Here is a 72089-nt window from a genome sequence, read left to right as displayed (position 1 = left end):
TCTTAATAGGCCTATATATGTATGTAAGAGTCTCTTAGTCTTGTATACATATATAGGCCTATTAAGAAAAATATTTGATTATGTGTCTAGCACCTGTGGCTAGGAGTAGCAACAACCACCACCTTTTTGTTGGTTTTGATTACAAGATGAAAATTGTTTTTAGACTCTTTTATGCGCAGGTGCCCGTCAAGTCTTGGTGCCCATATGGTTGCGCCCCCTCCAAAAAAAAAAAAAAAAATAAATAAATAAAATAAAAAATACTGTTTTAAGCCTAAAACGAAAAAAAAAATTGATTTTTTAGCTCGACTATTCGAAGAATAAGTAGAGCTATCCTACTCACCACGGCGTCGGTGTCGGCGTCGGCGTCACACCTTGGGTTAAGTTTTTCGTACCAGTCCACATTTTGACAAAGTCTTTTGAGGTAAAGCTTTGAAACTTTCAACACTTGTTTACCATCATCATGGCCAGTTATAGGCAAGAGCACATAACTCCATCAAGGATTTTGGCTGAATTATGGCCCTTTTTGACTTAGAAATCTGTGTTAATATTTCGTACCAGTTCATATTTTGACAAAGTCTTTTGTGATAAAGCTTTGAAACTTTCAACACCTGTTTACCATCACCATGTCCAGTTATAGGCAAGAGTACATAACTCCATCAAGGATTTTGGCTGAATTATGGCCCCTTTTGACTTAGAAATCTTGGTTAAGTTTTTCGTACCAGTTCATATTTTTTGTAAAGTGTTTGACATATGGCTTTGAAACTTTTATCACTTGTTTAGTATAATAGTCTCTATCTGTAGGAAAGAGAACATAACTCTGTCATCTATTTTGGCTGAATTATGGCCCTTTTTGGACTTTGAAATTGGTTCTGTTTTCATACAAGTCCATGTTTTTTCAAAACTATTTGACATATGGCTTTTAAACTTTGAACACTTGTTTATCATTATGATTTCCATCTGTAGGCAAGAGTACATAACTATTTTGACTGAATTATGGCCCTTTTTGGACTTTGAAGTTGGCTCATATATTGCCATTTAGTGCAAGACTTATCAAAATCAAAGTAATACAGGAACATTGTTTGTCTAATCTGTTTATTTCTTTTGTCTGAATATCCGTGGAAATATTTTGACCCCATTCTGCAATCAGTTCTTCGAAAGGTCGAGCGCGCTGTCATCAGACAGCTCTTGTTTCCCCAATACTGTATCATGTGTATAGTACTCTTACATGGAAAAGGAGCTTGTGTTGCTGTAACACTTATATGGAGGTTTACTAGGACACACTGTGGAACAACCAAAATGTCCAGTTCAGTACCAGTGCAAGCTACCCTGCTTCCATTTACACATCGGACATTTAGAAAATGGTAAACAATCCTATTCTACCTAGTTTACAACCTTAAATAACTTACATTTAAATTCTAAGACGCCAAGAACGGAATAAGTTTTCTACTTTCTGCTTTGTAACAAAATGGCCGATCGTCACTGTTATTTTGCAAGTTTCTAGACAATTTGGCTTGTTTGAATTTAAATGTAAGTTATTTAGGCTATTTACTAGGCAGAACAAGACAGGTTTACTATTTTATAAATGCATGATGTGTTAATTGCAGCAAGGTAGCCTCTACTGTTACTGAACTGGACATTTTGGTTGTTCCACAGCATGTCCTGGTAAACCTCCATAGCGTTACGGCAACACAGGATTTTTTTTTCATTTTAGGATTAAAACAGTGGTTTTAACTTTTTTTGAGTGGGGGAGGGGTGCGGCACCCATATGGGCACCAAGACTAGACGGGCACCTGTGCTTTTATGTGTATGAAAGAAAAATCAAAAAAGTTTTATTGGGTGTTAAAAGTCATGTCCTAGATTTTGACACATGACACATTTTTAGCTCACCTGAGCACAAAGTGCTCAAAGGTGAGCTTTAGTGATCGCCCTGTGTCCGTCGTCATCAACAATTTGACTGTTAACACTCTAGAGGTCACAATTTTGGCCCCAAACTTGGTCAGAATGTTACCCTCAATAAAATCTTCAGGCCTTTTTTTCATCAATTTGGGAATGCCACCGACACCTGTGGAATTGGGAAAATGCTCTCGGAAATGGTCTTAATTGGGACAATTTGCAAATTACCAACATCTACATAAGTGTGTTTTTGTGTGAAATATTAATGAATTGCATTTCAGTAATTTTCAACAGTATTATAATTTACCTAAATATACATACAAATTAGCAAAACTATCTTAAAACAGCAAAAACCCTAAAAGTTATAATCATAATCATTTGGGAATTTTAAATTCAACTTTGGGAAAAAACATACTTTTTTGCATTGGGATTACCTCCTTTACTAGAGGTAGATTTATAGGGGAAAAAAGCCCTGATCTTGGACGAGTTCGATATTGGGTCAACTGGGGTCAAAAACTAGGTCACCAGGTCAAATCAAAGGAAAAGCTTGTTAACACTGTAGAGGTCACAATTTTGGCCCAATCTTAATAAAACTTGGTCAGAATGTTACCTTCAATAAAATCTTGGACTAGTTCGATATTGGGTCATCTGGGGTCAAAAACTAGGTCACCAGGTCAAATTGAAGGAAAAGCGTGTTAACACTAGAGGTCACATTTTTGGCCCAATCTTAATGAAACTTGGGCAGGGCATAATGTTACCCTCAATAAAATCTTGGACGAGTTCGATATTGGGTCATCTGGGGTCAAAAACCAGGGCACCAGGTCAAATCAAAGGAAAAGCTTGTTGACACTCTAGAGGTCACAATTTTGGCCCAAGCCCGCCTGCTTAGCTCAGTAGGTAAGAGCGTTGGTCTACGGATCACGGGGTCGTGAGTTCGATCCCGGTCTGGGCGTATGTTCTTCGTGACTATTTGATAAATGACATTGTGTCTGAAACTATTAGTCCTCCACCTCTGATTCATGTGGGGAAGTTGGCAGTTACTTGCGGAGAACAGGCTTGTACTGGTACAGAATCCAGGAACACTGGTTAGGTTAACTGCCCGCCATTACATGACTGAAATACTGTTGAAAAACGGTGTTAAACCCAAAACAAACAAACAATTTTGGCCCAATCTTAATAAAACTTGGTCAGAATGTTACCTTCAATAAAATCTTTGACGAGTTCGATATTGGGTCATCTTGGGTCAAAAACTAGGTCACCAGGTCAAATCGAAGGGAAAGCTTGTTAACACTCTAGAGGTCACAATTTTGGCCCAAGCCCGCCCGCTTAGCTCAGTAGGTAAGAGCGTTGGTCTACGGATCACGGGGTCGTAAGTTCGATCCTCGGGCTGGGCGTATGTTCTTCGTGACTATTTGATAAACGACATTGTGTCTGAAACCATTAGTCCTCCACCTCTGATGCATGTGAGGAAGTTGGCAGTTACTTGCGGAGAACAGGTTTGTACTGGTACAGAATCCAGGAACACTGGTTAGGTTAACTGCCCGCCGTTACATGACTGAAATACTGTTGAAAAACGGCGTTAAACCCAAAACAAACAAACAATTTTGGCCCAATCTTAATGAAACTTGGTCAGAATGTTACCTTCAATAAAATCTTTGAAGAGTTCGAAATTGGGTCATCTTGGGTCAAAAACTAGGTCACCAGGTCAAATCGAAGGGAAAGCTTGTTAACACTCTAGAGGTCACATTTTTGGCCCAACCCTTATGAAACTTGGACAGAATGTTACCCTCAATAAAATCTTGGATGAGTTCGATATTAGGTCATCTGGGGTCAAAAACCAGGTCAGGTCAAATCAAAGGAAAAGGTTGTTATCACCCTAGAGGTCACATTTTTGGCCCAATCTTAATGAAACTTTAGCAGAATGTTACCCTCAGTAAAATGTTAAACAAGTTCGATATTGGGTCATCTGGGGTCAGAAACTAGGTCACCAGGTCAAATCAAAGGAAAAGCTTGCTAACACTGTAGAGGCCACATTTATGATGTATCTTCATGAATCTTGGTCAGAATGTTAATCATGATGGTCTCAAGGTCCAGTTTGAATCTGTGTCATGTAGGATCAAAAACTAAGTCACCTGGTCAAGTCAAAGGAAAAGCTAGTTAACACTGTAGAGGCCACATTTATGACCATATCTTAATGAAACTTGGTCAGAATGTTGATCTTGATGATCTATAGGTCAAGTTTAAATCTGGGTCAGGTGGGGTCAAAAACTCGGTCACTAGATCAGATCAAAGGAAAAGCTTGTGAACACTCTAGAGGTCACAGGTTTGGCCCAATCATAATGAAACTTGGTCAGAATCTTCCCCTGAAAAAAATCTCGGACGAGTTCGATATTGGGTCATCTGGGTTTAAAAACTAGGTCACCAGGTCAAATCAAAGGAAAAGCTTGTTAACACTGTAGAGGTCACAATTTTGGCCCAATCTTAATGAAACTTGGTCAGAATGTTCCCCTGAATAAAATCTTGGACGAGTTCGATATTTGGTCATCTTGGGTCAAAAACCAGGTCACTAGGTCAAATCAAAGGAAAAGCTTGCTAACACTGTAGAGGCCACATTTATGACTATATCTTCATGAATCTTGGTCAGAATTTTAATCTTGATGGTCTCAAGTTCCAGTTTGAATCTGTATCATATAGGATCAAAAACTAGGTCACCAGGTCAAATCTAAGGAAAAGCCTGTTAACACTCTAGAGGTCACATTTTTGGCCCAATCTTAATGAAACTTGGTCAGAATGTTCCCCGGCATAAAATCTTGGACGAGTTCGATATTTGGTAATCTGGGGTCAAAAACTAGGTCACTAGGTCAAATCAAAGGAAAAACTTGCTAACACTGTAGTGGCCTTTATGACTGTATCTTCATGAATCTTGGTCAGTATTTTAATCTTGATGGTCTCAAGGTCCAGTTTGAATAAGTATCATGTAGGATCAAAAACTAGGTCACCTGGTCAAATCAAAGGAAAAGCTAGTTATCACTGTAGAGGCCACATTTATGACCATATCTTAATGAAACTTGGTCAGAACGTTGATCTTGATAATCTATAGCTTGAGTTCAAATCTAGGTCAGGTGGGGTCAAAAACTAGGTCACTAGGTTAGATCAAAGGAAAAGCCTGTTAACACTCTAGATAGAGGTCACATTTTTGACAGTATCTTCATGAAACTTAGACAGAATGTCAATCTTGATGATCTTTAGATCAAGGTTGAATCTGGGTAATGTTGGGTCAAAAACTAGGTCACTGGGTCAAATCAAAGGAAAAGCTAGTTTACACTTTAGAGACCACATTTATGAACATATCTTAATGAAACTTGGTCAGAATGTTATTCTTGATTGTCTTTAGGTCAATAGGTCTGGTGAGCGATACAGGGCCTCCATGGCCCTCTTGTTTACTTTTCTCTGTAATTTCTTGATGGATTTGCTTTAAACTTCAAATAGATATCCCGCACGCTTAGCTCAGTAGGTAGAGCGTCGGTCTATGGATCGCGGGGCCTTGAGTTCAATCCTCGGGCTTGGCGTATGTTCTCTGTGACTATTTGATAAACATCATTGTGTCTGAAATGATTAGTCCTCCACCTCTGTTTTAAGTGGGGAAGTTGGCAGTTACCTCCGGAGAACCGGTTTGTACTGGTACAGAATCCAGGAACACTGGTTAGGTTAACTGCCCGCCGTAACATGACAGAAATACTGTTGAAAAAACGGTGTTAAACCCAAAACTAACAAACAAGTCAAATAGTTATTCCTCATCATCACCCACATCATATATGGCACAAAGGCCATAACTCTCACACCAATATTTCATGAATAGCCCCCCTTTTTACTTAGAATTTCAGGGTAAAGATTTGGTGCACTCTAACTATCTCAGATATTACTATATGGATTTGATTGAAATTTAAAATAGTCCATGCATCGCTCAGTAGTACGTAAAATTGTCTAGTTAGTTCAATACATTTTCAAATGGTTGTGGTAACAACCCTTACGGAAATATTATAGTTTGCCGCGAACACCTGCAATCATGCTGCGAATATCAGATGAACATGTTGTGAACACTTTTGATACAATGTTTGCGAGATATTGATTTACTCCAGTCTATCTGTCTGTCACAAAGCTTGTCCGCACTCTAAGTCAAACATTTCTCATCCGATCTTCACCAAACTTGAACAACATATGTTTGACCATAAGTCCTCGACCAAGTTCTATAACTAGCCAAATCGGCTTAGGCACTTCGGTGTTATGACCCTTGAATTAACGAAAATTATCCTTTTTACTCTTGTCCGTGTTCTAAGTCAAACATTTCTCATCTGATCCTTTCCAAGACTGTTTAATTATAATTACCTGATGACCCCAAGTAATATGATGTCACTTGACTGTGACCTTGACCTACTATCCTGTTTTTTAAGATACAGCGTTGAAGTTTTGATGACATAAACAGTTTTGTACACCTATAGTAAAACTGAATTTCATTGACCATGAATGTGATCTACTGACTTTCTTAATATTTTATTATCAGTTTGACATTTGAAACATGTAGCTCATATTACTCAGGTGAGCGATCCAGGGTCATCATGACCCTCTTGTTCAAAGTTCTAATCAGAATTCACATATGGTAATACACACAGGAGAGAAAGTCTTTAAATGCGATATTTGTGATGAACAGTCAGGGGTGCAGTTTATAACCCATCTGAGTTAATGCTTAAACTTTCATAACTTGTTTCAGTTAACATAAAATATTACAAAGCCCTCCTGTGCCAATTCCTCATTATGAATGAGACTAATGCAATTATTTCCTGAATCCTTGACCTTTTTTCTTTCCACCGATGCAGTAAAAAAATTTACGCAAGGCTGATAAAGTTTTACGCAAACGTTTTAAAGCTATAAAACTCTTAATATCCCATTATGCTTATCAGGTCATGCTCAGACTAAAAGAAAATTGGATTAACCACAGTTTGCTACTAAATTCACTTTAAAGGTCACTTTGTGAGAACAGCAAAAAGACTTTTTTTGAATAACTTACCTGAGTTAACTATATTTTATAACTAATACAAGTTATAAAATGCTTGAAAAAGTAACTGAAATAGGTTACATAACTTAAAACAGTTACACCCCTGACTGATGAATGCATCAAATCAAAGTTCTCATTTGGTAAGACAAAGACGCTTGTAATTACACATGTTTAATCATATTTTAATTATTGTGTGTATGTATGTATGTATATATATATATATTTATATTCAATACACACACACATACAACAAGCATACGTAAATACATCGATGTAAATATACAAAAGGGTTGAGCCAGAAAGTAGAACAACATTATCAGGGGCCCTCCCCAGACATAGCAGACTATATGCTATTTCAAAATACTGTCATGTGATATATGTTAACAATCGCTAATCAAATCACGAATACAAAAAAAGAAAATATAGAATCGTACTGAAGAAAAATATAAAAGAAAAATGAGAAAAAATACATGAAAAAAAAACACATTTGACGCAGATCAAATACAGATGCCACCTCCCCTGTCAAATGTACATTGTATTTCTTGTATGTAATTTTTAGCAATGGTCTATCTTGACATCATTGAAATACAGAAAACTAAATAGTAAAATAATACAATAGTTATCAAAATCTCTTAGTTTCCTTTATGAAATAATGTACATGATGAAATAAGAGCCTATTTTGAGCATCGTTCAGGATATGAGGGAAATGTTGGGCTCGAACCCCGCTACAAACCGATTATGGTCTAGTCCTGTTTCTCTGGAACATTCAACACCTGGAGCATCATTGGTCCTCTTCCGTAAGGTCCTGTGCCAAACTTGTTCAAATAGGGGCGACTGTCCACTTTTAGGGGCTACTAGAGCTAAATATAGAAATACCTTTACAACTTCTTTGCTTGTTGAACGGTGGATGCAAATAACTAGTATAAAGAGACCTTCCAAAACACCATTAGTTTTCACCAATTGTCTGTTTCCCAACCAATTTTATACACATGAGCAGCATGTAGTGTTTGGACTGTTTGTCATTTGTCACACTAATTTATGTAATCAACTTCAGCTGCCGCTGGAACATTCAGCACACGGAGCATCTATAGTTGGTCCTCTTCCAAAGTTATGAGTTTCAGCTTAGAAACTTACGTTAGCGGTCTAGGGCCATCATGGTACTCTTGTTTACTTTTTATCTTAAAACATTTGCTCTGTGTATTTTACTTTTTAGCTCAACTGAGCCAAAGGCTCAGGGTGAGCTTTTGTAACCGCTCAATGTCCGTCGTGCGTAATGCGACGTGCATCGTCCGTCCATCAACATTTTCTAAAAAAATCTTCTTGAAAACCACTGGGCAAAATTACACCAAACTTCACAGGAATGATCCTTGGGTGGCCCCCTTTCAAAATTGTTCAAAGAATTGAATTCCATGCAGAACTCTGGTTGCCATGGCAACCGAAAGGAAAACTTTAAAAATCTTCTTGTTCAAAACCACAGGGCCTAGGGCTTTGATATCTGGTGTGTAGCATTATCTAGTGGTCCTCTACCAAAATTGTTCAAATTATCCCCCTAGGGTCAAATATGGCCCCGCCCCGGGGGTCACATGGTTTATATAGACTTATATAGGGATAACTTTGAAAATCTTCTTGTACAAAACCACATGGCCTAGGGCTTTGATATTTGGTGTGTGGCATCATCTAGTGGTCCTCTACCAAGATTGTTCAAGTTATCCCCCTAGGGTCAAATATAGCCCCAACCCGGGGGTCACATGATTTATATAGACTTATATAGGGAAAACTTTGAAAATCTTCTTGTACAAAACCACATGGCCTAGGGCTTTGATATTTGGTATGTAGCATCATCTAGTGGTCCTCTACCAAGATTGTTGAACACAAATTATCCCCCTAGGGTCAAATGTGACCCCACCCCTGTGGTCCTAAGTTTTACATAGACTTGTATAGGAAAAAAAGTTTAAAAATCTTCTTGTTTGAAACCACAACACTTAGACCTTTGATATTTGGTTTGTAGCATTGTCTTATGGTCCTTAACAAAAATTGTTCAAATTGTACCCCTTGGGTGAAAAGAGGCCCTGCCCTGGGGGTCCCAAGTTTTATATAGACTATATAGGAAAAAGCTTTAAAAATCTTCTTGACTGAAACCATACGACCTAGAGGCTTTTGATATTTGGTTTGATGCACTGTCTAGTAATCCTCTACCAAAACTGTTCAAATTATGCCCCTGGGGTTAAAAGAGGCCCCGCCCTGGGGTCACTTAGTTATTATGTAAGTTATTTAGGAAAAAAATCATCTGATCCTATTTCCAAGACTGTTTAATTATAATTACCTGATGACCCCAAGTAATATGATGTCACTTGAATGTGACCTTGACCTACTGACCTACTTTCTTGTTTTTTAGCTCACCTGAGCACGAAGTGCTCAAAGGTGAGCTTTTGTGATCGCCCTGTGTCCGTCGCCCGTCGTCGTCCGTCCGTCGTCAACAATTTGACTGTTAACACTCTAGAGGTCACATTTTTTGCCCAATCTTAATGAAACTTGGTCAGAATGTTACCCTAATAAAATCTTGGATGAGTTTGATATTGGGTCGTCTGGGTTCAAAAACTAGATCACTAGGTCAAATCAAAGGAAAAGCTTGTTAACACTTAGAGGTCACATATTTGGAATCTTAATGAAACTTGGTCAGAATGTGACCCTCAATAAAATCTTGGAGGAGTTTGAAATTGGGTCATCTGTGGTCAAAAACTAAGTCACCAGGTCAAATCAAAGGAAAAGCTTATCTTTCTAGAAGTCACATATTTGGCCAAATCTTAATGGAACTTAGTCAGAATGTTACCCTCAATAAAATCCTGAACGAGTTTGATATTGGGTCATCTGGGGTCAAAAACTAGGTCACCAGGTCAAATCGAAGGAAAAGTTTGTTAACAGTCTAGAGGTCACAATTTTGGCCCAATCTTAATGAAACTTGGTCAGAGTGTTATGCTCAATAAAATCTTGGACGAGTTCGATATTGGGTCTTCTAGGGTCATAAACTAGGTCACTACGTCAAATCAAGGGAAAAGCTTGTTCATACTGTAGAGGCCACATATATGGCTGTATCTTCATGAAACTTGATCAGAATCTTAATCTTGATGATCTCAAGGTCCAGTTTTAATCTGGGTCATGTAGGATAAAAAAAAACAAGGTCACCGGGTGAAATCAAAGGAAAAGCTAGTTTACACTGTAAAGGCCACATTTATGACCATATCTTAATGAAACTTGGTCAAAATGTTAATCTTGATGATCTGTAGTTCCAGTTCAAATCTGGGTCAGGTGGGGTCAAAAACTAGGTCACTAGGTCAAATCAAAGGAAAAGCTTATTTACACTCTAGAGGCTACATTTATGACTGTATCTTCATGAAACTTAGTCAGAATGTTAAACATGATGATCTTTAGGCAAATTTTGAATCTCTGTATTGTTGGGTCAAAAAACAGGTCACCGGGTGAAATCAAAGGAAAAGCTAGTTAACACTTTAGAAGCCACATTTATGACCATATCATAATGAAACTTGGTCAGAATGTTAATCTTGATGATCTATAGTTCAAGTTCAAATTTGGGTCAGATGGGGTCAAAAAACTAGGTCACTAGGGCAAATCAAAGGGAAAGCTTATTAACACTCTAGAGGCTACATTTATGACTGACTATAACTTCATGACACTTAGTCAGAATGTTAAACTTGATGATCTTTAGATCATTTTTGAATCTGGGTCATGGTGGGTCAAAAACAAGGTCACCGTTTCAAATCAAAGGAAAAACTAGTTTACACTGTAGAGGCACATTTATGACCATATCTTAATGAAACTTGGTCAGAATATTAATCTTGATGATCTATAGTTCAAGTTCAAATCTGGGTCAGATGGGGTGAAAAACTAGGTCACTAGGTCAAATCAAAGGAAAAACTTGTTAACACTCTAGAGGCTACATTTATGACTGCATCTTCATGAAACGTAGTCAGAATGTTAAAATTGATGATTTTTAGGTCAAGTTTGAATCTGGGTTATGTTGGGTCAACAACTAGGTCACAAGGTCAGATCAAAGGAAAAGCTAGTTGACACTTTAGAGTCCACATTTATGACCGTATCGTAATGAAACCTGGTCAGAATGTTAATCTTGATGATCTACAGGTCAAATTCAAATCTGGGTCAGATGGGGTCAAAAACTAGGTCACTAGGTCAATCAAAGGAATAGCTTGTTAACACTCTAGAGGCCACATTTACGACTGTATCTTCATGAAACTTGATCAGAATATGAATCTTGATGATCTCAAGGTCCTGTTTGAATCTGGGTCATGTAGGATAAAAAACTAGGTCAACGGGTGAAATCAAAGGAAAAGCTAGTTAACACTGTAGAGGCCACATTTATGACCGTATCTTAATAAAACTTAGTCTAAATGTTAAATTTGATGATGTATAGGTCAAGTTCAAATCTGGGTCAGGTGGGATCAAAAACTAGGTCACTAGGTCAAATCAAAGGAAAAGCTTATTAACACTCTAGAGGCTACATTTATGACTGTATTTTCATGAAATTTAGTCAGAATGTTAAACATGATGATCTTTAGATTAATTTTGAATCTCGGTCATGTTGGGTCATAAACCAGGTCACCGGGTGAAATCAAAGGAAAAGCTAGTTAACACTTTAGAAGCCACATTTATGACCATATCATAATGAAACTTGGTCTGAATGTTAATCTTGATGATCTATAGTTCAAGTTCAAATCTGGGTCAGATGGGATCAAAAACTAGGTCACTAGGTCAAATCAAAGGAAAAGCTTATTAACACTCTAGAGGCTACATTTATGACTGTAACTTCATGACACTTAGTCAGAATGTTAAACTTGATGATTTTTAGGTCATTTTTGAATCTAGGTCATGGTGGGTTAAAAACTAGGTCACCGTTTCAAATCAAAGGAAAAACTAGTTTACACTGTAGAGGCCACATTTATGACCATATCTTAATGAAACTTGGTCAAAATGTTAATCTTGATGATCTATAGGTCAGGTTCAAACCTGGGTCAGGTGGGGTCAAAAACTAGGTCACTAGGTCAAATCAAATGAAAAGCTTGTTAACACTCTAGAGGGCACATCTATGACTGTATGTTCGTGACACTTAGTCAGAATGTTAATCTTGATGATTTTTAGGTCAAGTTCAAATCTTGGTCATGTGAGGTAAAGAACTAGGTCAACGAATCAAATTGAAAGCAAGCTAGTTAACACTTTAGAGACCATATTTATGACCATATCTTAATGAAACTTGGTCAGAATGTTAATCTTGATGATCTTTAGGTCAATAGGTCAGGTGAGGTTACAGGGCTTTCATGGCCCTCTTGTCTAATTCACCACAGGGAGGGATTCGATATGCATACGTACCGCGTACGTAAGAGAAACACTTATGTCCACCTTACATTTCCTTTCATTAAGAAATGGACTGTGTTTTTGTAGTTCTAATAGTCTAATTTTACATATTTCGTGTGTTATACTTCTCGGAAATCATGCAGCGACTGTAAGAATGGCAAACGTATTAATATCATGTCACAATACACTATTCCGTTGGTCACATTTGGTGACATGCACATTTACTAAAGCGCAATTTTTCCGCCTTTGCGTAACGTCATAGCAATGGTACATAGGTTTATTGTTTATAATGCAGAAGCAGTTTTAACATATACATGTACTAATGAGGTAGCCTGACCAAATTCAATGCACTTTGCTGACTTTGAAACCTATTTAAAATGTACATTAATAAATATTTTGTCCACAGTCATACGACAGACTAGCGCAGTATATCGTCTATTTGAGGAAACACAGTTTGATATAAAAAGGTTAGATAAAAGTCGCCACAATATAAGAAAAACATTAAACATTTCAAGCATTTCTGCTATCAAATATAACATTACAACTTCAATTTAGATCTGTAATTGTGCAATTCATGAAAAAAAAACATGTTATGGTAATATCACAATGTTCTGCGATTATGAGGGCATGTTCTTAGGCATTGAGATACTAATACATCTAACAAAGCTCTTTAAATGTGCAACAACTATTTTTTTGCTTAATTAAACGTTAAGTACAGTTGTCAGACGTTTAAACAATAGTATTGGTAATACCATACAGAAATTTCAATAAAACAAATTTAAGCAATCGTACACCTTTTGTCATTATACGACCTAACCTGTAACCCTTGAGTTTTTAAAGTCACAACACATATAACAGTTATACATTTGAAAAAAAATCAATACAAAAAAATCATAAAACGTGCAATAGCACCATTGTATTGACGAAGTTAGACAGAAGTGTAATCTTAAGAAAAGTAAATATCTTCAAATTTAATTTAAATAATGTATCTCTGACAGGTATAAAAAAAACCCCAAAGACTGAAAATCAGAAAGGAAATTGTTTCAAACATACGCAAATATTCAGTTTTATTCACCAGTAAGAAATATGCGGATGAGTTACCTCCCTCCCTTCCCCCCCCCCCCCCCCCCCCCCCCCCCCCCACCACCTCCTCAGTCCCCAACTTTCCGAATATTTTACCTTATAGGGTCAACTTGCACTGGTTCGTGTCAAAACATTATCTCACATGCAACTTTTAAAAATACAGTTCTAAAAATGTTTTAAATGACTCAGATGTACAATATAATGTGAGCTACATACTTAAATAAATGTAAGTTCTTCTTTGACTCGTTATTTTGAGGTCGTTGAGGCAATGATGTGAATAAAAGTGTATGCGATTGAATATTTCAATCAGCTGTACCTTTCACATTTTGTCAACAATATACATATCCATATGAGTAAAAAATGTGCATGTAGTAATTTTAAAGGTATACGAAAAAGTATTACGCATGTTATCACACAGTTTACAGCTGTGTGCAACATGGCGGTACAAATAAAATCTCTCTGAAATATCCCTACAAGTATTCTGTAAGGAAATATTTTTTCTTTACAGTTATATCAAGCTTTCCTTGTTTTTAACAATTAGAAAGGGTCTGCTTTTTCTAAATGTTTTCATATGCCATCCCTTAGGGTTAAATATGGCCCCGCCCCGGGGGTCACATGGTTCATATAGACTTATATAGGGAAAAGCTCTGAAAATCTTCTTGTCAGTAACCTACAACATTCAAATTTGGACCACATGTATAGTTTTGAGTGGCAAGATGAACATTGACATGAGTTGACCTTGATCTTGACCTAGTGACCTACTTTCACATTTCTGTAGCTACAGCCTTCAAATTTGGACCACATGCATTGTTTTGTGTACCGAAAAATACTTTGACCTTGACATTGACCTAGTGACATACTTTCGCATTTCTCAAGCTACAGCCTTCAAATTTGGACAACATGCATAGTTTTTTGTACCGAAAAAAACGTTGACATTGACATTGACCTAGTGAACTACTTTCACATTTTGAAGGTACAGGCTTCAAATTTGGACCACATGCATAGTTTTGTGTTCCGAAATGAGCTAGTCTTGAAATTTGGAACAATCAAAAATGGCTCAATGGTGGGCGCCAAGATCACTCTGTGATCTCTTGTTATTTACAACACAATACTGTCATAGTAAATGTAATGAAAGAAAAGTGCAACAGTGAAATTGAAATTGCATTTTTCAATTTCAAAAACATAAATCAGAAAAGAAATGAATGTGGAAATGGCAAATAAAGGCAAATACTAAGTTCACTCACAATATTTAATAATATCTATAAAAATGTGGAAAATGAACTCTTTTTACGTTATCACCTACAATTTAGGATTTCGTTTGTTTTTAAAGAAAATGATTTTATTATTAATGTTCAATCATAATAGATGTTTTTGCCGTTTTAACGAGTTTTGACGACACAGCTACTATATATATAGATTAAATTCATGTAGATCTAAAGATTTTCTGTAAAAGCTAGTGGTCGCGACTTTGCACCTGGGTTGTGGCTTAACATAGAAGTTTTGATGGTGAGGGTGTAAATCTGGTCGGACTAGATTAGAAAAGAGCAACATTAGTATTATTAAGTTTATTATTCATATTATCATGTTATGAGCGAAGCTACTGTATGTGTAGGAGAAAATGTTTAAAGAAACCAGATGTTGGTCCACTATCATGTATCAAGATAGTTATAGCAAAACATTCGACAAGTTGCCACACCAACGTCTACTGGCCAAACTACATAGTTATGGTATACGTGGAAACTTGCATCAATGGATGATCATCACTGATTTCCTCATAGGACGTTACCAGTCAGTCGTACTTGAAGGTTAACATTCTTCCCGAAGTCCTGTAACATCAGGGGTTCCACAAGGCACAGTCCTTGGCCCTCTATTATTTCTCGTGTATATAAATGATATGCGAGACTGTGTTTTTTCTATAGCACGCCTTTTTGCAGACGATTGTCTACTTTACAGAGTAATAAGGTCAGCGGAAGACGCCACTTTTCTACAGAAAGATCTTAATTATCTTCAAATATGGGAAAACAAATGGCTTATGGAATTTAACCCAGACAAGTGTGAGGTTATTCGAATAACTAAGAAAAGAAAACCATTAATTTCTACATAAATAGTCATGGAAAAACCTTAGCTACAGTAGATACAGCAAAGTATTTGGTAGTTAACATCTCTTCTGATCTTTCCTGGAAGAAACACATAGACATTACTTTCAGAAAATGTAACAACACCTTGGCATTCCTAAGAAGAAACACCCATGGGTATCCTCCTTTAGTGAAAGAACTATGCTGTAAATCAGTAGTTAGACCAATAACGGAATACGCCTACTCTGTATGGGATCCGTATACACAGACTAACATCAACAAGGTCGGACAGGTTCAAAGAAGAGCAGCACGATATGTTGCAGGGGATCATAGACGTACAGCAGCGTTACGACCATGCTTGAATGTTTATCCTGGCCGAGTCTCAAAGAACGTCGCGAGACCAGTAAAACAATTATAAATACTCTATTAAGTAGTGTATCAACTTATTGCTATTCCATCAGTTCCATATTTAATCAGGACAAATATTACGCCAACAAGAAGTCACAGCATGTGCTTCACAGTCCTGCATTCGAGACTTCTAGTTCACAAGGGCTCCTTCTTCCCAAGTGCAATACGGTTGGAACAGTCTTCCAGAGTCAGTAGTAGCAGCCAGTACCATCGAGGACTTTAAGTCTGGGCTGCTGTCATCATCACCAAATTAAATCTTTAGAACTGTTTTTACTTTTAATTTAAAATCACAGTTTTACAGTAAAAGGGACATTTGTTTGCTAAGCAAATTTGATATAGGCGTAAACCAAAATTAATTTTATTCATAAACAAAACAAATATATTATCTCATAGTCAGTATTTGATCTTGTATTCGCGAATATGATTAGTCATAGGCCTACCGGTTTTTACCTAGTTGTTTCCCCTTAGTTAGGTTCGCCATTTGTTTCAAAAATATTATTATACTCGATCGTGTTTTAACAGAATGTACATGTATGGATTAATTAGTGACAAACTTATTTAACAAAATCATTCTACATAATATTGATAAGAGGTATTGTTTTAATGCAGTTTATTTTCCACCGTATCCAAAACCGGATCAGTAACGTATGATCTGATTCTCGATCAAATGGAGCGGTTTTGGTAAGAAAATTGTCTTTTTCAGTTATTTAGAAATTATTGTCAGAGACGGTGTACAGAGCAAGATGTGCTCTGAACATTATGGAATACCCGTTGCTAATCGTTTTCCAAATTGCAGCAAATCTAAACACTTTTCTAGATTACTTCGGGAAACCATGCCAAAATCAGGTCTAATAAAATGATATGGTGGACGGACGTTTTGGCCACGGACGTTTTGGACTGGACGTTTGGACCTAGGATGTATTGGCCTAGGATGTTTTGGCCAGGCAAATTTTCTGGTTAGGATGTTTTGGCCAAAAATAAAATGTGATTCCATAACATGCAAAATATGGTCTTTCCTCCCTTCCCCCCCCCCCCCCCCCATTTCGCCCCTTACCATTTCCTTCCCCTCCATCAATATTTAGCGTAAATTATTATGTACTTGTTGGATGTTTGAAACATCCAGTCTGAAATATTTTTCCATTACAGTTTCTTTTTGTTGTGGGCCCACTATGTAAATGCGTAGCACTGGGACAATGTTTTTGGTGCTATGTACTTCCCAAAAATCTACCCTTACCTATTATCTTTCATAGTTGGTAATTCCAGTGTCCTTAACAAGTTTTCTTTAATTATTATTGCTATCATTTCTTTTATGGTCAAAAACAAATTTCATAATGCCATGAAATTATAACAACTGAATATACAATTTCTTTGTGATCAATACATGCAAGTGTGACAATGAATTAATTAATTGCAGTGATTAAAGCAACTCGAAAATAAATCTTCACAAAATTTTTAAAAAAATATTTTTTCTCAAAATGACTTTAAACAACCCCATTACAGTTACCATGAATATGTCCTACTGACCTATTTTATTTATTTGTTTTTTTTGAGAAACATCCTTGAAATTTGGATGTTATGTACAGTATTGCAGACTTATCTGAAAACTGAATTTCAGTGCCCATAAATGTGACCTACTGACCTACTTTCTTAATATTTTAGCATTAGTGTGACATTTTAAACATCTAGCTCATATTACTCAGGTGAGCGATTCAGGGTCATCATGACCCTCTTATACACACAATCTATAAATTTATAAATAGAACAATCAATCTGTAAATTTACAGATAATCTGTAAATATACCAGTTTCTTAAACATAAAAATAGCAGGTAAACAGTGCCATGACTCAGAAAAAGTGTTATTTCCAGTGCGTTCTCTGATAAACATACAATATTACCAATTCCGTCATATCACTGACATGACTGATACATTCATGTAACATGTTGGTGCTGCAAATGATCAATTAAATTTCTTGGAAGGCTATTATAAGGCGGTTCATAACTGAACTGGTCGGTAACGCAGGAGCCAAAGGATCATCTACTGCAAAATGCGGGAACGCAGGAGCTTCGGATTTTTCTTCCGTGTTCGTTTTTACCAATTCTCCAAGGGAAACGTGCCTTTATTCGCTTAATATATCAGAAACAGCGATAAGTACTGTCTCCTGATAACGTTCTAGTCAACAGCAATGTAATCATTTTATATAGTTATTATGATCATTCTTCTGCTGAAACCCCGTGCATTACTATTGGTTTAAGGGCAGGAATTCAGTCGCACTGTGGTCAAAATGTTTTAGACAGAAAAAGGCACGCACGTACTGAATCCTGTTATCTATATTTTCTATATAAAGTAACAAAATGTACATATAGCTAAGCTCGCCCCATTTTAAATTATAAGCACGGTGGCGAGAAAGCTGTTTTCGAGAGTTTTTCCCTGAGATCAAACTTACATGCTGGGACTTGAAACTACTTTTCGTGCTACAATGGAATTTTATTTCTCACCTTAACACATCTATTAATGCGTTTCTACCAAAATGTCAAAAACATTCGCAATGAACACATTCGTATACCTTTAAGAATTTCTCAATTAATTACTGAATAAAAGTAAGGCAAAAACTTTTGGGTGCTTGACGACATCACTTCGAATTTTATTCAGTAGTAAAAATCGACAATTAACCTGAAGAATTACGGTTTCAGCATTTCTTTAATAGCAGAAAATATTTGATTTGTTTAAAAATACAAATTATCATACCACTTCTTTGTGAGTTATTCTTTCAAAATCACGGCCGGTAAAAACTAGGTCCGACTACTTTTGGAGGTGAGCTGAAAAAAAGAGTTAACGATAGTTTCATGGCAGCGCTATAATTACCGGAACTAAAGGAGTTGTAAATGTAAGAAGAAGAAAAGCGAGTCGTTGCATTATTTTTTCATTATTATGGTTTCATGTGCCACATATGCTATCAAAAATGCTCCGCAAAATCAAACATGGAAAACATATGAAGAAACACAAAGACAAAGTCCTCGAGTGTACAGATGTAAAAGGTTATCCATATGTAATAAATCATTTTACTCTACTTGCAAGCTGATGAAAACCTTCATGAAACTGGGAACCCAATGGTATGTCCACATTTTTGAACCTTAAGAATCAGTACTGATTTCAAGTTCTTAGATAAGTTGGAGCCATATTGTTTGTTAATCTATTCAATGTTCATATACTTCAGTTTAGTAGCAACATAACTTAATGGTGACGTTACTCTTTCCAGAGTGGAGCATTAAACATCCCTTTAATCGTGTTGTGTTTTGGGTGGCCACTACCTATCACTGTTTTGATAGACCAATTAAGTGAATCTTGGAAATTGATGAAAACGAACACAGAAGAAAACTCCGAAGCTCCAATGTTACCACATTTTGCAGTGGCTGATCCTGTGTCTGTTGCATTACAGTAACGGAAGTGAATGAGAGACCTATGCAAGTGCACTCTGTAGCACATAGACTAGCCAGCTGCAGGACAAGTTTGCCGTGATGTACAAATTTTCAGTTAATACCAACATACCCTCAGTGTACAGATACTTCTAAAATTCTGCTGTGAGATACAAAAATAAACTCACAGAAATAATGGAAATTCTGAAAGAGGATGACAGTTTTCGCTGGCTGTCTCTTGAAGGAGCTGTTCGTGCAATTGCCATCTGCTATCCAGCACTTTACACTGCATTGGAGAATGACGCTGCTAAAGGAATCGCGGAAGCAAAGGGTATTTTTTTATGAAAATAGATTGTGACATTTGTTTTGATCACCGGCCTTCTGTTGATACTCATGGTGTCATTGGGAAGTTATCAAGGATGTTTTAGAGAGACTTGATTGACATTGAGGCAATGAAAAATATGGGAGACACAACCATGATAAAACCAGAACAACAGAAAAGTGTTCCTGGAACTGAACTCTCTAAAGTCTATGCAAAGATATCCAACTCCGTATACTGTAGTGTAAAGATAACAGACAGAGGAACATTAAGGGTGCAGTTTCAGAATAGTGCAGATTCCTACCTGCAAAAAACTTGTTGAAAACCTTGATGAAATATTTGATAAGGAGTCTATGAGAAACGTACAACTTGTCAGTACAGTGCTCAATCCTGCTTGTGTCCCTAAGAATGTGATGGACTACATGTGTATGGAGAAAAGGAACTGAAGGAGCTTATTGAAATATATGGAGATGAAGATGGATATATTAGTGGTGACAGAGCAGAGATGGACTATTTACAAGTCAAAGTTATCTTGAGAACATTAAACTGTTCACTGCCTGAGGCTTGTCAAACTATTGTGTCAAAATATGGTGATATGTTTCCAGACTTTCTTTCGCTAGCGATCATTGTGTTGGTCTCGCCACTGACATCAGTAGCATGTGAACGCGGATTCAGCAGACACAATAAATTGAAAACGCCGAAGACGCGCTGAAATAATGCTTTTTAGTCGCGGTTTGTTTACCTGCTAATTTCGCATGGTTTTCCAAAGTAATTGAGAAAAGTGCTTAGATTTGCTGGAAAACGAATAGCAACGAGTATTCCATATTATTCGGAGCACATCTTGCGCTGTATGCCGTCCTTAACAATAATTTCTGAATTAAATGAATTCTTTATTTAATAACAAAAAAATTACATTTTTTACCCAGACACACTAAAACTGCCCCATTTGATCCAAGTCACTGATCCGGTTTTTTAAAGTAACGGTTGGACCCGGTGATGTCTGTGTATTACACTGTTCAAGTTATCCAGACTATAGGCAGAAAAGTGGGTGGGGTTAGAAATGTTTCTTCGTCACACTCTGGTCAAGGAAAGTACCATTTTTATAGATGATCTATATAAATACCACAGGAACCTGTGTACACCTTCATGTATATTTCTGCGCCGGAGAGAATACAAAATAATTTCAAGAACCACGTTAAAAATATCTGTATATGTCATGTTTTATTACTGATATTTCTTTCAATAAATATTACATCTTTGAATTTCTTTAAGCATTAAATAATAAAAGAATTAGGCATATCATGTTGGAAAACCCCATTATGGGAACTAAATCTAGCATTGACAAAAGAGGGGAAGTAACTCAACCATTGACGGAAGTAGCGCATAACAGGAAAAAAAGAATATCATGGCTGCTCAGCTACGCTTGGTGATACGGAATGAGTTTTCTGATATTAAATATCAATTGTGTTGTAAATGACAAATAACATTGTTTACACGATGCTATTCTGTTCTGTTCTAAATTGTGTACGGATCGGACCGGATACTGGCATTTACACAAGCATTATTAACTCCGATGCAGAGATATACATGAAGGTGTAACGTCACGCAATGGTTTGGACGATGAACGAAATGTTGTTGAAATCGTTGATTTCGTGTTAGTTAATACGGTGAAGCGACCAGTAAGCACAGTCCCTCATATATTTTAGTTGCCTTTAGAAAATTATGCCACCCGAGAACACTCGCACTGCTTACTTTGAAATTTTCTTGTTTTCTCTTGGTGGGTGGGGTGTGAATGCGTTTCATTCCTGGTGTTTTTTATTATATAGAAGGGGGGTCTTTTTCATATACAGACTTTTCGTGGCTTTTGGATAGAATTTCAGGCTCCTGTGATAAATACAAATGTACAAACAGTCTGTAGAAATACAGATTATCACTCCGGGAGAACTACGTTCCAACGTAAGTCAAGTCTCATCGATATCATGTGACATACATCAACGATGAAGCTAAGGTATCGCTTCGAATGACTTTGTAAATTCACTTATTATGTGTAATTAAGCATATATTTTACGTTTTCATAACTGAAAAGATAAGTTTGATGTGTAGAAGATATATTAGCTATTTGTAGCATTTTGCAAGATACAACGAACTAGTTACAAATACACTTATGTAAGCTACATAAATGTTGCAAGGCCGCAACGATAACATACATTATGTGACAACGTCTCACATACAGTGTTGCAAAGTCTCAGCATCATAATTACCATTTGAACTTGTAGAAAATTACACTTATTAGATAGTACGTACATGCGTACGCCGGTAATCAATACTGTATAGATAATTAGGATAGTAAAGCATTACTCCAAGAACTTTCCACATAAATTAGCTATTTCGTAACAAATGTTTTCGACACCATGTGCAGGCGTATTGCTCATTTTATCCGCATATAATAATTATTATTACGTCGTGCAAATGTATTAGGAACCTGAGACGTCATAACTCGTAACCATATAATAAAATCTGTAAAAAGATCCTTTGGAAGCAAAGAATGCAACCAAGAAGAATAATAGCAGACTCGGTTTGATTGAGTCTGTTCATGAGAGGTAATGAAATGTGCAACACCTCTCACGACCCCTAGCACCGGCTTAAGCGGAACTCTATTATATATGTGTTGAATGGACTCCATGATCCCAAAGGACCAGAAAATATAACAACATTGAATCTAAGTACGGGGAGACTTTTTACAGCCGCCGCCACACGGCACTTAAAGATTGCTGTTGTGATAGTTAATAAAATCTGTAAAAAGATACTTTGGAAGCAAAGAATGCAACCAAGAAGAATAATAGCAGACTCGGTTTGATTGAGTCTGTTCATGAGAGGTAATGAAATGTGCAACACCGCTTACGCCCCCTAGCACCGGCTTAAGCGGAACTCTAATATATATGTGTTGAATGGACTCCATGATCCCAAAGGACCAGGCGCAAGTGCCCTCAGGACGAATATTTCTGTCGAGTTCGTAAACACATAAGTGGATTTTTTCTTGCATATCGCATAAAAACTACCGTTTCATTCAGACAGATCATTTTTGTTGCATGCCGTATTTTACAAATAACAACAGAAATTTAAAAGCAATTAGAAACACTTCATTTGCAGTACTCATTCTTATGGCAGAGCATGCACCCACAGCGCGGGAAATGAACGTCCGTAAGCCGAAGTGACGTCATTACATTCAAGTGAAGCACAATAACAAAGTTCAACTTTAGTTTTATCGTTTTATGAACGTATTTCAGACCGACAAAAATACTACATGTAAATAGGACGAAGAGAAGGTCTCAAGGTACATGATAATGTCTAAGTTCACATATACAATACCATATAATATCAAAGCAGCACAAGTTGTCATAACCAGCACGAGAACCATCGCATGGGTAATGCCAGATGGGTTTTGCAGGCATTTGTAATGTCGACGGAAAGGCCAGTCCGGTGTATTTTTCCTTATTACGTATCTAAAATTATTTCAATTGAGTTTCAATGGACTACGATCGTGCAATATTTTTCCTTATTATATATGTTACTATAAATAGTAACAAAAAGCCGTTTAAAACGGTCATTACGGCTTCTGTTTATGTATCCATAATGGCGCAGTGCGCCTCTGGCGCCATAACCATAACGGCCCCGGGTAACCAGAACGTCAGCGCGTTTTGATGTTGACGTCATGAAGCAACATTATTTATGGCGATCGAAAGGTCGCTGAATCAGATCGATTGTCAAATATTGATGGCATTGTTGATAAAAAAAGCAAAACAAATAATTCTTTTAGGTGTTTGGAAAATATTATAAAATGAAAATACCAAAATAAATATGAAGTGAACGTATATGATAAAAAAGTCAATAAACGGCTGGTTGTGCCTTCTAGCCGCAATGGCACACCTAGTTTAATAATAGTCCTCGAAATAAAGCCCTTGTGTGATTATAACACTAGACGTGCCATTATGGCAAGAAAGCACAACCCAGTCGTATATTAACTTCATAGCAATTCTTTATGATATGATTTTCTTTTCAACCCTAAATTATGCTTTATGTAAGAAAGTACAACTATCAAGGCATTTGATTTTATACAACATGTAGCCCCTTATCCAAATGGTATAGAAACTGAAAAACCCCAGTAAATGCTTGAACAAATGAAAACTGCACGTTAAACTCTTCTTAAACGATTATATACACGTGTAATAAACAGGTAAATAGATGGGAGAACGTTGTCTTTGAGTGATAATGGCCCTAAAAACAAATAATAGCCCTCGAGCTATTATCACCTTGGCAGGGCCATTATTACTCAAAGGCACCACTCTCTCATATATTAAACTGTACATATGTTATTGCGGACAACGCTTTCATATCGGAGAGTAATGTTTTCTAAACGTTTAAATGGAAAGAATCGCGTGATGTCCATGACGTCCACGCGTACGTTGCGACATCTATTTGACGTTTCAACTTGTGGAAATATGAATACGCGTCAGCTTGATTTGTTTATTAGATTTTCGGAGAAATTCTTCTCTTGTTTTTCCTGTTTTCGTACCAGAAAGAAAATTTAGACATAAAGTAATTACTTGATAGTAGGTATGTAATAAAAACGTTATCAACTTTGTATGTGGGTATATGCACTCGTTCTTTCGCTCCTAAGGTTGCGCAATATTACTGCTGCAGAACAAGTGCATTATATCCACATGCAAAGTCAATAACCTATAAATATCGACGTTTTAGTTTTATTTTGGGTGCGTGTCGTCAATTGTGACGTCAGTTTCATGGATGTCGTCATGTTTTTAAGTTTTTTAACTAGGACATTTTCAGTTCCACTTGGGTTAAAGAACAACTTTTTTATCATTGATATAATGAATAAGGACAACACGAACAAACAATGGAACACAGTGGGGCACCGCCTTGAAACGGTCAGTGGCCAAAACACCACTGGGGAGCTTAAACCGGTTTATGGTGCGCACCCAACCTCACTCTTACCCCTACCGTGTTCCAAAGACACGGGACAGTGTAAATAAAAGTAATCCCCTCCAGGTGAATCTCTTACACACGTTATGGAAACAGAAAGGCATGACATGTAAAACACAAAAATGCTCGTGTATAAAAATATAAAAAGCAAACCTTAAGAACCAAAAACGTATGTACTCAATGCCTTTTCGCGCAATATTTCTCTATTTCCGCTGCAGAACGCGTGCATATACCTAGATACAAATCTAATAACCTACGATTACATGCTTACTTCAGGTTTCTTAGTTGCGTCCTGTGCTTCAAAAGAATCGTTTTACAGACTTAATAATAATTAAGGTGTGCGCATGCAATAGTATAAGCCAACTCCGCGGCTACCCCGTACATATTGCTAGTAAGATATCTTGGGGAAACCGTCAAATGATAATAAAAGAAACGGATAAAAAAAATACTAGTACATATGTACATACTTTGAACAAAATCTGATATTCAGTCACAGACTTGCTGGTACATTTCACTCGGATATAAGTAATGTTTAGCCGCAAGACTTCGATGAGTGTCAGTAACGCTTACCTATGTCGCGTTTAGAGTTAGTAACATCATCGGTTAGAATGAGGAACATGATATTAAATAAATATTGCCTGTTTATGATAAAGCAGTTGCAGTAATATATTTCTAAGATTATAACTGGTATTGCCTTAAATCGATCGTTGACTGTCAGTAAGTATTGCTGTTGAAAAATGTAGTATATTTGTTTTATTCTGGAAAATAGCAAAATGATTCTATTTTCTAAATAACAGACAACTGTTTTTGAAATTCGAATGTTTTGATAAATTTATGCGATTACTTCTAGAATCTGAATACATGTTCAAGTCAAGACATAAGTAAATATCATAAAAGTAATTGCTATATATGAAAATAATATAAGCCGTGTCACATTGAGCGATACCGTAACCAGAAATCGTTGAGATATGTCACATTATATCGTTGAGACATGACTTACGTTGGAACGTAGTTCTCCCGGAGTGATTATGTCCATCTATAAAAACACAGTCACGTATACAAAACGCCATGACTTTCACGTGCAAATAATGAGTTACAAAAAGTCGTGTGGAATTATACAGGTCAGAAACTTCCCCTGGGTTGAGGGACATTCTCTCGATCTAAACATTGTCTCTCGTCCGAAAGACTCAAATGAGCTTAAAGACACTGATTTTGGTATGCGAGGTATGTGGCCTATGGTCTGCGTATAGGAGAGATCGTGTTTGTATACAAATCCGTTGTATATACTATTTTTAGAACTGATAAGACAAAGACCGGGTGGGCAGACGCCGAGCGTCCATGTTTTTTTGTTAACATTGATGTTTTTCTAACGGCTTAAACGTTCTTAAAACACAAATGATATCAATAATTTTTTGATCAATGGAAAGGATATAAAACAAGCAATTTATTGATAACTTTTAATTTTTATTTCGAAATAAAATCGATTTATTAATATGAACGCTTAACTTACAGTCTTTATTCTAAAAGTTTGGAGCATCGCTGCGTACGCCGCTATTAAAATCATATGTCATTTGAAACGGTTTTTTCATTTTCAAAAGTTATTTGAATATAAAAATATGAAAATCGTAAGTATTTCAAAACTTTTTGAATTTTTAAAATCCATAAATGAACAAAAAAGTTATTAGAAATTAAAAATTCCGATCCAATACATAAAGGATGTAAAAATATTTGTTTTGCCTACCACCAGTTAAACAGGTGTTGATGCGTGACGTCAGGGCGATCTCTCCTATGGCGGTAAGAGCCAATATACAATACAGCAATATTCAGTTTTTCTGTTTTTATCTTGTTACTTTGATAATAAGATCATAATTTAATAATAATTGAAAAAAAAATGCTTGTTTTAAATAATTATTTCATTTTTCATTAAATAAAGGTGACAGTTTTCTAAAATGGTGCGAATTGTCTTGATGTAAGAATTATAATTTAATTGGTCAGGACATTACTCAACAAGAATGAGCAGTAACAATTAGTTAAAATAATTTTGTGTATAATCTGAAAAAAGGAAAAAAATTGCATTGCAATCAGTGAAGTGTATAGCATTGGAAATAACCTATTATCTGTAAATATCAATAAAATTTATGATCCTCTGACATGGACTACATGTCAAGTCTATAGGGGCTTTATGGACCCTTATCAGAGTGGACCAGACAGGATCCTGTTTATTGGGGATTAAAATGTCTGGCTTTTAGTGGGGGGGGGTCACATATAGGAGATTTTCTTTGCCTTTAAGCAATGGAAATCAATGAAAGAGTAATTAAAGCTCTCTTTTTGTACACCCCGACAACAAAGTTGTAAGTGGGGTGGGGGTATACTGGTTTCAGGTTGTCTGTCTGTCCGTCCGTCTGTCCGTAGACACAATCTTGTGCACACCATCTCTCTTCATCCTTTTGACACAATTTAATGAAACTTTACACAAGTGATCAGTAACAACAGTAGTTGTGCATGGGCATGTTAGGTTCTTTCAAAAAAAAATTGCAGAGTTACGGGACTTTGTTTTTTGTTACTATACTATATACATAGACACAACCTTGTGCGCACCATCTCTCCTCATCCCCTTGACACAATTTAATGAAACTTCACACAAGTGATCAGTAACAACAGTAGTTGTGCATGGGGCACGTTAGGTTTTTTCAACAACAAAAATAGCAGAGTTATGGGACTTTGTTTCTTAACATACTATGTACATACAGTCTGCATATGAAATCTTGTGCACACCTAATCTTCTGAACCCTTGCACACAATTTAATGAAACTTAACACATGTGATCAGTACCAACCCTAGTTGTGCATGGTGCATGTTACGTTCTTTTAGATAGATACTCTGCATAGTTATGGGACTTTGTTTGTTGTTACTATACTGTATACATACAGTCTATATACATACAGTCCACATAATTATGCAATCTTGTGTGCGTCAAATTGCAATGTACCGTGTCAGTGCATGCGGGGGGTACATTCATCACCTCTAATGATAGCTCTAGTTAGAATGCGCAAATTTATTTCAAATATAGAAAATTATCTTTCTTTTATCAATTTTCAAAATCAAAATTATAATGCTTAATCACACTTCTATGACAACGTGTTTCTTGTAAAGTTTACTTGAAATAACAATTTATTTCAATGAATAAATAATGCAACTTGTTTTAATAATATTTTCATGTTTTTTCAACACTTAAGCTAAATACAGTCTTCCGATCAAAAGACATTTTGTCTTTCAAACGAGAGACAGTGTTTAGATCTAGAGACTGTCTCTCAATCCAGGGGAAGTCTCCGACCTGTTATATACATGTATGTTGTCAATCTGCATAATAATGGCAACATTTTATGAAGTTTGGTATGGTGGCTGATTTCTGCCATTTCTTGTCGTGGCGGCGGGGTGAAATCACAACACGAAAACACGACAAATACCTAATTTGTCCAGCTTTTGTGTTTTCTTGTTGTCGTGTCGGCGGGGTGAAAACACGACAAATTTTACGCGAAAACACAACGTTTAAAGGGCGCCAGCACGACAGATTTATATGTCGAGTCTTCGTGTTGGCGGGTATAAATTTGTCGTGTCGGCGCCCTTTATTTGTCATGTTGTCGTGTTTTCGCCCCGCCGACATGACAACACGAAAACACAACAAATACATTATTTGTCGAGTTTTCGTGTTGTTGTCCCGCCGACACAAAAACTCAACAAGTTAGGTATTTGTCAAGTTTTTCGTGTTGTCGTGTTTTCGCTCCGCCGACACAAAAACTTAGGTATTTGTCAAGTTTTCATGTTGTTGTGTTTTCGCCCGCCGACACGGCAACAGGAAAACACGACAAATTCTTTTTAGACATCTCTTATAAAATGTAGAGTTATTCTGAAGCCAGTGGCAAAGGGTTTAGAAGCATTTTTCTTTCTATTTGAACGAACCGCCAATTCAAAATTTATTCATATTCCTTAAAGCTGCATTAGGAGATTTGAGATTATAAAACAGTACAATAATATGTCAGATGTCAGTTATCGTTTTAAGCGTACGAAGTGTATATATTACTGACCCGGTTCCAGAAATATTTCATTGGGATGCGGGGAGCGGCAACAGTTTAAGAATGAAGGCGGCATCGGCGAGCCGAGTTGTGTAGGTGGGTCAGGGCATGTCTACCTTTAAATGTTTGAAATACATATATGAAATGTTGGCTTCTGCTGCAAATTTTGAGGTATGGTTATCCCCTTCTGACAGTGGAGAGTCTTTCCCTTGTCATTTTTAGCTCACCAGAGCACAAAGTGCTCAAGGTGAGCTATTGTGACCACTCATTGTCTGGCGTCCGTCGTCCGTCGTCCGTCAACATTTACCTTGTGAACACTCTAGAGGCTACATTTGTGACCCAATCTTTATGAAACTTGGTCAGAATGTTAGTCTTAATGATCTCTAGGTCAAGTTCGAAACTGAATCATGTGGGGTTAGAAACTAGGTCAGTAGGTCAGACCAAAGGAAAAGCTTGTGAACACTCTAGAGACAACATTTGTAACCCAATCTTTATGAAACAGGGTCAGAATGTTAGTCTTGATGATCTCTAGGTCAAGTTTGAAACTGAGTCATGTAGGGTCAAAATGTAGGTCAGTAGGTCAGATCAAAGGAAAAGTTTGTAAACACTCTAGAGACTACATTTTTGACCTAATCTTTATGAAACCTGGTCAGAATGTTTGTCTTGATGATCTCTAGGTCAAGTTCGAAACTGGGTCATATGGGGTCAAAAACTAGGTCAGTAGGTTAGATCAAAGGAAAAGCTTGTGAACAATCTAGAGACCACATGTTTGACCCAATCTTTATGAAACTTGGTCAGAATGTTAGTCTTGATAATCTCTAGGTCAAGTTCGAAACTCGGTTATTTGGGGTCAAAAACTAGGTCAGTAAATCAGATCAAAGGAATAGCATGTGAACATTCTAGAGACCAATCTTCACGAAACTTGATCAGAATGTTAGTATTGATGATCTCTAGGTCAAGTTTGAATTTGGGTCATGTAGGGGCACAAACAAGGTCAGTAGGTCAGATCAATGGAAAAGCTTGTGAACACTCTAGAGGACACAGTTGTGACCCTATATTTATGAAACTTAGTCAGAAAGTTTGGCTTGATGTTTCTCGGTCAAGTTTGAATCTGGGTCATGGGTTCAAAAACTAGGTCACCTGGTCAAATCAAAGGAAAAGCTTGTGAACACTTTAGGGGCCACATTTGTGACTCAATCTTTATGAAACTAGGTCAGAATGTTTGTCTTAATCATTTCTATGTCAAGTTTGAATCTGGGCCATGTGGGGTCAAAAACTAGGTCACTAGGCAAGATCAAAGGAAAATCTTTTCAACACTCTAGAGACCACAATTTAAGTTTGAAACTTATGACAGTTAATCAGAATGTTTGTTTTGATAATCTATATGTCAAGTTCGAATCTGGGTCATGTGGGGTCAAAAACTAGGTCACCGGTCAAATCAAAGGAAAAGGTTTTGAACACTCTAGAGGCCACAGTTGTAACCGAATCTTTATGAAATTTAGTCAAAATGTTTGTCTTGATGATCTTTGGGTCAAGTTCAACTCTTTATCATGTGGGGTCAAAAACTAGGTCAGTAGGCCAGACCAACTCTGGTGAACGATGTATAGGGCCATCATGGCCCTTTTGTTTAAATATAGGTATAAAATTGTGGTCCCTCTGCATTTTTTTCCAAAATTTGAGATACGTTAGGGGGTCATGCCCTCCGATTTAGGGAGTCAGAGGGTATCCTCACAGACATTTTTAGCTCATCTGATTTTTTGAAAAAAAAATGATGAGTTATTGTCATCACTTGAGCGGTTGTCGGCGTCGGCGTCGGCGTTGCCTGGTTAAGTTTTATGTTTAGGTCAGCTTTTCTCCTAAACTATCAAAGCTATTGCTTTGAAACTTGGAATACTTGTTCACCATCATAAGCTGACCCTGTATAGCAAGAAACGTAACTCCATCTTGCTTTTTGCAAGATTTATGGCCCCTTTTGTACTTAGAAAATATCAGATTTCTTGGTTAAGTTTTATGTTTAGGTCAACTTTTCTCCTAAACTATCAAAGCAATTGCTTTGAAACTTGGAATACTTGTTCAACATCATAAGCAGACCCTGTACATCAAGAAACATAACTCCATCTTGCTTTTTGCAAGATTTATGGCCCCTTTTGTACTTAGAAAATATCAGATTTCTTGGTTAAGTTTTATGTTTAGGTCAACTTTTCTCCTAAACTATCAAAGCTATTGCTTTGAAACTTGGATTACTTGTTCACCATCATAAGCAGACCCTGTACATCAAGAAACATAACTCCATCTTGCTTTTTGCAAGATTTATTGCCCCTTTTGGACTTAGAAAATCAGTTTTCTTGGTTAAGTTTTATGTTTAGGTGAGCTTTTATCCTAAACTATCAAAGCTATTGCTTTAAAACTTGCAACACTTGTTCACCATCATAAGTTGACCCTGTACAGCAAGAAACATAACTCCATCCTGCTTTTTGCAAGATTTATGGCCCCTTTTGGACTTAGAAAATATCAGATTTCTTGGTTAAGTTTTATGTTTAGGTCAACTTTTTCTCTTAAACTATCAAAGCTATTGCTTTGAAACTTGCAACACTTGTTGACCATCATAAGCTAACCCTGTACAGCAAGCAACATAACTCCATCCGGCTTTTTGCAATAATTATTGCCCCTTTTGGACTTAGAAAATCATTTTCTTGGTTGAGTATTATGTTTAAGTCAACTTTTCTCATAAACTATCAAAGCTATTGCTTTAAAACTTGCAACAGTTTTTCACCATCATAAGTGGACACTGAACATCAAGAAACATAACTCTATCCTGCTTTTTGCAAGAATGATGACCCTTTTTAGACTTAGAAAATCATGGGTAGGACAATATTTCTATTACACAAAAAAATCAGATGAGCGTCAGCACCCGCAAGGCGGTGCTCTTGTTTAAAAGATAGGTATGAAATGATGACCTCTGTTGCATTTTTTTTGTGTCTTAATTGTGAAAAAAATATTATTCCTTTGCCAAAATAGTTTGGTTGGGTGCAATTATGACGAGTACAGGTCACTTTGGGGGTTTGGGTTTGGGTTTGGTTAGGAGATGGCACGGCCATCGGCCCCTGCCCAGGACCCGAGCCTGTACAAGTAGAAAAAGTAATTATGCATATGCGTGGGTCTCAATGAAGATTAACTTATTCACAGTAAATACCCAACCCCTGTACCTCAAAATTTGGGCTCTACATAGATGTAGAGCAAAATCTATCTCGGGTTATTCTGTAATAAACCACTCGCGTGCAATGACGTCATCCGATCCAGGGGCGGAGCACGGTCGTAAAAAGTAGTTACCATTTTTTTCTAACACTGTTGATACTAGTATGTCGTGTTAGAATCGAAATAACAAGTTCCCAAGTGTGATTTATCGTAGAATTACCCTAATTTAGTTTTTTTTTCTTATGCGAAACGATATATCACTCAGTCCTACGGCCTAAACAACTCAAAACACGGGTTATCCTACGATAAACCACACTTGGGAACTTATTATTTCTTAAATAATCTCAGTTGCCTACTATTCTGTTTAAATATCAAATCCAAACTGAAAACTATCCATTAGCTGCCATGTTACTGGATTTTGAATCAAAGAGCTATAAAAATGCATTTTATGATTCTTTGGTTGAACATATATAGACTGGGATACATAAGATTTTGCTTCTGATGCTGGGAAGTAGTTTTTTGTTTTGGGTTTAACGCCGTATTTCAGTTGTTAAATGGCGGGCAGTTAACTTAACCAGTGTTCATAGAGTAATTTTTTATCGTTTTGTAGCGTTTGTCAAAATAAGATATTCTTTAAAAACATATCAAACACATACTGTCAGTGTGTGTGCTGATTGTACATCTACTTGTATGCATTGTATTCAGAAATTTTTTATTTCATTCAAAATGCTTGATTAAAGTTTTTAGTAGAGGAAACACTAAAACACATGTTGTGTTTCGAACACTAAAAGTAGACGTACAATCATCTCTCACAGTATGTGTATTTCAGATGTATTTGTAGAATATTTTATTTTGACTAGCGCTAAAAACGATAAAGAGCTATTCACTCCCAGCATCAGAAGCAAAATCGTTTGTATCCCAGTCTATATATGTTCAACTGCCAGTAACATGGCAGCTAATGAACAGTTCTTGACGAGTCTAAATCTAACCTGATCGCTTTAAATAGAATTCAAATGCAGTTATTTGCTTGACAGTGCCAAAGTAGGCACACATCTTCAGTGCAGCAATGGATTACACCCAATCTTCCTAAGACTGTTGCCATAAGTAGAATGACAAAATACATACATATAGTTCCATGCGACTTTTTATATGCGACTTTTTATAACTTACCATTTACACATGAAAATCATGATGTCTTGTATAGGTGTCTTTCTATTTATAGATTGACATAAATTATATTTCTGTAGACTATGTGTATTTATATAGATTTCCTATAAAAGTTGTATTTCCCTTGACCTGACACTGTGCTTATGAATTTCATTCATTTAATCAAATCATCAGACGTCATTTTCAGTACTTAAAAGTATTTCATATAGATGAAAACCATATAAAACCAGTTATTGTAACATATTTTCTAGTATATTGAGGTGTTATTATACAATGCAATGCATTGTTGCTAATGTCATTTAATTGCCAGTGCAATACAAATGTTATTTACATATATAAACAGAAAACATAGCTAGTTATAGCCGTTTATCGGCATATATGTTAAGCTATTTAACGACACAAATACAATAAAAGATGTGTCTAGCCTTCCATTAACCGGACACCTAGCCAATGTCTGCTAGAGTGTTTTCAATGTCCGTTTTTCAATTTATAGATTGACAATGTCTAGCCGTCCGTTAGTCCAAATAATTTGATGTCAGAACGAATTCTGAGATAATTCCGTGATAGGGCAGAATCCCTCTCTTTACGTCAAAACCAGTAAAGGCCTTTTCTGTGGTGAAAAGGTCGGCATTAAATCTCCCACATTGAGTGTACGCACGTACGAATGTACACTGTTAAACCTATGTTAAACCTAACCCTAACCTTAAGTCAGTATATAGTACACTCAATACGTGCGTACATCCAGTAGGGGCGATTTAATGTCGAAGGCGGTGAAAATAGACTTGGGTAAAAGCACGATCAGGAAAAATATACTTAAACGATGAAATCGTAAAATAAAATAAAACTGAAATATTTTATGGTTTAAACATAACTGTTACGGTAAAACACGTTAGGGCTGTAACGAGTAACATTTAAGAAATTAAATTTAATCAAAAGTTAAATACAAAATTTCTTTCCAACAAATAAAGTTTTCTTATCAATAAATGCGAAACTGTTACTAAATATTGTGATATTAATGACCGACGTCATATCGTTCATCTGCAAGAATGGCCGAACATAACAGAAGTCCACCCGCTTAACCCGACTTTAATTAATGAGCAAAACATTTAAAATAAGTCATAACTGTTAAATTGAGCACAATGAGAACTGCAACGTTTAGATTCCATAAAGAACAGTACTTATTTAATGTATAACAGTTGCATTTTTGTATCATTATAAGTAAGTTCTTACCGTTGCTGGTGATTTGTGGTTCGAACTGCGAATCGTAAGCCTCGACTCGCGGATCGGATCGGATCGCCACTTGTCCACAGCCCTAAAACACGTTAACAAAGCATAAAACACTATATGTTTCATTTGGCTACCTCACTGTCCGCCATTACTAGTATACTCTTCCAAAACAGAATAGCTGACCAATAGACAGTGCGGTAATCGATCACGTGACACGAAGCGGAGCCGTGTGAAATGTGTGTAAACTTTAAGGTGCGTTGTTTAAAATAGTGACAAAGTCGTATTTTGAGACGTTTATTCACATAAACATCAATTGAATGGAAGGACAAAAAGGATATTCTTTCCAATTATCTTAAAATTTCATTAATATTTTTAGCTCGACTATACGAAGTATAAGGAGAACTATCCTACTCGACCCGGCGTCGGTGTCTTTCCGCGTCCCCACCTTGGTTAAAGTTTTTTTACACTTTCTCTTTTTTCTACGTATCTCTGTAATTACTTGATAGATTTGATTCAAACTTAAAATAGTTATTCCTCATCATAGCCCACATTATCTGACATAAGGGCCATAACTGTGGCAGAGGTATTTCATGATTTATCCCCCCTTTTCATTTAGATTTTCAGGTTAAAGTTTTGATGCACTTTCACTCTATCTCTGTTATTACTGAATGGATTTGATTCAAACTTAAAATATTGTTCCACATCATCACCCACATCATATGACAAAAGGTGCATAACTCTGGCACAATTGTTTCATGAATTATTCCCCCTTTTTACTTAGAATTTCAGGTTAAAGTTTTGATGCACTTTCACTCTATCTCTGTTATTACTGAATGGATTTGATTCAAACTTAAAATATTGTTCCACATCATCACCCACATCATATGACAAAAGGTGCATAACTCTGGCACAAGTTTTGCATGAATTATTTCCCCGTTTTACTTAGAATTTCAGGTAAAGGTTTTGATGCACTTTCACTCTGTCTCTGTTATTACTGAATGGATCTGACTCAAACTTAAAACAATTGTTCAGCATCATCACCCACATCATATGACACAAGGTGCATAACTCTGGCACCATTTTTTTCATGAATGATATCCCCTTTTACTTAAGGTTAATTTTGATGCATTTTCACTGTATTTCAGTTATTATGAAATACATTTGATTCAAACTTGAAGTAGTTGTTCCACATCATCATCAGCATATGACACAAGGTACATAACTCTTGCACCAATATTTAATGAATTATGCCCCCCTTTTGCTTAGAATATACTTGTATAGTGTTTTGATACACTTTATCTTTACCTCAGGCTATTGTGCAATATCTTCATCCACCATTGGAGTCATTAAACACTCCAGTGACGGCTCCAGTTTCCTCAGATGTGCCCAGTTTCGCTATCCAGCATCGACATAGTCAAGCGCTGTCTCCTGTGACAGCTCTTGTTGTTTTTAGCTCACCTGTCACATAGTGACAAGGTGAGCTTTTGTGATCACCCTTCGTCCGTCGTCCGTCCGTGCGTCCGTCAACAATTTCTTGTCTGCACGATAGTGGTTTCATTTATAATTTTATTTTAACCAAACTTACTCACAACTAGTATCACCATAAGATCTCGGTTCCTTTCTTGAACTGGCCAGATCCCATTATGGGTTCCAGAGTTATGGCCCCTGAAAGGGCCAGAATTAGCTATTTTGACATTGTCTGCACAATAGCAGCTTTATTTATGATTTGATTTTTACCAAACTTGCACATAACTTGTATCACCACAAGATCTCGGTGCCTTTCTTGAACTGGCCAGATTCCATTATGGGTTCCAGAGTTATAGCCCCTGAAAGGGCCAAAATTATCTATGTTGACCTTGTCTTCACAATAGCAGCTTCATTTATGATTTGATTTTAATCAAACTTGCACAAAACTTGTAACACCATAAGATCTTGATTTCTTTTTTGAACTGGCCAGATCCCATTATGGTTTCCAGAGTTATGGCCCCTAAAAGGCTCAAAATTAGCTATTTTGACCTTGTCTGCACAAAAGCAGCTTTATTTATGATCTGAATTTTATTAAACTTGCACATAGCTTGTATCACCATAAGATCTTGGTTCTTTTCTTGAACTGGCCGGATTCTGTTATGGGTTCCAGAGTTATGGCCCCCGAAAGGGCCAAAATTGGCTATTTTGACCTTGTCTGCACAATAGCAGCTTCATTTATGATTTGACTTTAACCAAACTTGCACACAACTTGTATCACCACAAGATCCCGGTGCCTTTCTTGGACTGGCCAGATTCCATTATTGGTTCCAGAGTTATGGCCCCTGAAAGGGTCAAAATTAGCTAATTTGACCTTGTCTTCACAATAGCAGCTTCATTTATGATTTGAATTTAATCTAATTTGCACAAAACTTGTGTCACCATAAGATCTTAGTTCCTTTCTTGAACTGGCCAGAATCCATAATGAGTTCCAGAGTTATGGCCCCTGAAAGGGCCAAGATCAGCTATTTTGACGTTGTCTGCACAATAGCAGCTTCATTTATGATTTGATTTTACCAGACTTGCACACAACTTGTATCACCATAAGATCTCTATTCCTTTTTATACACCCGAAGAGACTTATTACGTTATCGCCTCAGTGTCCGTCTGTCTGTCTGTTGGTTAGCAATTTCTCTTCCGCTCTGTAACTCTTGAACCCCTTGAAGGATTTCAAAGAAGCCTGACACAAATCGTCACCTTAGTGCAAAAAGTGAATAAGTCCTTCTTTAAATCAATGCAGTTATCCACTTCTTGCGCTGAGCTGACGAAATGTTCATCTCATCGAAACGACGTGCAGAGCGCATGTTTCAGATGGCTCACTTCAAGGTCAAAGTCACACTTATGTGCCAAAGGTCATATGACTTTGTTTTGTGTGTATATTGCTCTGCATTTGCGTTGCATTGCAGTGCTCTTGTTTTTATTTGGTAGAGCCTTCTTTTGTTCGCTTACAATAATTTTTTTAATTACTTCCATTTTATGTTACTATAAATAGCTTATTTAGTAACTTATTTATTATTGGCCGTAGGGAAAACCGAGACCACTTTTCTGTGGTACAACATGGATGGTACCTCCAATTTTTAGGTGTATTTTGACATATCTGTACTTTGTAAGAATGTTTTGTTTTTGGTTAAAGCAATGGTACTCGGCTGAGCGATATAGGGCCATCATGGCCCTCTTATTAGTAGTTAAAATGCGGCGTAGAATCGTCGCGGAGTGTTCACCACAGAAAAGGTCCTTCCTATGTTGACCTGGCTGTGTAAAAACTATCACAGTATCGCGACTCGCGTACAATTAGTTGGACTAGCCGTATGGTAGCCAGATGCCTAACCTGCATATCCTTTGGGGATTTTCAGCATTTTCTATATATGTAACTGTCCGATAATCGATTTCTTAATGAATGTTAAAAAGACATTGTATCTGATATAATTCATCCTTCACCTCTGGTTTATAAGAATGATAATTATGGCGTAGTTGGCAGTTATCTGCGGATAACGGGTTTGTACCAGAATCCAGCAACACGCGTTCGGTTATCTGCCTGCAGTTTAATAGTTGAAATACCGTTGTGAAACGGCGTTATACCCAGAACAGTCAAACATTCCTGATATGGTTATTAGCTTCTCTAAACTTATATTGGCACTCGGTCTACGCTCGCGTGCACTACAGGTTAAGTCGTGCTAGTAACCACTTCATATCCGATGTTGCAGTTTCAGAAGTGTATATTTTTCATTGCATGACATAGTACCACGTAAGATTGTTCAGATTAAATGCTAGCTTGCGTTCAAGACATTTTCAAATGGTTGGGGTACTATGGTGTATATTTAAAAGAGATGAAAGACAATTGCGGCATACGTTGTGAACAAACAAATGTTTGGTATAGAAAATAACAGAAAAGTATGCTGACTAAGAATATTTCAAAACCTATGTACTTAAAGTGTGATAGGTATATGATGTATTTCATTTTCATTTATTATTCATTTTGCACATAACCCGAAGATGAAGCATGCGTCTTTTGAAGAGAGCAGCTCTATATCTTCTCGACAAAATAAGCATCTTGCGCCAATATGAGACATATCAGTTGAAAACAGTTGGTAAATGTTAAAATCTATGGTTCTTTAATGTGTTCAAATAGTTACAATTTTACAAAAATAACTTTTTAACTATTTTCTTATTTTTGCTAAGTGTATTCGCTGCCAAATGTCCTTCTGTTTTGTTAATAAACATGGCCACCAGGGGTGTGTGGTGGGGGGGGGGGGGGGGGGCGAGTAGAGAGCTAGTTTCCCCTTCTACTAAATTCCTTCGGATAATTCTGTTTCGGTAGAAACATGGCCACCAGGGGGGGGGGGGGGGGGAGTGGAGGGCTAGTTTCCCCTTCTACTAATTTCCTTCGGATAATTCTGTTTCGGTAGAAACATGGCCACCAGGGATATGGGTCTAGTCTTCCCTAAAGAGCCTCCGTGACCGAATGGTTATGGTCACTGACTTCAAATCCCTTCCCCCCCCCCCCCCCATCGATATGGGTCGAGCCTTACTCGGGGGCGTTGAATTCTTAATGTGAGGAGCAATCCAGCTTACTTACAGAATGTTGGGTGGTTCTATCCAGGTGCCCGTGATGTAAAAATACATGGATGGAGGGTTAACTGGGTCTTCCTTTTTAATCAAAGCTGGAAAGTCGCCGTATGACCTACAACACTGTCGGTTCAATATTAATTTCAACAAAACAAACAAACTAGTCTCTATATGGCTATTTGGAAAACTTCCATAATCTCAGCTGAATGACTGGTCCGATTTTAAGATAATTCAGTAGCATCGTTCCTTGTTACAAAATTATTCAACCCAGCTGTGGGTTAAGATGAGTGATCTTGGGCTATTATGCCACTCTTGTTTTCTTATACATGTACGTGTAATATTTGTTTTTCTTTTTATAGATTTTGAAAATGGTAAAACAACTCATTATTTTGATACCGGCTTATCGGAGCAAAAAGAAGGAACAAGTACAGACCTTAAGAACTATAGATAGCTAAGACGTTACATACTAGTAGATTACAAAAGAGAATTTGCAAATAGTCGATATTCATTATGAACTCAATTCCAACACAATTCTCCACAAACTCAAAGTGAGGCATTATGGTGACACATGAGAATACACACAGAAGAGAAATGTTTTAAAAGTTGCGAAAGTGGGTGTATTTCGAAGAGATATTAAAAGTGACATTGAACAATACCGGTATATAAAGAAAATATTAGGAATCTTGTCACAGTTCTCATCTGAAGAAACACATTAGAATTCGTACAGGAACAAAATGACTTTAAATTATGCATGTAATCATACAGGACATGTAAAGAAGGAACTGGAAAAACATGCAGGAGAGAAACGCTTTAAATGTCCTTTTTGTGATTATGCTTCTGATCACAGCAGTCATATGAAGAGACATAGGAGAATACATACTGGAGAAAAATATTTTAAATGTGGTGTGTTATGACGACAGTAGTCTGAAGAGACATAGAAGAATGCATACTGGAGAGAAATGCTTTAAATGTGATGTTTGTGACTATGCGTGTAAACACAGCAGTCATATGAAGAGACATAGGAGAATACATACTGGAGAGAAATGTTTTAAATGTTATGTTTGTGACTATGCTTGTAATGACGGCAGTAGTCTGAAGAGACATAGGAGAATACATACTGGAGAGAAATGCTTTAAATGTGATGTTTGTGATTATGCTTGTAATGACGGCAGTCATCTGAAGAGACATGTAATAATACATACTGGAGAGAAATGCTTTAGATGTGATGTTTGTGACTATGCTTGTAATAACGGTAGTAGTCTGAAGAGACATAGGAGAATACATACTGGAGAGAAATGCTTTAAATGTGATGTTTGTGACTATGCTTGTAATAACGGTAGTAGTCTGAAGAGACATAGGAGAATACATACTGGAGAGAAATGTTTTAAATGTTATGTTTGTGACTATGCTTGTAATTACGGCAGTAGTCTGAAGAGACATAGGAGAATACATACTGGAGAGAAATGCTTAAAATGTGATGTTTGTGACTATGCTTGTAATTACGGCAGTGATCTGAAGAGACATAGGAGAATACATACTGCAGAGAAATGCTTTAAATGTGATGTTTGTGACTATGCTTGTAGTGACGGCAGTAGTCTAAAGAAACATAGAAGAATACATACAGGAGAGAAATGCTTTAAATGTCATGTTTGTGACTATGCGTGTAAAGACAGCAGTCATATGAAGAGACATAGGAGAATACATACTGGAGAGAAATGCTTTAAATGTGATGTTTGTGACTATGCTTGTAATGACGGCAGTAGTCTAAAGAAACATAGAAGAATACATACAGGGGAGAAATGCTTTAAATGTGATGTTTGTGACTATGCTTGTAATTACGGTAGTAGTCTGAAGAGACATAGGAGAATACATACTGGAGAGAAATGCTTTAAATGTGATGTTTGTGATTATGCTTGTAATGACGGCAGTAGTCTAAAGAAACATAGAAGAATACATACAGGGGAGAAATGCTTTAAATGTGGTGTTTGTGACTATGCTAGTAATGACAGCAGTCATATGAAGAGACATATAAGAATACATACTGGAGAGTAATGCTTTAAATGTGATGTTTGTGACTATGCTTGTAATGACGGAAGTGATCTGAAGAGACATATAGCAATACATACTGGAGAGAAATCCTTTAAATGTGATGTTTGTGACTATACTGGTAAAGACGGCAGTAGTGGAGGATACACATAGGAGAGAAATTCTTTAAATGTGATTTTTGTGGCTTTGCTTGTATTTACGGCAGTAGTCTGAAGAAACATACTGGAGAAAAAAGCTTTAAATGTGATGTTTGTGGCTATGCTTGTAATGATGGCAGTAATCTGAAGATACATAGGAAAATACATACTAGAGAGAAATGCTTTAAATGTGATGTTTGTGACTATGCTTGTAATTACGGTAGTAGTCTGAAGAAACATAGAAGAATACATACTGGAGAGAAATGCTTTAAGTGCGATGCTTGTGACTATGCTTGTAATCATAGCGTTTTTCTGAGAAAACATAGGAGAAAACATACTGGAAAGAAATGCTTTAAATGTGCTTTTTGTGGCTTTGCTTGTAATGACGCCAGTAGTCTGAAGATACGTAGGAGAATACATACTGGAGAAAAATGCTTTAGCTGTAATGTTTGTGACTATGCTTGTAATAACGGCAGTAGTCTGAAGGAACATAGAGGAACACATACTGGAGAGAAATGCTTTAAATGTAATGTTTGTGACTATGCTTGTAATAACGGCAGTAGTCTGAAGAAACATAGAGGAACACATACTGGAGAGAACAGTTTATGACTAAGGTTTTAATGACGACAGTAGTCTGAAGAGACATAGGAGAATTTATACTGGTGAAGAAAGCTTTAAACATAGTGTTTGTGATAATGCATCAAATCAAAGTTATCATCTAGTAAGACATAAGAGAATACATACTGTTGAGAAGTGTGTAATATTCCTGGCTGACTTAGTGTACATATGAGAATTCATACGGGGAGAAAAAAACCTTAAATATGAATTTTGTTATAATACATGCAATCAAAAATCTCATCTGAAACACATACGGCCATGCATACACATGAGAAACACTTTAAATGTGAAATTGGTGATTATGCAAGTATATAAAAACTCATGCAGCAATACATACATTAATGTTTGTGATAATGCATCAAATCAAAGTTACCATCTGGCAAGACATAAGAGAGTACACACAGTGGAGAACTGTGTAATAGTTGTAACGGTCTTGTGTGTATATATGAGAATTCATACTGGGGAGAAAACTTTAAATGTGAAAACACATGTAGCAATACATACGTGAGAGAAACGCTTTAAATGAAACTATTATCGTTATGCGTCAAATCAAAGTTCTGCTTTGAAAAGACATTTGAGAAAACAAACAGGAATGAAAGGCTTTAAATGTCCTGCTTGTGATTATGCTACTATAATCATAGTAGTTTGAATGTACATATGAGAATACATACGGATGAGAAAAAATTTAAAGTGATTTTTTCAAAGTTTTAATGTGAACACTTCAATACATACGGGAGAGAGAAACTGTCAATGCGATATTTGTGATTGTTCATCAAATCAAAGTTCTCATCTGGTAAGCCAGATTGCATTTGGGGTCATTTTGGTCAAGGTCAAGGTCGCTGTTGCTAAAAAGCACAATAACTTTAGTTTGCATTGATGTATTGAAATTAAACCTTGCCTATAGGCCAAGCCGGTAGCTTATAGTAAAATCAAGGTTGGGATTGTATATGGGATCATTGGGGTCAAGTTCAAGGTCAGGATAACTTATTTAATCTTCACACTTAGCAGCAACTTCCACCGTGGGGCAGTGGTCTTGAGCGTTTGGCCAAAAGGTCGGTTCATATTCTACTGAGATCCAAATAATTATTTTTCTTTTTTTCTTGTTTTGTGATAAAGTCATGGTCAAGGTCAGTATGTAAAAAAAAATTTCAGTGTGATCATCAAAAAAGTGGTTTCCCCTTTATAATTTTAGCTTGACTTACTTCCTGCCACCAAACTTTGTGAACAGCAAGCTTATCTGAAAAAATTAGGTTTGAATGATATTTGGGGTGACTGTTACTAAAAATAGAAAAATGGCTTCCACTCAATATCTTTAGTTTGGGTAATTTATTGTCAGTATACTTCGTGTGTTGATAGCTTCTATCAAACACAAAAGGTTTGGAATGTATTTGAGGACACTTGGATCAGGGTCAATGTCATTGTAGCTAAAAATAGAAAAATGGGGTCATACATGAAATAAAAAATAGTTTTTTTGTGCTGTGGAATGGAAGGCTTTAGGTTCAAATCTCACTGAGATCCAATAAATGTTTTTTCTTTTCGTTTTTTTTTTTTGGTGACAAAAAGATCATTTTGATGCCATTGGGTAACTAAAAATAGAACAATATGGTCAAATTTATAATAAAAAATATATGCATAATAGAATATGACCGTTGTTTAAAGAACCTGTTGGCATGATGCATTTTAAAACCTGGTTTTCGTGGAATTTCCACGTTTTTTGTTTGCTATGATACAGTGTGTTATACAGTTATGTCTAAGACAGAAGTCGTTGTATTTAGATTGTGATATACGGAATATATACAGTTTTTTTTGTAAAGAGTAAAGGCATACTAGACAAATTCCATAACTGAAAATATTAAACATAAAGTTAACAAGTTTATATGTATAACAGTACTTTACATTATGTTTAGACTGGTACATACTTAATACATGTAAAGCTAAGCATAATAGAAAAGGGTATTACTACAAAATAACTTGGAGTTTTAATTAAACGGTCAGCAGTTACTGCAAGACGTTTAATTATGACTGTAGCCCTGCATACACAATTGTTTATATATTTAGTTAAGTTACATTTGATGAGGATTTTCTACATCTGGAATAAATATTTTAATACAAGATATTTTAGTGAAAGATGGGCATTTAATATAAAAGTGTATATGGGTTTATTATATATACTACTGATTTTTATAAACAACACAATACTATTAAAGTCAACATAATGAAGAAAAAGTGAAACAGTGAAACTGAAATAGCATTTTTCAGTTTAAAAAAGTAAGAAATATGGAAACAGCAAATAAAGGCAAATACTATGTTCGCTCAATGTGGAAATTGAACTCTGTTTCATTATCTCTTACAGTTAAGAGTCACTTTAAGATTTCATTTGTTTTTAAAAGGATAATGGTACTTTGCGCAACGAAACAAGAAAAAAACATGTTTCATACTTGATGTTTTGTGTATCATGAGTTTTATCGGACATTATACATCATTCGACAACTGATGTTTATACACAGTTCATGTTATTTACTATTATATATTGATTTTTAAAATTTAATTTTGATTTTTTTTTATATCCCCCATATGGTGCCCCTCCTTCCGTTCCGTTCCGTTCCGTTTCGCAAAGTACCAATAGCCCTACCGACTAAAAATTTTTGTCTTTCGTGTGGTGGATCGTTTCTGTTAAATAACTTTAGTTTGAATAAAAATATTGAAATGAAACTTGTTCCAATGGTTGAATTATTCTAGTCATTCAGGCGGTGTGTCAGCAAATAATAAGCTAGACATTGTTGTCCTTTGGGCTTCAAAATTCTAGTTAGAAACATTTTGGGCCGTTTATCAACCGCTCATTAAAGTTTTGCGCATGGATTTGAATCAATTTAATGTATAAAGAACAAGATGTATAAACTTTAAGGTATATACATAGTGCACTTATGTCTCCAAGTATCTTATTTGAAATATATCCATACACGTGTAATCGTTGTACATTTTGTGGGTTTATGGTACACTCAACTATGTTGCAGATACTTTACATTTGAGCCGTGTCATGGGAAAACCAATATAGTGGCTTTGCGAACAGCATGGATCCTGACCCGACTGCGCGGATGCTAACAGTTTCTCTAATAGCAATATGTTATGAAAGTGGACAGCATGGATCCATCCGCCCGCTTAGCTCAGTAGGTAAGAGCGTTGGTCTACGGATCTCGGGGTCGCGAGTTCGATCCTCGGGCGGGGCGTATGTTCTCCGTGATTATTTGATAAACGACATTGTGTCTGAAATCATTAGTCCTCCACCTCTAATTCATGTGGGGAAGTTGGCAGTTACTTGCAGAGAACAGGTTTGTACTGGTACAGAATCCAGGAACACTGGTTAGGTTAACTTCCCGCCGTTACATGACTGAAATACTGTTGAAAATCGGCGTTAAACCCAAAACAAACAAACAAACAGCATGGATCCTGACCAGACTGCGCGGATGCGCAGGCTAGTCTGGATCCATGCTGGTCGCAAAGCCACTATGTTGGTTTTCTCATGGCGCGGCTCATTTATTGAACAGAGTTCCCGTATAGTGCATACAAAGAAAACCTAAAAATATAAAATGATAAAATACGAATTGTAATACAACAATTGCGTAGATGGAAATACGCAGACGGACTGGTCAGCCTGGTGTCAGTATAATGTGACTGGGTGGGGTATCATGCCACGTGTCTACAGCGTGATATTCCAGTGAGGCAGCACTATAAAGTTGGGCATTGTGTTCACTCCTACAAGTAGACACCGTTATTTATATGACACACACACACACAAATGCGCAGACTTAATAATGTAAAACATCTCACGCGGTTATTACCAAAAGAACAATTGCAAATGAAATAGTTTACCAGATACGTCTGTGAATAACACACTCAAATACAATGAAAAGTTAGTTGTCCAAAGCTAAAGACTGTTTACTATGAAGTAGAAAGGAACTTGCGATTCTAATGAATGATGTATAGGGGGTCGCGCACGTGTCACAAGTTCGCGTTAAAATGTTTTTATTCGTATAGGAAGCATACCTGACAAATCAAAACGTATTTTATCTAATAATACAACTTCTTATCTTGCCTCCTACAAGTTTCTTGCATTTCTGTTGGTCAATAGACGTCACGTGGAGACAGGATATTTTCCATATCCTGCTAGTACATTTCAGATATGAATTTTGATTAAAAAATGGCTGCCACTTTGTTAATTTACAAAATATTATATAATAGCGTGTAAGTAAAGGGTAGTCGGCAAGATAAAATCGTTACACAGCTTCGCTCGAGCCTGATATGGATTTTCGAGACAGCGTATATCACGTATCCTGTCACCAACAAGCAGTGTAACTAATAATATGCACGGTTGGACACATGACTGGTTATAATGAAACAAAGAGGAATAATCTTTATTATGCAATAAATCAAACAAGATCTTTCAGCGTATCTTCAATATACGTACAAAGTAATAAATATAACATGTATGGCAAGATAGCAGATATGTAAATACAAGTTTAACAATTATTTCAGTAATTCATAGGTATCAGTTATAACACGTTTGGGAGAGACAATTTTGATAACCCAAGCATGTGTATAAGCTATTTAAACATTAGAGTTTATCTATTTAGATACCTCCTTTTTTCAAAAGCTTTAAAGATATACGTTGCGAGATTTCGATTATCTTTACTATTTTCATTAATAAATAACTTGGTTGGTTCTAGAAATACTTTCTTATATACTGTTTTCTTAAATCTACAAACTCCTGACATTCAATGACAAAATGATACTCATCCTCTAATATGTGACAGTTAGGACAAATTCTGTTTTCATAAGGTATATTATTAAAACTGAAGTGAAGTCAACATTTGTTGAAACATTTGACAGACAATCTTAAATATGAGGAATCTTGAATGAAATAACATTTTTGATAAGTTTTATCAGTAATCAAATGTTGATACTGGTTTATGTTGTATTAACAAGTATCATGCCTGACAGGTATCTTGCCATTTTTGTGGTTATGTTTTCACATCGCATTTTAGCACAAAGACAGTGTTGTTCATATAATGTAAGACAATTGACTTAGTACTGATAAGACAACATCTCATTTCAGATGTTTAGTATTCAATTATAGAAATAATTAAGAATTTTTAAAACCTTTTTTAACTTCTAGCAGATAGATATGTAATCAATTTGGTCAGGTTCACGCCATTTTTCGTCCGAATAGGTGTTGTATTCAAGCGGTCTTAACATAAAATTTAGCCTTGTGACCCATACATTTTTAGCCATTTTTATGCTCACAATACAATTATTAATTAATAACACAAGAAAAACAGGCAAAAAATCTATGAAACAGTTTGTTTTTGTTTTGTTTTTTTTTTTCAAAATTTAAAAATATAGTCTTCACTATGGGTATTTTTCATTGAAAAAATTTCACAAAAGTAAATATGAAACAAGATTTGTTTTTCATTTTTACCCATTATTGTAAGGATATAGTATTACAAATATAACTATGATATCAAATAAGTATATAGTAAAATCTTTAAAAAGAATAAACCTTATTGTGCTGTCTTGATGTATATTTTGGTTGGTATTTATAACAAAGCAGAAAATTTATGAAAATGTTGAATTCAGCAACAGTGGGTGTGTTCAAAACAATTTTTCACAAAAGCAAGCCTGGTGACCCATTGTTTTTATTTGTTCATTGTTTTCAGCACACATTTCCGTATCATACATGTGAATTTAAAAAAAAAAATCTTAAAAGGAAAAAAACTATAGGAATTCTCTTTAAAAATCAATGAATTATATTTAGATTTTCAAAATCATTGAATCTATGTGTGCATTTTAAACATGACCTAATCATTATAATGACAATAAATAAATGGTTGTAAGGAAGTGTGATCAAGTACCATATCATATTTCGGATTAAAATAAACTTCAATGGACCGGGTGCTTTGTATACATATTTAACTACAATCGACATTGTCATTATGACTGCACATGTCACTACAATAACTAATATCAATTATCCTTTATGTTCGCGTTTTATGCCCCCGGATGTAGGAGGCATATAGTGATTGTCCTGTCCGTTCGTTCGTCCGTCCGTACGAGGTTAACCAAATGGGACCGTTTCGTCTAGCATCAATACCCCTCACTAGAATAACTTGATACTAATGCAGGTGTAACTTGTGACCATTCCTCATCTTCAGACATCACCTGACCTCAGTTTGACCTTGACCTCATTTTGGACTTAGGTTGTTTTATATGGGCCATCTCTTGGTTAACCAAATGGGACCGTTTCGTCTAGCATCAATACCGCTTACAAGAATGAATTGATACTAATACAGATGTAACCTGTGACCATTCCCCATCTTCAAATATTACCTGACATCAGTTTGACCTTGACCTTGACCTCGTTTTGGACTTAGGTTGCTTTGTATCGACAAGGATGCCACCGGGGGCATCAAGCGTTTACTGAACGCAGCTCCTTGTTTGTCGATTGTACTTCAATGAGCAATGTTTATATAGTAGCAAAACAACTAGTGCATAATGCTATTAATTGAAAGTCAACAAATTTTCTGTCCGAAATAAAGCATTGTATTTCACAATAAAAACCCTCTTTTTATATTTGTTGGTTTTAACTTCGCACTGACACTATTACAGGTCATATGGCAACAAACCAGTTTTCATGGTGGATGACATTCCCAGATGACCTGTGCATTATTTTATCACGGATGGGCACTTGGATATAACCACCGACGTGCCGTAATCCAGCACATCAAGAATTCAACGCTCTGAGTGATGTTCGAACTCACATCGGTACCGGTGAGGGGCAAGTGGTTTGAAGTCAGCAACCACGGAGGCTCCATAAAACCCTGTATTCAACACAACTCTTATCGGATATGGAAAGATAACGGAAAGCTTTATTCGTAAAATCAAGTATGCCGTCCAGAATGATAGAATGAGATTGCGTTTTGACGTTTCTATGCCTAAACAAATCACCGTTTCTATTGAATGTTTAGTCTTATTTTGCAAAATTGTACACAGATCTAAGTAATGCATTCGGCCTGGCATAAAAAAAAAGCATGGCAGCCGAATACCAATGCACTGGTACAGTTGTAATAATCCTATTGAATTGAATTAAATGCATTAGTAAACATACGATTAGACTGCAAAAAAACGACTGCATTTATATTTGCCAATACAGGAAAACCATTACATCATTGTATATCTACTTGAATACGTGTCGCTAAATTTAGAATGGCTACAGTTTTGTGTTTCATGCACAGTCATTTAAGTACTGCGATTGCATAATGTGAAATAGATGCGAATATTTTCATAAAGATTCCGTGGTTAGACAAGTAAAAAAAACATATTAACTCCGTGGTTAGACAAGTAAATCGTATAAACTCCTTGCCTAGACTAGCAAATCATATAAACCTTGTGGTTAATTCAGTAACTACGTGGTTAGACAAGTAAATCCTATAAACTCTGTGGTTAATTCAGTAAACTACGTGGTAAGACAAGTAAATCCTATAAACTCTGTGGTTAATTCAGTAAACTACGTGGTAAGACAAGTAAATCCTATAAACTCTGTGGTTAATTCAGTAAACTACGTGGTAAGACAAGTAAATCCTATAAACTCTGTGGTTAATTCAGTAAACTACGTGGTAAGACAAGTAAATCCTATAGATTGCATCGTTAGAGAAGTAAATTGGACGTTAACACAGCCTGAGACGACCTGGCGCAATTAAACTGTGAGCGTTCCTTAAAATCCAAATAATTTAGAACAATGGTATTTAGTGCCAGATAATACAATTAGTCTGTCAGTCCCTGGTTGATTGATGGATTTTTCATTTCTTATGACTATATGTAAGATTTTTTTTATGAAAGTATAATAAAAATTGTTTTCACCATTGTATAATTATAGATAGACTTTAGTGACACTAGTAGTTACAACGCAGCTTATATTTGCGTAATAATTTTTAACTGGCTTCCTGTACCTGGAATTATTTTAGCACGTTTTTAAGTGATACCTTATCAGAGATTGTACATATAACATTTTCTCATAGTGTTGATAATTTAATCGCACAGGTCGTGATTAAGGCAGTATCATAAGGTAGAAACTATTTCACAACTCGGGGTAGAATTAACCATGTACGACATCTGATTTGGTATACATGTATCAAAGGTCATCTGCCAACAATGAAATGATTTGTAACGTACTGATAAGCTTGCTTTAAATACATGCTTTATCAGTTTACTTCCACAGATAATATATCAAATATAAAATCTGATATAAAAACGTTGGTATGACAGTATGATAAAGATAATATAAAATTTAAAGTGTGTAAAAAGTAGAAATATTATTGTATATACTACCATACATTCATTTTCCTTTTGTATATGATATAGTTGTCATTTAGATATTTTGAACAACTTTTAAACAGTGAAGTTTCAATGTATGTAGGCATTACACACTATCATCAGTATATGTGGAGTAAAAGTTCTAAAAACAAGCTTTCGCAGACTTACGGAAAAAATCAAAGTAGTATAACTGATTTTGAAAAGATCAATTTGACCTGACTTTATTAATAAATCCCAAGGTATGTCAACGCCCCAAGCACCAAAGATACAGTTTGAATATTGAATGATGAGTTTGCAACACAAAGTGATTTCGTTGTATGGTATATACGTGAACAATCGAAGGGCAATAACTCCTGGCCCTCAACCCACATTTAACGGTGATGCACTTCATGTCTACAGCACTAAAACAGAGATTTTAGTTGATCACATTAAAGGACTTAGTGACAAAAGAGGTCTGTACACATGGACGGACGGACAAAGAAACAGACGGACGGACAAATAGACGGACGGGCAGATAAAAGGACTAGTTCAAACAATATAACACATTCATCTTAGTTGGACATGTTGGATGTGATGTCATATCAAATATAAATACGATAGCAACTTGCAAATGTGAAACTTTATTGTAACATTTTTAATAAATTCGAAAGTCAACAATTTCCAAATGAGAAACAAGCTTCACAGAAATAGAATTATCGACATTTTACAAGATTAATAATAAATATATAATGCAAAACGACGGACGCTTAAAATGCACTTTCGCTACTAATCACTTACATACAATATATTTATTATATAAGATGTGACTAAAATTAAAATTGGCAATATATTCTTTTGACTGACGTGTATGTAAAAATAAATTGTCTCGATACCACTTAAAATTATACAATGTGTCTTAATTTATAAAAATGCATACGTGGTATAAAATAGCCTGTCTTTAGTTGGTCTATAACTTAACAAATGACTCAACATATAACTAAACTTCGTTGCGCTAAATGCAAAACTCGAAATGTTTCTTTTTAAGCTATTTCTAAACACTTATTGTAGGCTTGCCGATCAATAAATGTTTACAAAATTATGCAGCCAATACACATTGAAAGTAAACCTATCGTTTAATTTATCTAATGTCTGAGATGAACCAGCAATTTTAAAATTTGATTTTTTTTTTTTACATTTTGTCTTAAACCATTATCTTAGATCAAAATTTGTTGCTAGCTCTCTCTTGTCGTACAAAGTGTAATCATGGTTAAAGACAACTGGAATTTCTCGCAAAGCCCGGTGTGCAGATCTGGAAAATTGTTCTCTATATCCCATTAAAAGCAAAAAGCTCGCGTGCTTGTAAGAAAGTTTGCCTGTGTACGGTTCTCTTATACTGGCAGCACAGTGCCGTAGCCAGACACAAATTTTAACCGAGGCAATTTAGGGGGTGGGTGGATATCCACCCCCACCCCCGATGTTTTTCCACCGGACGTCCCTGATGCGTTCTGGAGCACTATCAGACTGTGTTATATCACAGTAAAATTGTCCTTTCAGCCCTATTTATCACAATTACTTTCATATTTTAAGAAAAAATTATATTGATAAAAATGATAGCAGGGGATTTATCCTAGTCTAATAAAGTCAGATACATAGAAATAACAAGAGCTGTCTCCATAGAATGACACATGCCCCCGATGGCACTTTAAATAAATAGTTATGGCCGATGTTTGAGTTTAGGACCTTTGACCTACGGAGCTGGGTCTTGCGCGCGACACATCGTCTTACTGTGTCACACATTTATGCGTAGTTATTTTAAAATCCATGCATGAATGACAAAGATATGGACCGGACACGCCCATCAATGCACTATCATGAAAAAAGACCTTTAACATCTAAGTGTGACCTTGACCTTTGAGCTACGGACCTGGGTCTTGCGCATGACACGTCGTCTTACTGTGGCACACATTCATGCCAAGTTATTTGAAAATCCATCCACCGATGACAAAGATATGGACCGGACACGCCCATCAATACACTATCCCTTAATGTCTGTGACCTTGACCTTTGAGATACGGACCTGGGTCTTGCATGCGACACGTCGTCTTACTGTGGTACACATTCATGCCAAGTTATTTGAAAATCCATCCACCGATGACAAAGATATGGACCGGACACGCCCATCAATACACTATCCCTTAATGTCTAAGTGTGACCTTGACCTTTGAGGTACGGACCTGGGTCTTGCGCGCGACACGTCGTCTTACTGTGGTACACATTCATGCCAAGTTATTTGAAAATCCATCCATCGATGACAAAGATATGGACCGGACACGCCCATCAATGCAATAACCTTTAATGTCTAAGTGTGACCTTGACCTTTGAGGTACGGACCTGGGTCTTGCCCGCGACACGTCGTCTTACTGTGGTACACATTCATGCCAAGTTATTTGAAAATCTATCAATCGATGACAAAGATATGGACCGGACACGAAAAATGCGGACAGACCGACAGACTGACAGACCGACAGACGGTTCAAAAACTATATGCCTCCCTTCGGGGGCATAAAAACCACCAGTAAAGACATACAACGACATGCTATTTATCAGTAGTTTATTAGTTTATAGCCCGAGAGGAGGTAGTCGTGGTAGCTCTGTCCGTGTTAGGGGCGGTGGGGATTGGGGTGGGTCAGGGGGTCCCCCCTGGAAAGTTTATAAATATGTATATGAAATGGTGGGCGCTGGTGTTTTCTTTTTAATTTTGAGGTACTGAATGGTAACCCCTTCTTTTTATGGGATGAGGGGGTGGGTGGGGTTGTGGTGGTGGTGGTGGTGGTGGTGCTCTATTCCTGGGGATTTTTTAAAATACAGATATGAAATGACGGCCTATGGCGCATTTTTTGTCCAAATTTTTTAGGCACTCTAAGGGGAACCTCCTCGTTATAGGGAGGCGGGGGAGGGGGGGTCTGGGTGCTCTTCCCCTGGAAAATTTGGAAATACAGGTATGAAATGGTGACCTCTGGTTCATTATTGGTCTAAATTTATGGGAGGGGGTTCCCCGCTTATTTTAGTGGATTCAGTGGGCTCTCTTTCCTGGAAAATTTTGAAATACAGATACGAAATATTGGCCTATGGTACATTTGTTGGTCTAAATGTTGAGGTACTGTAGGGGGAACCCCCTTATTTTAAGGGGGTCAGAGGGCTCTCCCGCTGGAAAAATTGAAATGATGGCCTCTGATGAATTTTTGGTATTAATTTTGATGTATGGGAGGGGGCTCACCCTCATTTAAGTGGGGTCAGGGGGCTGTTCCCCTGGATTTTTCTGAAATATTGGTATGAAATAGTGGCCTCTGGTGCGCTTTTGGGTTTAAATTTGATAATAATAATAATAAATAATTGGGTGCAACTTTGATGAGTATAGTTCACTTCTCAGCCAACTTGGGGGTGGGGCACCGGCCTTCTCGGCCAGACCCTGGACCCGGGCCTAGCAAGGCTATCAATATGACTGCTATGATTTCTGCCTCACTTTGCCATGAGGCAAATGATACTATGATATATTCTAATGATATTAATATACTTTTTATTGAACTTTTATAACTGAATTTTTCATCAGTGTGATATGCCTACTTTTTACTCTTTTTGGCTCCTCAAATTTTAACCGAGGCAACTGCCTCGGTTTGCCTCAGTGTGGCTACGGCGCTGCAGCATTTGCAGCGTTTACTAGTTCAGTAACTAGTTTAGCTATATCATTTGATGTTTGGAGAATGTCATCGGCAAATATGTCCATAAAGGTGACGTAATCCTGCACGAAAGTGGTGGATGTTTGCGAAATAGCAGCATTCTTACTCTGATTCTCACTTACCTTCTGCTTTAACAGACCATTCATTTTTCTGATTCGAAGCTGAATATTAATATGTAAGCGGGTAACGTTCGGGCAGAGATAGAAACGATTTGCATTCAGCTTTTCCTGGCAGTAACTGATTACAAAGTCAAGAGGTTGGTCTATCCCATTGTGGAATTTAGTGACAGATATTCCAACAGTTTCTGTGTTTATGACTGTGTTTTCAGCTTCCTGGAGATATTGGCTGACGCCATCGATATCATTTCTTTCGTAACAATAAAATGCTCTGTTAATAGCAAAACTTGCTCGGTCACAAGATTTTACTGGTTCAGTTCCAATGTCAGAAATCATGTCCATTTGGTAAACATCATTCAACAAGCAACTAATATTTGGTTTAACTCTTTTAATGTACTTGTTGTGCTGGTTAGCATGTACAAGTTGTACTAGATTTTTTACAGCGTTGTGAAGTTTATTCTGGGATTGACTTTTCTGAAGGCAATAGACAATAACGCTCAGAAGCCGTGTGAGATACTCTGCTATCCAAACCTCGGACAAACCGGCATCCCTGCGATCTTCTAACGCTTGTTTCATACTTTCTAACCAAGATTTCCACTCGGTAATATTTGTTCTTGTGTCATGGGATATGATTTCCTTAATCTTACATCTGGTAACTGATAGAAAGTTGTCATGTTCGACCCTCAAACGAAATTGTTCTTTTTTCCTATCAGAATGGTAGTGAACAGGATATATGTTACAGTCATCGATGAAAAGGTGAGTAATGTATTGTTTTTCAATGGCGTCTAGGACGTATTTGAAAAAGTCGTGTAGAAAAGATAGCGGCTTAGCTTGGACAAGATCGTCATCTTCAAGTCTTCGTAGAAACAAAATTTTTAAATGATATGACTGAATGAGTTCAAGGTCTTCGAAAACTACTTTAAACAGGTATTTTGCAAGTCCGTAAAGACGCCTTTGGTGACTTTTCAATTGTCGAAATATCTCAATTTCTAATACGGCGAATGATAGCCGCCACTCCAGATTTCTGGTTTCAGACAATGGATTCCCTGTTGGTACTATAAATACTGGTAAAGGGACACCTTTACTTGACTTGAAGATATACATATCCAAAACTGTCTTCCTTATAAAGTTAGGCCAACTCTTGAACATCAAGCATGGGACTATGTCATAAGGATTAAGGGCTCCTTCTCCGCTCACAGCTGGACTAGTCGGTGACCTTTGATCACCTGTTTCCCTCATCTCAAATTTGCAGTGTTCTACAACATTAGTTTTAAATATTGCTGGCTTCACCATATATATTTCAGATTTCTGACATTTGAAAATTGAAAATCTAAAAAGTTTTGAGAGCAATTTATTTTCTTCAACCATAGCCATTCCTTTAGCCGTAATATATAACTTACAATACGCTTTTGCTGGACAAGGCACGGCATACAGCTTCTCATCTTCGTACATATCAATTTCAACATCTTGAACGCAAAGTTTATAATCCACGTCGGATTTTGAACCGATCGGCAATATCTTTGTATACCTGAAATATTTTATAGTAACTTTCTAAAAATATCTAACTTCAAATATTCCCCCATATCATTCACGAAATGGTGTGTTTTTCATTTCACTAATATTTTTGACCAGTTATTATCAAATGGAAATATTTTTTGGGATTTAGAATGTTATAAAATATTGAGCTCGCCGGATTAGCTTTGTATGAAAAGCAATAGACTATGACAGTTGCAGGTTTGATCGTTTTGGCGATGCAAACGTCTCATGAAAATTTTTTGAAAAATATATGGCACGTCTTATCTAATTATTTTACCTCTGATTGCATAATGTATGTTGGAAGGTTACTCGCAAAGTGCACGTCAGGTAAAAAATTGTTACAATCAAGTGAGACCCGAATAAAACAATACAATTGTGACATTTTACTTTTCGTGATAAAACTGAAAGAAGTTGAATGGAAATGGTATATACCTCTCAACTCTACTACCGGCACGTGTTTCTGAAATGCCTGTTACTTGGTGCACATCTCTCCAAACTTCATGATGCATCATACGTACTTCATAAATTTCATTTTGCTGGTGGTCGAGAATTGACAAATAAGTGTTGATTATATCCTCAAGCTTGTCGTTAACCGTTTGAGTTCTCTCTTCATTTAAATCAGATGACTCCATTGATGATGTTGATTTAAAATCTTAAGTCACATGCTGTTCGTTTTCCTACTTAAAAACTAGCTTTAAAATGTCAAATGCCATTATTAATAATTCACGAACATTCCATATGTACCCGACGGCGACTGTAAGATTGTCATGTCCTATATCTATATACTTTGAAAGGATATCATTATTATCTGTTTTTTTTGTAGCTTACTATTTTAGTGTGCGCCGTAATTACAACACAAAAACATTTACGCAATTCCTTGTGACTGGTTTCACTTCGTAAACATAAGTTATTTTTGCGAACAAGTAGTTGATATCATAAAAGTAGAACAGATAATACCTTTTATGGAGTAATATACGTTCTGGTAAATCTGTACTATTAACAGTTAAACGTATGCATTAGTTAGTTAGGAGATTACAGGAGCTCAAATGATGAGTACAGCAAGCGAGAGTTTGGAAGAAACAAAGGGGAAACATTTATACATGCTAGAGTAAATGACTTAGTAAAGGAAGTGCTATTTATTACATTGTGTGTGACCTCATGTCAAACCTAGTGTTAGTTTAATTTTAATGCACAAGTGAAAAATAGGCACACAATCTTTAAATTTCTAAAAGGAATTTATCCATCTTTTATTTCAATTTGGACAGTATCATTTACTGTTAAAAGGGGTGCTTACCAAAAAGATACCTACTGAATGGCGAACAGTGCAGGTCATGTTCAGACTGCAAGGATGTGCAGGCTGATCATGATCTGCACTGGTTGCAAACGCAGATTCTATCTTGTCCAGCATGATAAGGGTTAAATCTAAAATCTAAAAATCAAAACATATAGTACATATTTTTCATTTATTACTGTAGGTAATATCAAAATTTAAAAAAAAATGGAAGTACTGTCATTAAAACAAATGAAACTAAACACTGGAACCGGTGGGGACTACCTGTTCACCTTAATACAGTGTATTTTGTCAGACAAGGATTGCATGATATATCTATATTATCAAAATTTGAAAGAAGGGTATTTGGTGTAACTTATTTTTACATACACGTATGTCGTTGCAATCAATACGTAATGTCATAAACTATACTAGCATTACAATGCTATTTTTAATCTTTATTAATGATATATTTTTAGATGATTAAGGAATTGCGAGCGTATTAAAGATCCACCAAAACCTAGTGACATACATTTTCGTACACATATATAAACTTTAAATACAACAAGTATTGTGTATACTGCTTCATTAATCAATGGTATGTTTAGACAAAAACATTTTACCTAATATATGCTACTGTAAAGTTATTACTAAACACTTGCATTTCTCAATTTTTATGCAAATCATGTGTAATTTTACCATCGTAGAAACACAAAATAATGCAGTTATTCAGTCATGGGTCTTTAAGCAATTTTAAATCATGTCTTTACCTTTCTTTACATATGAAATGCACCCAAAGCTGAAGTAGTAGTGTTCCGTTAGGACTTTTAGTTTTAATATGGAATTCAGCATATTCCCGATTCAATGCATTTTTTTTTTCGTTTTTGATGTTTGCGTCAATTTTTGATAAACCGTGAACAAATTAGGCACATTCTACTTTAAGCATAGCTTAATGTTGGTTTTCAAAGTCACCCCATGCTGTAATTAAGTTTCTCATACTGAACCTGTTCAACGAAGTTGGTTTGAACATGTTCGTCTATCTGTCCGTCCGAACGTTCGTCCGTCCCCATTTATACAACATGGTGTGTGTGTCTTTCGGCGAAATTTCAATTTCAGTTTGGTGTAGTGAACGTGTAATCTCTCATTATTTCTTACAAATGGCCATTTAGTGATTTCTTGTAAATACTGGTAACCCAAATCACTTTTGAAATATGATATTAAAAGGATTTTGGTTCGCTGATGAAGCGTTATATTTAGTTATAAATTCAATTGTTGTTGTTTTTTAAACCGAATAATTTTCCTATGATTTATTTTAGTACCTCGCAAGACAGTTTACTCGATTTTGTACTATTGATTGTATATACATTTTGTAAATGTTTATACCTAAATTTAAATCAAACTGTTACTGTTCGTAATATGATATGAGCGTAGTTTTGCGTATCAAATGGCATACACAATGAAATTGCATGCATTGTTAAAGTTATGTTATATCAAACAATATTCTGATTTTATTTTTATAACTTTTGATATAACTAGCATAAAATTTATAATTTTGTCCATTCTGTCAATGTTTTTGGAATAAGAATTTATCGGCAAACTTAAAATGATAAAACGTGTATTTATAGCTTGCTTATCAGTAAAATAATTAGAAAACGTTTCAAATATTCATGTTTTGGAGATAACTCTTGACAAACATCCAAAACTAGGATGCCGACGCATGTGCATCTTTAGGTTTAGGCCCCTTCTGGGCTGTGATAAAAATACTTCCTACCTCTCAAAAACAAAAATTGGTAACATCTTGAGAAAATAACACTTCTTATTTAATCAATGTTTAAACAATTACTGGAACGATATCAATTAAAAGTGCGCAAAAATAACTCCAACATTAATCGGGAAACCAGTAATGAGTTGTATGCTAATAGATATGTCTTGTAACCTTGGCCATGACTAATAGTATATGTATACCACCAGATAGTCTAATTCATTCGGCTTATCGGATTGCGTTAGTTGCCAAACTGGTGTTAGGATTATAATGAAAGATCAATTGACAGTTATTTATAATTAAGACAGTCATTCTCTGGTAGTATATTGTATATTTTAATATACATTTTGTATTTGATAATCACACCACAGTAGGTTCCCAATGGAATTTAATTAGGCGCCGTTCAAAAATAAGATTAAATTTTGATGAAAAGGACAGCATGTGCCATAGACTTTACAATGGAGGCAACTGATGCAAAAGAAAAGACAAAAGAAAGTTTAAATGACAGGTTTGAGGACATTATCAATATATATTTGTCAATTCTCGATCACCAGCAAAATGAAATTTATAACGTGCGTATGATGCATCATGAAGTTTGGAGAGATGTGCACCAAGTTACAGGCATCTCAGAAACACGCGCCGGAAGTAGAGTCGAGAGGTATGTTACTTTTTTCTATTCAAACATAGTGTGATAGATGTGTTGCTTTGGTTGGGTTTAGCTATGTTTTTCGGTAGTTTCAGTCAGTTTACGAAGGTCACTGTTAATGTACTGTACTGACTTGTTCTCTGCAAGTAAATGACAACGTCCCCAGATGAATAAAATAACCCGAAACGAAAATCTGACATAGTTTTGGGAATTGTATAATCACTCCTTATCTTATCTGGGGACCATACGCCACTTTTCATGGAATTACACGCCGCATGAACACATCTGCGGATGTCTCTAAATTGTTTTTTTTTTTACTTTTAGCATGTGTAAATGTTGAGTTCTGCTCAACCCGGGGCTAGAAGGCGTGGACGGTAGCATGCAGTTTCACTACCGCCATGAACAGACTCAATCAAACCGAGCCTGCAACAGTTTTGGTTTTGTCGTGTTTAGCGACCTGTGGAGTTTCCACTGTTTCTATTTCAGATGTAACTGTCTCGGAAAGAATCTAAACTTGTTCCCATTTAATTAATTTTAAACCTGTCAATGCAAAACCTAGTGATGTGCTTTCTGAGCGAGCGTACGAGGCGGTCCCACAATTTTCAACTGACTTGATTCGTCAACTTTTAATGCTGTTGTAATTAATGTTGAAAGAATCTTATTTCAGATATACCAGGATTTTACCGATTGGTTCCAAATCCGATGTTGATTACAAACTTTGCGTTGAGGGTGTGGCCATTGACATGCATGAGGGTAGAAGGCTGTATATTGAGTCTTCTCCCTCCAAGGCGTATTGCAAATTGTATATCACAGACAAAGGAATGGCCGTGTTGGAAGAAAATGAATTGCTCTCAAAACTTTTTAGACATTCAATTTTCAAATGCCAGAAATCTGAAAGATATATGGTGAAGCCAGCAATATTTAAAACTAATGTTGTAGAACACTGCAAATTTGAGATGCGGGAAACAGGTGAACAAAGGTCACCAACAAGCCCAGCTGTGAGCGGAGAAGGAGCCCTTAATCCTTATGATATAGTCCCATGCTTGATGTTCAAGAGTTGGCCTAACTTTATAAGGAAGACAGTTTTGGATATGTACATCTTAAAATCAAGTAAAGATGTCCCTTTACCAGTTTTTATAGTACCAACAGGGAATCCATTGTCTGAAACCAGAGATCTTGAGTGGCGGCTATCATTCGCCGTACTAGAAATTGAGATTTTTAGACAATTGAAAAGTCATCAAAGGCGTCTTTATGGTCTCGCAAAATACCTATTTAAAGTAGTTTTCGAAGACCTGGAACTTATTCAGTCATATCATTTAAAAATCTTGTTTCTACGAAAACTTGAAGACGATGACCTGACAAATGTAAAGCCGTTATCATTTTTAACTAGCTTTTTCAAATATGTCCTGGAAGCTATTGAAAATCAATTTGTTCCACACCTGTTCATTGAAAACTGTAATATATATCCAGTTCACTACCATTCTGATATGAAAAAAGAACAGTTCCGTTTAAGGGTCGAAAATAATAACTTTCTATCTGTTATGAGAAAAAAAATCAAGACAATAATATCTCATGACACAAATACAGATATTGCGGAAGAGGAATGTTGGTTAGAAAATACGAAACAGGCGTTAGGAAATCGTCAAGAGGCCGGTCTATCAGAGGTTTGGATTGCAGGATATCTTACACGTCTCCTGAGCGTAATTGTATATTGTCTTCGAAAAAGTCTATTCCAGAATAAATTTCAAAATGCTGTCAAAAACCTCGTGAAACTGGTGCATGCTAACCACCACGACAAGTATATCAACAGAGCTGTTCCGTTCATTACGTGCTTGTTAAACGATGTTTATCGTATTGACGTATTTACTGACTTTGGAACTCAGTCAGTAAGGTATTGTGATAGAGTAAGTTTTGCTATTCACAGAGCATTTTACTGTTACGAACGGAACGATGTCGACGGTGTTCACCAGTATCTCATTGAGGCTGGAAACACAGAAATAAACTCAGGCACTTCAGGGATAGCTGTCACTAAATTCCACAATGGAATTGATCAGTCCCTTGATTTTGCTATTTGTTACTGCCAGAAGAAACTAAATTCAAACCGTTTTTATCTCTGCCCAAACGTTATGCGATTACATTTGATAATTCAGCTGCGAATCAGAAAAATAAATGATCAGTTAGAACAGGCACTAAAACAGAAAGGAAAAGAGTGTGATACTTGTTCACAAAAGTCATTCACTGACGTGAAGAAAAACGCCAAGAGCGTGAGGACATTTGACCTAGAAACACATCAATCAGTCAATGATATAGCCGAACTGCTTACTGAATTGGCAAACGCTGCAGATACAGCAAGTGTAAGAGAACCATTCACAGGCAAATTGTCGTATAAACACAATAGTTTCTTGCTTTTAAAGGGCTACAGGGAGCAGTTGTCCGGATCAGCATATCAGGCTTTACGTGAAATTCCACTTATCTTCAACCAGGATTTTTCTTTATATGAAAAGAAGGAGCTAGCAACAAATTTTGATCTTAGATAATGTATCAATGTAAAAGATCTAATAAATCAAAGTAACCTTATAAACTCATATCTTACTCATATTTTGTGCTATTCACACAAAAGAATATTGTGTTTCACACAGTAAGAAAATGCATTTATAAATATCCTGTCTGCGTAGGACTTTGTTTTGCATATAATGTATGCCGCTATGTACAAGAAAATGGACAGTGGAAGACACATCAATGTACATAAAGATGACCGGGTATTTATGTTTACTTACACGTAAGTCGACAGCATATCACATGAGCTTGATGAGGATACGTCAGTTTTATTTTAAGACACACCGAGTATTCACTTTAGTGCGCTTATCATATAAGTTTTGTATGCGCTTTAAATTTCATTGTTTTTTTCTTCAAATATAAACATTGAAAATTATGATCGAACTGAAACGATTCAATAAGTAATTTTCATTTTTGAAAGTTGTTAAATTTTCTTATTTATTCCAATAATCTTAGTATGCTATGGTAACGTTTTTGTTAGAAAATGGCTTAACATGCTTTAATTATTGAATCCGGTTGTTGAATCTATTCAGTCTCATGCACAGACACAACCAAACCCAGTTTGTTATTTCTCAAGCTGCGTTTTGTGTTTCTTAATATTTTTTTACAGATTTCATTAATTGTAAGTTGTTAGAGTTTCACATTCAGTGCTATAATTTAGTTTCAGATTCAGAAGTTATTGGACGTTCGAAGTCAACCAATGCTATAATACGATATTACTTGGGAGCTACTTTCATAGATTCAAAAAATCTAGATTATCTTCAAATTTAAAGCTGTTGATGTTATCTGTTTGTCCGTCCTCATTTAGTATCTTCTTTATCTTTTGCTATACGGTAATTTTCTTCTATCTTTGCAAATAAATTATTTATTAACATCAAATAAATCACTCATGTTTGATATTTCAGGTCCCAGTTTTTCATAAGAGTTATCTTTTATTGTTTTTGTTGACTTATTATATTGTACTTTTAGTTATCTCCCTATAATTGGTTTACCAGTTCATGTTTGTTGATAACCGATTTCAATTATCTATGATAACGTGGTTCATTTATATTAATCAGTTAAAATTTAAACATTATGTCAGTATACTTTCCGTTACGTAACCTGTTTAAATACATATCATAAAGTATAAATAGAATTAAAAAAAAGAACGTTTATCTATGCAGGTGTGCAATCTGTACAATGGGCTAATTTGTTTTAAATACACATATTACATTTATACCTGTTTAATATTGTATTGATACGGTAGTGTTTAAAAATATGCATTGTTACACATTTTGTATTACTATATCTGTTTTTTTCGTACTCAAAGTTGCTGTACTTTGTATGGTCATGACATTGTGATGTAAAATATACATTTAAAATTAATGAAGTATTTAAGATTTTCTTTTTTCAAATTATTTTAAATGTTTAGATATCCGTTGTTGGTGGGTGGGGTAGGTTTGACGCCACACCAACGTAATTATTGTTCATATGGCGACTTTCAAGCTTTTGATGGTTAAGAAAGACCCCAGGTACCACTCCGTGCATAATTTCTAGAACCACCGACCCTCTTAAGGCAGCTTGATGGCTTCCTGAACTGAAAAATTCAACGGTCTGAGTGAGGCTCAAACTCACATCGGTGCGTTATAAGGGAGTAGATGTCAGTAACCTTATAACCACTCGGTCACGGAGACACCTCGTTGACGTATCTGCCATAACAGAGTCTTTATTTTTTTGGCCTCTATGTAAGTAATGTATTATGCTTTAGAATTTACAAACAATGTATGCTGTATTTTGTTTTCAAACTTAAATCTTTTAGGGTTTCTACTCGTACAAGATGTAAATACTTTTTATATTGGGAAGCTGTTTTTATGCCACCGAAGGGAGGCATATAGTTTTTGAACCGTCTGTCCGTCTGTCGGTCTGTCCGCAATTTTCGTGTCCGGTCCATATCTTTGTCATCGATGGATGGATTTTCAAATAACTTGGCATGAATGTGTACCACAGTAAGACGACGTGTCGCGCGCAAGACCCAGGTCCGTAGCTCAAAGGTCAAGGTCACACTTAGACGTTAAAGGTCATTTTTCATGATAGTGCATTGATGGGCGTGTCCGGTCCATATCTTTGTCATCCATGCATGGATTTTCAAGTAACTACGTATAAATGTGTGGCACAGTAAGACGACGTGTCGCGCGCAAGACCCAGGTCTGTAGGTCAAAGGTCAAGGTCACACTTAGACGTTAAAGGTCATATTTCATGATAGTGCATTGATGGGCGTGTCCGGTCCATATCTTTGTCATTCTTGCATGAATTTTAAAATTATTGGGCATGAATGTGTACCACAGTAAGACGACGTGTCGCGCGCAAGACCCAGGTCTGTATCTCAAAAGTCAAGGTCACACTTAGACGTTAAAGGTCATATTTCATGATAGTGCATTGATGGACGTGTCCGGTCCATATCTTTGTCATTCATGCATGGATTTTAAAATTATTGGGCATGAATGTGTACCACAGTAAGACGACGTGTCGCGCGCAAGACCCAGGTCCGTAGCTCAAAAGTCAAGGTCACACTTAGACGTTAAAGGTCATATTTCATGATAGTGCAATGATGGGCGTGTCCGGTCCATATCTTTGTCATTCATGCATGGATTTTAAAATAACTACGCATGAATGTGTGGCACAGTAAGACAACGTGTCGCGTGCAAGACCCAGGTCCGTAGGTCAAAGGTCCTAAACTCTAACATCGGCCATAACTATTCATTCATAGTGCCATCGGGGGCATGTGTCATCCTATGGAGACAGCTCTTGTTACATATGTTCTTTTTGGTGCGCTTTTAAGTATCCCGGAATTACGTCTGTTGACTTAAACAAAATTGATTTTGATTAGGCTCAAGTCGGCTCATCACTTAACACCATATTGAAATGTTTGTGTGGTACAGTTTAGTACTTCTAATGTTCTTATAACTGGTCAGTTAAAAGTTTTGAAAAACTCGCTGACATCCATTCATTTGTCCTTCACCGATGTGGGTTTGACCCTTGCTCGGGGTGTTGAACTCGTCATGTGAAGAAGCCATCCAGCTGACATCACACAGAACAAATTACCTAACATGCAAAGGAGACTACCTCAACCTCTGTACAATCGCTACCTTCACTGAGATTTCTTAACCGTTAAATACTTAAAAGTATACCCGTACTTGGGTTCATTGTTAATCGTTAAGGGTCATAGAACCGATTCAACGTATATATTTAGTAGAAGTCCGCTTAGTCTTCTGCTAGGGATGTGAGAGATGTTGCACATTCCATTTCTTCTTACAAACAAACTCAGTCGAACCAAGTCTCCTATTTTATGCTTGGTTGTGTTATTATTGCATTCGTGTAAATGTATAAGTGGACTAAATTGCTGTGAACGTGTATACGTTTATACGTACCAGTTTGTGTGTGCAGCAACATTCTTTGAATGTGGCTTTCTTGTTGACATTTCTTTTTATTGCTTTTTATCGTTACAAAGGTTCTTTTTACAGATTTAATTCTCTAAAAGTCTATCAGTAGTTATAGGATAATGTCGGACAATTCCATCAGTCAAAATACAGTAAAATGTTGTTTTTTAGACATTGAATTTAGGCGATAAAAATATATTGGATTGAGTCTAATTATAATGGCGAATATTTTGTCTACAGTTGATTCGAAGACATCCATTGGTTTCGGGTCGTTATTCCAGAAATTATTCGCTAATTCAGAATGGTTTGGACTAACCAAAAGAATTGCCGCAAACGCCTGTTCTATTAGCTCTCTAAAATTCACCGTAACATAAATATGACATTTTTTTTTCTACAAAATGACATCTTGATAATACTTTGAGACTAGTAAAAATAATTAAATTAATCGTCTAATCAACTCGATTTTCTGTTTTCCAAGATGTTCTTTTACTGTAGCATATTCCTGGAAAGAATTGTTTAACTGGGCAAATATCTTCAGGTTAAACACAATTTTAGCTGTTCAAGTATGTGTAAAAAGCTAACGTTCATGACATCTTTAGTTATGTCATACATATCGGTATCTTCAAACGACTAGAATTTTTTTTTTCAATATGTACGAATTGATGGTTTCAAATATCGGTTTCAATTCATGTTTTGCTAGCATTTTTCATGGCAGCATTTAGTTTGAGTCAGATGTCGTTGACTGCCTGTATAAGTGTCTGTTCTGTTTATTTCAAAGAAATTTTCCAATGAAGGCCCCTTTCGCCCTGTAGGTGCGACCAGATTGTCTTATCTCTTCACCTTCTCGACCAATACTTTATCTGCCAGCTAAATATTCTATTTTCGTTTACACCAATCATCCACTGATGAAGGACACGGTTTACGGATATACATAATAATTTGCCCTTCAACTCGTAATATCCTTGCACACTATTGCTATTTTTTGTCATTTCTAAGGTATTTTTACCATTTTGTTGATTAAGAGCCTCTTTAAAATTTTGTACGAACGCAAAATTGTTTCCCGGCACATTATAACAATCACCGAATGACAGAAAACGTAACTTGAATATCCGTATGGAGCATTCTTGAAATAGAATTAAAATATATGTAAGCATTCAAGGGTGTTTAGATAATTTCTGTTCATTTGATATGCCTGTTCGCATCACTATCACACGAAATACCAGCTTTCTTGAATGAATTTGTCTATACCTATATATATATTTTCTCCGTCTTGTTATATTTGTTATATCTGTATCATATTTCGGAAATCATTTTATCTATTTAATTTTTTTTAGAAAGCCCCTTTGGATACCCAAGTTTGCCTAACGCATCAACATTAAAGTTATTATGTAGTGAATAAGTTTATTCATGATATATATCGACAGCATCCGATATTAACCTTTACCTTGCCAAATTTCTATAATGAACTGGTCTTCCATTCAATTTAAACATTACAACTTACTTATCAAATGGGTGTTCACTAAAATAGCAAACAGTGCAGACAATGATCAGTAAAGTCTGAAATGGTCGCAAAGGCAGAATCACTTGCCACCAGCAGGCTAAAGTTTTTTTGCCTTTTTTTGTAACGAAGTCTTAATCTTACTGTGAACTAGGCATATACGAATTATCTGCATTTCCTCTGTTTTGCAGTTTTCTTATATGCATTATACTTAACTGCTCAGTTTACGTGGTGAGTATATTCTTGACAGTTTGTAGCATTTTCATTGAAACAAAAGACGTGGAAACTCATGAAATATACCAAAACTCCAAAAACTGTATATATTTTATGAAGTTCGCTTGAGTGATACTACATGTTTTACAAAAAAATATATGTTACGAACATTTGTTTAACTATTCAAAATTGACATTATACTACAGAAACATTTAAACAGGATTCTAGCTGTGAAAAGTATCTACAACAAGAACAGTCAGGTAGCTAATTATAGATAGTGTAGTGAAAGTTTGCAATGTTTTGCCTCGTCTCTATGTGGCGTCAGCATCGGCATTCTGTTATGTCTTTATAAAAAGACGAGCCTCACACGGGGCGTTTAATTCTTCGTGTGAGGAAGCCATCCAACTGGCTTACGGATGGCCGGTGGTTCTATCCAGGTACCCGCTCGTGATGATAGTGCACGGAGGGGTACCTGGTGTCTTACTCCACCCTCAAAACTGGAAAGTTGCCATATGACGTATAATTGTGTCGGTGCGACGTTAAACAAAACAAAATTGTAAACAGACACCGCACTTGATACAGACAAGAAACATCGACCTTGTCAGAAATGCCCCACCATAGTTAATATTTTGTTTCCGTGTTTGGTGGGTTTTAATTATTCATGATAAGATCTTGTTTCCTGCTAAAACGATATTTACATGTTAATACGAAAACGGATATCATTATATTCCTTCTTGTTGCATTATAATGTAAGAAACACGATTCATGTAATTTTTGAGTGAACCAAGGAAAAATGAGATCTGGACGACCTGTGGAGTTTACATTTTTTCTACTTTGTTACAACAGTAGCGTTTTGTGGCGGCCATAAAAGGCCCCCACGGCCTCCGTACATTCAAACTCTTTTTACCATATTTTGATCTTAACGGATTGCTCGGCAGAGATTTATGTTGCATTACTGATACTGATACTGTTTAGTTGGTGGTTTAACATTATTGCTTGAATATATCCACTAGTCCTGCTTTCATAGTTTTGCCTTCATCTGAACTTAACTCTATTATTCAGTTAATGAATGGACTCCATGAACAGAAAATATAACAACACTGAGTCAAAGAGTGTGGAAACATATATGTAATACTTACAAAGAATTCTTGTCAGATATGAATGAACTTGGATATGAAATTTGTCAGTGTGAGTTAAAACATTGAAAGTTGAATAAATACTTGACTACATTAAATATATCTTAGAATGATAGTTCCAAAACGTCTGAGAACATAGATGAAATACCCACATAATTATCTATGCAAATGCAATGTATATTCTAGCAATTATGAAAACGAATTTAAATTTGTTTAAAAGATTTGACAGGATAAAGAAGTTATTCTATATTTTTCGTTTACTGACTTTCCTAACTTAATACGAAATTAGCTCGTTTTTAAATTCGTCAAAAAACTGACGTTTTATGTGATGTCACTTACGTCTGTCTGTCTGAGCTTACATTTGCATACTTAGATGACTATAGGAACAATAGGTAACTGTACTTTTCTTTTGATATCATTCATTCCGTAAGCTTTCATGTGGCTATATTTCTTTTACGTGGCTAAAAGAACATTAGAGAGAACAAAAGAATAGTCACATAATTACCCATATGTAGGAACGTCAATCCATTCGTCTGTCTGTCTGTCTGTCTGTCTGTCTGTCTGTCTGAATGTCTGTCTATCCGTCTGTACGTCATATTTCGTAGGTAGGTGACAATGAGACGCATGAGATATGTATATCTTGAATCAATGTAACTAATGGAGTTCAAAGGTCAACTCTGTCTGTAATATTTCGTGTCCAGGGCATAACTTAACAACTATTCCAATATTGCTTCAGTCTCGGAATAAAGGTGTGTGTGTGTGTGTGTGTGTGTGTGTGTGCGTGTGTGTGTGTGTGTATTCGGGTTTAACGTCTTTTTCAACAATTTTTCAGTCATATAAACGACGGTGTCTACTTGTAGCAGTGAGCACAATCCCCAATCTTATAGTGCTGCCTCACTGGAATATCACGCCGTAGACACGTGGCATGATACCCCACCCAGTCACATTATACTGACACCGGGCTGACCAGTCCTAGCACTATCCCCTTAATACTGAGCGCCAAGCGAGGAAGCTGCCAGTACCATTTTTACGCCTTTGGTATGACGCCGGTATATAGGTAGGTGGCGATGAGAAAATGTGCAGAACGCATGAACAGATCGGAAGGTCAAAGGTACAGGTCACAGCAAGGTCAAATATGTCCAATTTATGTCCAGAACATACCTTAATAACCATTCAAAGTATTAACTGCAAATTTGGCATATTGGTATGTGGCGATGAGACGATCTGCAAGCGAATGAACTTGGTTGGTAGGTCAAAGGTATAGGTCACAGATGGAGTTCATATATCAAATATATCCTTTGCATTTGGTGTCCGGGGTACAACTTAAAAACTGTTCAATAAAGGTGGATGATGAAGAAACATTTTGAGGAATGAAACAATCCACATTACTCTTCCATCCCATCTAGAAAGAATCACTTTTTCTTGTGCTTTAGTATTTTTCAGTGTCGCCGCACATACCCCGCAAAAACTGACCGCCAGCACATTACAACCCTTCTCCTCTAAAGCATACATTCGAAACAGTTTCTTCAAATGTTACCCCCTTCGTCTTTTCATTTAGAGCGTAATCTCACCAGCTTAGTTGAGCTCTTGTTCTATTTATAGGTAGTTGATGTATCAGTTTATCACGGATGTTTTATCAATGATGTCCTTCAAGCGACATTATACGGTATCTATATCTCATAACTTATTCTTTTTCCAAGAGAGACTTTGAATTATAGAAATCTTCGTCATTCCGAGAAGTTATTACAACAGTGTTACCAATGTCATAAACTACGGACGGCTTTTACTAAATTTTTACTATAGATCGTCCTAACGTTTACAGAAATATAGTACAGACCAACCATACAGCACTTCTAAAACTCGGTCTGTCACCCTATTGGAATGTAGTTTATAAAGTACGGAAAATTAAACATAACGCTTAATCTAATCAAACATTGTAATATATATATATAAATAAGTTTATCAAAAAGGGATACAATACAAAAATAGTTAAAAGGTACAGTGCATGCTTGGTGGTAGACCCATCTACAATTAGTCGCTACGCTTTCCTATTAGGTGTTGCGGTCACTAATATAGTAAGACCCTGTGATGCTTTTCTCCTTAAAAGGCTCTAAGTGCTGTGACTTCAAACAAGTTGTTGAATACATCTGTGTATCTATACCTTAGATTGACCCTATTTATATTTTCCGGTATTTTGTCATTAATATTAAGGCCTCTCTTTGAGTGGAGTTTGTTATTTTCACTGTCTTGTTTATCTTAATGAAAATGGGTTAAATGCGAATTTCGCAGGCTCTAAATGCGTTTAAACCACAGTTCCCTTTTCATAGGGTTCCAAAGCAATGTTCAACTTGTTCTTTGTACCTTTCGTATTTTATGTTATGTCTTGTACACGTCCATGTTTATACTGCTGTTGTTTGCGATGTAGAGAGACTACGTTTTTTGAGCATGACTTTCCGTGTTGAATTCATCCTTGCATTTTCTTCCACTTCCCACAACAACCCACCCCTTTCGCTACCACTTACCCATTTGGGTATTTTGCATATAATTACAATGCACTTGTTCTTGATTTTGTATGCAACCCGTCTGCTGTATCTTTCCAATACAATTTCTTGGTGTTGCGAGCCAACCATGAGATGCATGGCTCTCTGGCTGTGTTTGGGGTGTTCTGTTTTTTTCTGGGAAAGATACCCTTACCTTTTATTTTTTATGATACCCTCGTAATATTCCGTTAAGCATACAACTTATAAACGATTCTACTGAAATTGAACATAAGCGGTCAAGAAGTCCCATTTGATTGTATCTCCGAATGAGGGGAAATACTTTGGTAAATACTGTTAAAAGTACATCCTTTGGATTCCGAGGGTTGTCCCAAATTTTGCCCACTAATTCAGGTTGTGACGCAGTGACCAAAAACACTGCAAAAGCTCCCTGCTCTAATAGCTCTTTGAATACATTTATTTCTTCTATTTCATCGGTAGATAATATTGACATCTCTTTTACCAATGGACACTTCAGTAATATATTGTGACGGTCATAATTGATCAAGCTGATACGTCGTAACAAATCAACCTTTTCCTTTTCAAATATTTTATACTGCAGCATATTCTTGGAAGGAATCATATAACTTGGCAGGTACTTCAAGGTTATACATATCTTCATGTTTTCAAGTATTTGGACCAGTGTGTCATCGAAGTTGTCTTTTCTTAGGCTATTAATTTCGTTATTTTCAAACGTCCAGAAAATTATATTCTTTACTATATACGAAGTGATGTTTTCACATATAGGCTTTAATTCATGTTTTGCTAGCAATTTCAATGCAACAAATAGTTTGATCTGGATGTCGTTGAATGAGTGTACAAGTGCTTGTTCTGCTAATGTTAAAGAAATTCGCCATTGGAGTTCTTCGTCCGGACTTCCCTTACATCCTGCAGGCACAACTAAAATGTCTAATCTCTTCACCCTCTCGATCAAATTCATATCAGGCCAGCTGTGTTTTCTTTTTCGTTTGCACCATGCGTCTATCACTGAAGGATATTTGCACCTGAATGCAGGAACACAATCCGCAGATATATACATTTCAGAAATCATAGGTACTTCACATCTTAATGTCCTTGCCGGTCCGGCAATATCGTCAAAAACTGATGGTTGCTTGACAACTCCAGTCCGATTATAGTCAATGGCTGAAATTAATGACTTATCATTTCTGAGATATTTCTGATCATTTCGCTGGACGAGATTCTCCTTTATGTTTGCTAAGAAACCGAAGTCAGGACAATCTTCATCTAATGAAACCAATCGAAGTTTTACATATCCGCATGGAACATTTTCGAAATCGAGCTGAAATAAAACAGATATATTTTTGTCCGAATTTAATAGAGTTTGAGGATGTTCTATACACAGTGCCGTTTTCTTGATCATCAGCATATCTGCATCACTATCACATGAAATACAAATCCCTTCTCCGCGGCTACCGGCAATTATCGCATTATAATTGAATGCTTTATTGCACGGCCCATCAGGGCCGGGCATATAGAGGTGGTTTTAGAATGTGCAATGGGTTCGGATTTGACAATTTTTTCCCTTCGAGTCATATTTCTTTTAAATTTTCGTTTGACACTCAGAAAGTGAATATTCAAACGTGTAATCGCAAAAATAATGGAATTAATATTATTTAAT

General features: G+C 36.2%; 3 protein-coding genes across 3 annotated transcripts; 2 read left to right on the top strand and 1 right to left on the bottom strand.

Annotated features, from left to right (window-relative positions):
• The first annotated feature begins 16377 nt into the window (after nt 1–16377).
• LOC128547383 (zinc finger protein 98-like) lies at nt 16378–41067 on the top strand. The gene is made up of 2 exons (XM_053519994.1): nt 16378–16489; nt 39240–41067. Exon 2 carries the CDS (start codon nt 39823–39825, stop codon nt 40930–40932), a length of 1110 nt encoding a protein of 369 aa, XP_053375969.1. The 5' UTR covers nt 16378–16489; nt 39240–39822; the 3' UTR covers nt 40933–41067.
• A 12648-nt stretch (nt 41068–53715) lies between these two features.
• On the bottom strand, nt 53716–56282 carry LOC123534992 (uncharacterized). The gene is made up of 2 exons (XM_045317498.2): nt 55849–56282; nt 53716–55408 (listed from the first exon to the last, which is right to left on the bottom strand). The coding sequence occupies exons 1-2, from the start codon at nt 56046–56048 to the stop codon at nt 53716–53718; spliced, it is 1893 nt and encodes a 630-aa protein (XP_045173433.2). The 5' UTR covers nt 56049–56282.
• Nucleotides 56283–58081: 1799 nt separating this feature from the next.
• LOC123534890 (uncharacterized) lies at nt 58082–63015 on the top strand. The gene is made up of 2 exons (XM_045317350.2): nt 58082–59106; nt 59762–63015. Exons 1-2 carry the CDS (start codon nt 58874–58876, stop codon nt 61629–61631), a joined length of 2103 nt encoding a protein of 700 aa, XP_045173285.2. The 5' UTR covers nt 58082–58873; the 3' UTR covers nt 61632–63015.
• The last annotated feature ends 9074 nt before the right edge of the window (nt 63016–72089 follow it).

This window comes from Mercenaria mercenaria, chromosome 12, assembly GCF_021730395.1.
Source record: "Mercenaria mercenaria strain notata chromosome 12, MADL_Memer_1, whole genome shotgun sequence".
NCBI classification, from domain to species: Eukaryota; Metazoa; Mollusca; class Bivalvia; order Venerida; family Veneridae; genus Mercenaria; species Mercenaria mercenaria.
The sequence above is the reverse complement of the archived record's forward strand: the minus strand, read 5'-3'. Positions and strand labels throughout refer to the sequence as shown.

What these genes read in the sequence shown, in the direction of transcription:
- LOC128547383 (XM_053519994.1), top strand. Translation starts at nt 39,823, where the DNA reads ATGCATACTGGAGAGAAATGCTTTAAATGTGATGTTTGTGACTATGCG.
- LOC123534992 (XM_045317498.2), bottom strand. Translation starts at nt 56,048, where the DNA reads ATGGAGTCATCTGATTTAAATGAAGAGAGAACTCAAACGGTTAACGAC. An exon ending in GCCGGTAGTAGAGTTGAGAG is followed by an intron (nt 55,409 to 55,848) that starts GTATATACCATT and finishes AAAATATTTCAG; the next exon opens with GTATACAAAGATATTGCCGA.
- LOC123534890 (XM_045317350.2), top strand. Translation starts at nt 58,874, where the DNA reads ATGAAAAGGACAGCATGTGCCATAGACTTTACAATGGAGGCAACTGAT. An exon ending in GCCGGAAGTAGAGTCGAGAG is followed by an intron (nt 59,107 to 59,761) that starts GTATGTTACTTT and finishes ATCTTATTTCAG; the next exon opens with ATATACCAGGATTTTACCGA.